This window comes from Artemia franciscana, chromosome 16 (assembly GCF_032884065.1).
Source record: "Artemia franciscana chromosome 16, ASM3288406v1, whole genome shotgun sequence".
Classification (NCBI taxonomy): domain Eukaryota; kingdom Metazoa; phylum Arthropoda; class Branchiopoda; order Anostraca; family Artemiidae; genus Artemia; species Artemia franciscana.
In genome coordinates, this window is record NC_088878.1 from 13,393,302 (window position 1) to 13,463,373 (window position 70,072).

Sequence of the window (70,072 nt, forward strand, 5' to 3'; positions counted from 1 at the left end):
ATATATGACAGAAAAACTGCATAAATTCTGCGTAAAACTTTGATTATATTTTTGTCCTTATTATTGCTTTAGTTGTACTTTTAGGTTGACCATTTCTTTAAGTTTTATCCTTTTTTTTCAAGTTTTTACGGAGATTGTCCTTATTACTATCGTTATGGTTTCAATTTCTTTTACAATTTATTGTATTGTTTCAAAGTCTAAAACTCTCAAATTTTTGAAAAAAAAAACAGAAAAAAAAATGTGGATGACGGATAATTCTTAAAGAATTTTAAGAATTGAAACATGTTCAGTGATTTAAAATTGTTAACAAACAACAAAAAACAAAAACAAATTATTAGTAAAATTCTCGGCACATTGTCAGAATTTTGTTATAAGATTCTAATATAAGATTATCGTCTTACTACCACAAATATTGTAAAAAATTTATATGGATAGTACGAAGAGAGGGCTACTGTTCCACTGTTTTGTTAAAATTATACTGGTTTTTTCTTTCTTAAATCCTGTGAAAGAAGGACTCTTGGAGTAGTTAGAAAATATCACAGGCCGTCGCTTTCACTTTTAGTTTCACAGAATTTTATATTTTCCGTGAAGCAAGAGATTTATTTTTTAGTTTAAGTACATTTGGAGATAAGAGTTTGATTTTATTATTATTTGCAAATAACACAAAATGGTTTTTCAAACATCTTTATCCCCAAATGTACTAAAAGCTAAAATCATTATTTTCTTGCAACCAGAAAGTTTTTAAGACTAAAATAAATAAAGGCACGGCTGCACACCATGAACCTTGACACTGAATAGTTAGAAGATGTCACACCTCGTCGCTTTCATTTCTAATTCCAAAGAATTTCACTTTTGCGAGACAGCAAGAGATTTATTTTTTAGTTTTTAGCACATTTGGAGATAACAGTTTGATTTTATTATTCTTTGCAAATAACATAAAATGTTTTTAAGGCACCTTTATCCCCAAACAAACTAAAAGCCAAAATCATGATTTTTCTTGCTACCAGAAAGTTTTTAAGACTAAAATAAATAAAGGCACGGCTGCACACCATGAACCTTGACACTGAATAGTTAGAAGATGTCACACCTGGTCGCTTTCATTGCTAATTCCAAAGAATTTCACTTTTGCGAGGCAGCAAGAGATTTACTTTTTAGTTTTTAGCACATTTGGGGATAAGAGTTTGATTTTATTATTCTTTGCAAATAACATAAAATGTTTTTAAGGCACCTTTATCCCCAAATGAACTAAAAGCCAAAATCATGATTTTTCTTGCTACCAGAAAGTTTTTAAGACTAAAATAAATAAAAGCAGGGCTACACAGCATGAAGATTGACGTTAAACATTTAGAAAATGTCACTTTCCGTCGCTTTCATTTTTAATTCCAAGGAATTTCACTTTTCCAGGCAGCAAAAGATTTTTTTTCTAGTTTTTAGAACATTATGAGATAAGAGTTTGATTTTATTATACTTTGCAAATAACATAATTTTTTTCAAACACCTTTATCCCCAAAGTACTAAAAATTAAAACCATTATTTTTCTGGCTACCAAAAAGTGTTTTAACACTTAAAAAAGGGAAGTACGGGCTTTTACAGTATTACACCTTGAGTAGTTAGAAAATGTCACAGACCGTCGCTCTTATTTTTGGTTTCAAAGAATTTTAGGTTCAAAGAATTTAAAATTTTTTAATTTATTTTATAGTACATTTGGATTTTATCTTTATACTTAGAACAACAAATAACCAATTAAAAAAGAGCTAAGAGCTCATATGGCAATTGTGACGAGGTCGGAAGAGCCAAGAGCAAAGAGCTCATATGGCATGAGCTCTATCAAAATTCTAAGAATCAATAGATTAATTTAAAAGGAAAATTAGAAGCTTAATACCTGTTGGGATTTAAAATAAGAGCTTTGAGACACGAAAACCTTCTAAATATCAAAATTCATTAGGATCTGATCACCCGCCCGTAAGCTAAAAATACCTCATTTCTTTTAATGTTTTCTCTCCCTTCAGCCCCCCCCCAAATGGTCAAATCAGAGACAACGACTTTATCAAGTCAATTTATGCAGGTCCCTTACACGCCCACCAATTTTCATCGTCCTAGCACGTCCAGAAGCACCGAACTTACCAAAGCACTGGACCCCCCTAGCTCCCCCAGAGAGAGTGGATGCAGTCCGGTTACGTCAATCACGTATCTACGAAATTTACTTATTCTACCCACCAAGTTTCATTCCGATCTCTTCACTCTAAGCAGTTTCCAAGTTTTTTGGTTTCCCTTCCATCTCCCCCCTCCAATGCCACCAGATCTGTTCGAAATTTTAAAGAAGAGCTCTGAGACATGAGTTTCTTCTAAATGTCAAATTTAAAAATACCACACGAGTGGTGACCCGTTCTTAAGTTAAAAATACCTCATTTTTTCTAATTTTTCGGAATTAACCCTCCCCCCAACTCCCCCAAAGAGAAAGAGTCTGTTCCAGTTATGTTAATCATGTATCTAGGACTTGTGCTTATTTTTAACACCAAGTTTCATCCCGATCTCTCCACTCTAAGCGTTTTCCAAGATTTTAGATTCTCCCCTCCAACTCTCCCCAATCTCACCGGATCCGGTCTGCATTTAAAATAAGAGCTCTGAGATATCCGGTCACATTTCGTAAGTTACAAATACCTCAATTTTCCTAATTTTTTCGAATTAACACCCCCTCCAACTTCCCCAAAGAGAGCAGATTCAGTCCGGTTATGTCAATCACGTATTTACGACTTCTGCTTATTCTTCCCACCAAGTTTCATCCAGATCTCTCTGCTTTAAGCGTTTTCCAAGATTTCTGGACCCCACCCAACTCTCTCCCCCCCCAATGACACAGGGTCCGGTCGGGATTTAAAATAAGAGATCTGAGATACGAGGTCCTTCTAAATATGAAATTTCATTAAGATCCAATCACTCCTTCGTAAGTAAAAATACCTCATTTTTTCTAAATTTTTAGAACTAGCCCTCCCCCAACTCCTGCGAAGAGAGCGAATCTATTCCGGTTATGAAAATCAAGTATCTAGGACTTGTGCTTATTTTTCCTACCAAGTTTCATCCCGATCCCTCCACTCTAAGCGTTTTCCAAGATTTTAGGTTCCCCCTCCAACTCCTCCCAATCTCACTGAATCCAGCCGGAATTTAGAAAGAGAGCTCTGAGACACGATATCCTTCTAAATATCAAGTTTCATTAAGATCCAATCACTTGTTCGTAAGTTATAGATACCTAATTTTTTTGAATTAAATGTTTCCCCACTCCCCTTCCCCAGATAATCAAATCGGGGAAACAACTATTTCTAATTCAATCTGGTCTGGTCTCGGATATGCCTGACAAATATCATCGTCCTAGCTTATCTGGAAGTGTCTAGACTAGCAAAACCGGGACCGACAGACCGACCGACAGAATTTGTGATCGCCATACGACACTTGGTATTTACCGTGCCATATTAAAATTGGTATTTATTTAAGTGCCATAATAAAAACAGTTGAAAAGCTAACTCTGGCTCGTATGAATTTCTACTATTTCTACCATTAACTAATAGCAGCGTAAGCCCCCCTGAGGACAAGAGGGCTGCACGTATTTGGACACAATCCCAATAAGTTCGAAGTCCAAGTCTTTACTCCCTCCCATGAATTTTCAATTTCCCTTAAATGCTTGTTATACAATTTCTACCCAACCCGCTTGAGGACGTCTTTATGTATGGGCCCAGACTGATGGCGGAAAACACGATTCTTGACAACTCTCTACAAAACCATATTAACCCTTTTTCTATTACCCAAAAACGGGGATCAAACATCATTTTTCGAGCTGTTTATAGCTCGATATTCACAATCCATAAAAGATCATTATCTTCAATTAAATCACCTTCAAATGTATGAAAATTTAAAACAAACTTAGAAAATAAATATCACAAGTGCATACAGGAAGATTCCTGCTCAGATTCTCCAGAATCGTTTGGACCAGAGTTCGCCCTCAGGTGCTTCAAAAATTAGGAAATGGGATTCTATCTATCCCAGTTAAAAAGACCCGGTAACTCAAATTTCGACCTTTTTTGACATCCAACGCTCCATCAATGACACTGGAGAATCTTTATATTATCCTTGAAGGCTGATATACGGTCAGTTAAACGAGTATCAAAAATTATCCTGGATAATTCTACTTGGAAATATTGAGCATATCTATTCTACTTTTAAAAATCCCGCGTTTCATTGGTCAATTGCATTACCTTGACCCCCGATATCTTGCTCATAGTTTAAATACTTTCTATTCTTTCAAATTTTCTTGAAAAGCGAAAAATCATCCCGCATCATAAGTAGCCTACTTTTGCATATTTACTGAATCTACCATCTTTACTAATGATGCTCAGGTAAGTGAAGTTAGCCACTTCTTCTATTTTCTCGTTACCTAACGAAAGCCAAAATTCAACTGAGATCGTTTGGAATATTTGCATATCCCCCTTGAATTGAAGCCTAGGATCATATGTGTCGATAACAACAAAATTACGCACATAAACCGTGTCAAAAATTCTCCCCAAGCACAAGATCGTATCTGGGGGATACGGTAGGGGGTTTAACGCCCCTCCCCAAAATGTTTGTCCGACTCGTAAAAACCTAGCAAAAGTTCATATAAACAAATTTTGATGCGCTTTTAAAGTCTTTTCGTCATAAACCTCCTCCTCCCCCCATCAGAAATAAATCCTGGACACGGCCCTGCTCGGGCGTACTATAGTGAATGAAGTTAAGTTCAGCTTTAAAACATAATTTTCGCGATTCACCAATCAGAGCAAAGATTAAAGACAGGTTTAAGCTTGGGATAGCAACTTTCCTATCCGTACAAAAATCTAGCAAAAGACACAGAGTTGGTTTAAGCTTTTCAAACTAAGCTTCCGCCATTTCCTTTCCCAACTCCTGTAGCAAAATTGCGCTACAAAAGCAACAATAAAAACAGTGATCATAGGCAAGTCTGTTTTTATTGAGAGGTGCGGTTATAATGTGACTGTTGCATAACCTTTTATACAATTTTAATATTAATTCGACCTTTTAACCACCCTCGTGCCAAACATTTGTATACGTTTTGCCGAAAACTCTCAAAAACCTTTAACTTGTTTTTCATGGAGGATTTTCAAAACACATAATAAAACTTCATTACGAACGGCAATTAAAATTTAGGGTGAAATCCAAGTAAAATTCTGAAAATACTATAGCTTTCTAGAACGCTTCACAGGTGTGAAGTTACAATTAACGAAGAACACAGGCCATTAGCAAGTCTTGATTGTCTTTCTAATTGACAGGTGTGACTCTATTGTAGCTAGAACGTAACCAACTAAACAAATTTAAAATAATTTGACCTTTGAGCTACCCTGGTGCTTAACCTTTGAGCTACCTTATTATTGTGGCAAAAACTTTTAAATCAGTTTTCAATGGTTCATTTTTGAAACACCCTAAGTTGGAGTGTAATTTAAAGTGAAAATCTAATGAATACTTCAAAATAATCCTTCAAGTCCTGCGCAAAAGTTTGCAGAAGGCTTTTGGCAAAAATAATGTCAGTTTTAGGTACCAGAGTATGCTGTGATTGAGTGTATGCTAAGATTGAATTAGGTTCAGTGGCGGTTTTGGCCTCTCTTGCACCCAGGGTAGAAATCTTAATTAGCGCAACCCCTGTCGCCCAAAATTTTTTGAGCCATATTTTAACAAAATTTTCATTCATTTACAAACTTTTTTAAATTCATCAACCAACCTTTTTTTTCATATTATTAATTAATTATTAATTCATTTTGTAATTATTATTATCTTAATTTAATTATTATTAATATTTAACATTTTTGTATTTTTTTTTATTTTATTAATTAATCCATATTTATTTTTAATGATTATTATTTAATTATTGGTTTATCTTTTTATTTTACTATTTGTCTGATAATTTATAAATTAGTTTCCTTTATTAACTGTGCTCTCAAATCAATTTTTATAAAAAAATATTCATTATTCATTATTCAAAACGTATTTACGTATATCGAGAGGTAAAATCGAGAGACTAGGCCTAGACAAAGGATATAATAATATACTCTGAAACAACAGCAACAACTAGCAAAAGATGATACTACTAGAAATATCAACGCAATTGCTCTGTTATTGATTACTTAGATCATTTATTTCTAATAATTTGTACAAATTAATCATATTACTAGGATTATAATTTTTAAAAACAATTATATAGTTTAAAATCTTAACAACTTAAATTCTTTAATTAGTCGTTGGACGATAAATCAGCGAAAGACCAATATTAAACTCTAGCCAAAAGCCTCGCAAATAGATTAACTTGTAAATAAAACTTTCAGTTCCTAGAACCTTGATATGGATTGAAGAAAAGATTCTCCACATAGGGAGTCAAATCAGCGTTTCTGTTGCAGTCTTTTTTATTGGGACTGCGAATCCCCACCCCCTGATTGCCAAACATAGCATCAATACACTGTTTTCTAAAACTTGTTAAGAACAGAATAAGAATTAAAAATGCCTTTGTATCAGATGAAACTGAAATACAATACAAACCTGTAATTTTGCCATTTCTGCTTTAATATGCTTTAGTTCTGCATCTTTACTGCTAGCTTCATCTTTGCTTTCCAAGAATCCATCAGACAGCAATTTAATCGCAATTTCCATTTCGTTAACTGTGGACAGTGAGTCCTAAGAATTCTTGCCCTTGGATTCTAAAACAAATAACATCTTTCATGAATTTCTACTAAGCTAATGATTAACTGGAGTGACAAACCTTTCTAAAAAAAAAATATCAGATTTCTAAATTTAGGAGTATTTAAGAAAAATGGACTAAAATTTAACGAAAGTAAGGGCAAAAACATAACTCTGAAAAACAAAACGGTGGAACATTGAGTCTTAGGGATTCTTTCCCCTGGAACACAAAAAAAGTTCAACAAAGAGGTTCAACAAACCTCTTTCGAATTACCTATTAATTACAGATTTATCAGAAATTTAAAAACGTATCTGAAAAAAATACACCAAACTCAGAAATATTTTTACATTAAATAAAAAGCATTAAAATATTTGCATGAATAAATGAAAGAAAAGAACAGAAGTAACAATAAACTAGAATAGCTAAAAACCGACCACCTTAAAAAGGGAAAAACCAAGTCAAAAATTAGTAAAGTAGGAGCAATAGACAAAAAGTCCCAAAAACCAAAACGGTGGACATTGAGACCCAGGCATTCTTTCCATAGAATTAAAACAAAAAGTAAAGATCCGTAAAGCATAAATAATGTTATTTTTTATATCTTTTGATGCTTCTACTTTCTTAAATCCATCTTTCTTGCTTGAAAGGAATTATTTAAACTTTCTAAATTAACAATCAAATTTTTAAACAGAGGTGCTACTAAAGTTTTCAACTCATTATGATATTAAACATATACATTTTTTTCAACTGGAAGTCATTATTAGCATTAAAATTTAAAAATGACAGAACTTATTCTGTATGTGATGGAATTACCCCCTTCTCAACCTCTTACTCTTTACTCTCAGTATTTTTAGTATTTTAAAAAAAGCTTCTTTTCCCAAATCAACGGTCCTTGAGTTTCAGCAGTCGTTATTAAAGAATTGGGACAACAAATTCAAACTTTAGAACAGAAAGCCAGGGATTGACAAGGGGTCAGCCCTTCATATGCGGAATAACTTCGGTTCATTTTAAGTTTTGATGTTGCTTCTTACTTTCAGTTTAAACAATTTTATTTTCTTTGATTTATTATTATTTTTCAAATCGTACCCAGGCCAAACCAGAATATTATATGGGGTGCCAGCTCCCTAAAAATTTTATATCTTCCTGGTAAATTATATATATATCAACAACTGTAAACTGATACTTTCCTGCTTTTTCACTTTTTCTGCTTAATACTGGATTGTAATTCAAACTTTAGACAAAATTTGAATATTCAGCTACAGATGAACCCTTCGAGTTGAAATATAAACAGTTAAATTTGTGCCCCCCATATTTCCTATTTACCTTACTTCTATCACGGCAAGGATTAGCTAAAATTGATCACAGAGACTTTTTATGTAGAGCACAACTCTTTTTCCAAGATCATAGACACGACTAGGTTACAGAAGAACTTTTCGAGGGAAAACAGGACTACTATAAGCTATAAGCAGGGAAAATAGGACTACTATAAGCTATAAGCAGGGAAAATAGGACTACTATAAGGTATAAGCAGGGAAAATAGGACTACTATAAGCTATAAGCAGGGAAAATAGGACTACTATAAGCTATAAGCAGGGAAAATAGGACTACTATAAGCTATAAGCAGGGAAAATAGGACTACTATAAGCTATAAGCAGGGAAAATAGGACTACTATAAGCTATAAGCAGGGAAAATAGGACTACTATAAGCTTTGCTCAAGTAGCTGCAACAGAGAAATCGATTCCTTTCTGCTTTAACAGGAAACAATAATCAGAAAAATTTGTTTCAGATCTGGTAGAATTTAGAGTAAGTATGACGGCACTAGACCCTTAAGGTCCAAACCGACAGTGCTAGTTTCCGTTTCGTGCCCCTTCAGCCAGGAAATGCAATGGGGGGGGGACTAGCCATCCTGAGCTTTCGCACACCCTTACTGCTTACCTTGCCCAGATTTTAGAGTGACTAGTTTTAAATTTCACGGAGCATAGTGAAATTGCATGCATACATATGTCAATAGCTGGAAATCAGGACGCACTGAGTCCTGATTTCTTCAAATGCCTAAATAGTTAACTAACCTTTAAACGACTTTAGTAAATTAAAGTGGTAAATTTTAGAGAACATTTTTTTGCCTGACATGCTTTGCATGTGATCTTGCTGTATATTTGGTACCATCAGTGTCGAGGGAAGTTCACCACACTCTTAAACTGCAAATTTACCGAAATGGCAATGTTTTCTCCATCGACAGTTTTCTTAGTTTTTAGACTTTTGCTTTCCATGCGCTATTTATCTTGGGAAAGTTTTTCAAGGAGGCACACTCGTGCCTCTATAAAGAGGCGACACACGACAATGTTAAGCGATCTTCGGTTCCAGTGGTCGCAGACGGATGGGGAGGGATGCATTTCGTAGCCCGAGCTCCAACTAAGAAACCTGCAAAATTTCATCCCCCTCCAACTTTTTCTTCATGGGGAAAATCTGGCCGAAAGTTTCGACCTGTCAACCCAAGCCCCCCTTTAACGTTGTCCGATCGGGCTGAAATTCACAAGTTAAGGTCCCCTAGGGCCCAGGAGCTTATCCGCGAAATTTCAGCTTGATCCGATAACTCCTTCCCTGTTTTCCAGAAACCACGCATAGCCACTTAAAATTCATTTACTTTTTTTTTCGCCACGCCTACAGGTCACATCCGACATCGGATCTGGGTGTACGAAGACTCATTCGATGCGGAATTCTCCGAGTAAGTGCCCATGAAAGTTTCGTAGGAAAATCTTAACCCCCCGAAAGTTTCGACCCTCCAACCCCCCCACCCCTTTTAACGTTGTCCGATCGGGCTGAAATTCACAAGTTAAGGTCCCCTACGGCCCAGGAGCTTATCCGCGAAATTTCAGCTTGATCCGATAACTCCTTCCCTGTTTTCCAGAAACCACCCATTAGCTATTTAAATTAACGGATTTCTCTCCATAAGAGCCCATGTTAATTTGAAATTTTTAAACGCTATTTAGAAGTTATATTTACACACATGCAAGTTATTAGCTCAGTTGGTAGAGCGTGAGACTTTTAATCCTCTGGTCAAGGGTTCAAGTCCCTTACGGGTGATTTTTTTTCACAACATCAAAAAAATTTTGATAACACCTGGACAGCTTATCATTTGAGAGATAACAGAATATTAGCTTCTTATGAGCAAAAGAAACATTTCGGTCATTCTATCTATTTTTTTTTCTATTTTATACAATGATTTAAAAGCGGGGGTGGGTTCCTCTCCTAATTCCTGTACGAGGAGTACAGGAACTATTAAATTACATCCACCATGGATTGTAGAAAAACGTACAGAATTAATATGAAAAAAAATTAAACCTGTACAAAAGAGTCTTTAAAAGCGGGGGGTTTGCCTCTCCTAATAGTCTTCTTATAGTCCTAATAGTCTAATAGTCCCATGTTAATTTTTGAAATTCTTAAAAGTTACGAATATCAACATTCAAGTACATCAAAATAATCAGCTCGGCACGGCGAGAATGACTGCAAGCATCATAAAAATCCAGCTCCATTCCAGAAAAATTTTTGATAACACCTGGACAGCTTATCATTTGAGAGATAACAGAATATTAGCTTCTTATGAGCAAAAGAAACATTTCGGTCATTCTATCTATTTTTTTTTCTATTTTATACAGTGATTTAAAAGCGGGAGGGGGGCGGCAGCCACCCAAGTTCCTCTCCTAATTCCTGTACGAGGAGTACAGGAATTATTAAATTACATCCACCATGGATTGTAGAAAGACGTACAGAAATAATATGAAAAAAACTTCGTTTTCTTAAAGAGTTAAAGAGGCTGCGTCCCAAAGTCGAACCTTAAAACGTACAGGAATTAGAAGAGGCAGTTGGGGGGCTGCTGCCCTCCAAACCCCCAGCTTTTAAAGACTCTTTTGTACAGGTTTTTTGTTTTTTTGCTAACCCCCAGCTCTTGGCTTCGGAAAGGCCCTCTTTTAATTAACAAAAAATTGAAATGAATGAATAATGGAATAACTTCGAAAAATGTTAAACACAAGAGGACAGGAGAACCATTGCGCCGAAACTAGTAATTAGTAACAATGAAGTCTCCCCCCCAAAAAAAAACCTGTACAAAAGAGTCTTTAAAAGCTGGGGGTTTGGGGGGCGGCAGCCCCCCAACTGCCTCTTCTAATTCCTGTACGTTTTAAGGTTCGACTTTGGGACGCAGCCTCTTTAACTCTTTAAGAAAACGAAGTTTTTTTCATATTATCTTAGATAAGAGATCTTATAAGCCAATCTTATCTTAAGAGGTTTCTTATAAGTTTTTTATTTTAATAAACTAGAAAATATATATCTACAACGGCCATTTTTAAGTAAAACAGATCGTATCTGTGGTTTGGCAAAAAAAAGAAGAAAAAAAGAAGAATCAAACAGAAAAGAAATAACTGACTTCCGTTTTTCTTTCGTTTCTATTTCAGTTCTATTTTTTCCATTTTTGTTTAAACCAAATAATGAAACGGTCGTGATCCCTACTTCCTATGGCTGCGATGAAATAAAGATCAAGATAGTTTGGTCTATTTTAAAACTAATGGACGATGGTTTGCAAAAATCGTGAATTTCGCCAATCCATCTGAAGCCGAAGAAAAATGAGTAAATCCTGATAAGGAGAGATCTAATGGAGAAAATTCCATAAGAGGGAGCAGAGTGAATCCATTAGAGTAGAGAAAAAGCTTATACAGGTGTGGTGGCCTTGGGTGGCTTTGATCTTGGATGATCTGTCGATAGTACATGTACTAGTAGTAGTATATAAAAATATATATATATATACGAATCAGATTTCGACAGATTTGTCATGGTAACAGATCACATAAAATATAGTTTAAAACTGTAAATAGGTTTTTCATTAAAAATTAAATTCCCGATATGTCCTAGTTTTCAAAGATTTATATGGTTGTGAAATTTTCTACTTTGCAACTTTAAACAGTTAGATTACAACAAGTATGTCATGGTAACAGCTCAGATAAATATATAATGAAAAAAAAAACTTACCCGGATTAATTGTCGCTAGTTTTTTATTTCTAAAATTTTTCCGCTTCTCATATCCAAGTGATTCTGCAAATCATTCAACTTTTCTTGAAGTATTTTCTTTTCTTGCATTGAAGCACTCAACATTCCCTTTTTCAAAGCTTCTTTCTCTTTAGCCAACTCTTTCCTCTCTCGAATCATTGCTTCGGCTATCTTATTTGCTTGTTTCAAGCTAAATTCGAAGTTGACATCACGTTCAATTAGGAACTTGATACGTTCCACCTGTTCTTCTGATTTAATGGTAGGATTTTCGGGTTTTTTGGGAAACCTTAATTGGTCCAATGCGTTCTTGTAAGATAAAATAATAAAAAAATACATTCAGACTCTGGGTAGTTTATAATAATAAGAGGATACAAAAATTTGCGCAGTTTTTCCAACTGACAATAAAAAAAAAATAAAAAAAACATAAGCTCAATCATCCCGTTTTACAAGTTTTGAATCACCAAGTACGAATGCCCTCTGTATGGTAATGCTCCAAAAACTTTGTTGATACTAGCTCAAAAGATTCAGAAAAGAGCTATCAGGGCAGATGGAATCATTTCCCACGACTCTCTCCAGTCAGTGAGTAAGAGGTTTGATATAACGTCGATCACCGAGTACGAATGCCCTCTGTATGGTAATGCTCCAAAAACTTTGTTGATACTACCTCAAAAGATTCAGAAAAGAGCTATCAGGGCAGATGGAGTCATTTCCCACGACTCTCTCCAGTCAGTGAGTGAGACGTTTGATATAACGTCGATGGCTGTCTTCTACAAGTAGGTAAATTCACCTCATCCTCTAGAGCTTTCTCGTATTGAGCCCTCAATTGTCCAACCAACAAGACAAACACAAAAACAAACAGTTCGGTCTAATTTACCTTAGGATTGGCACACCGAGAACAGAAAATTTGAAAAACAGCTTCATTCGACGTTGCAATTCGATAAGGAACGATCTTTCTGGGGAAGTTATCCCTAAATTTTATCTGTTGACTCTTCCAAAAGAAGATTCCAAAGTCATTTAAAACTTCGATGAAAGGCAAGAGGCAAATCAGTATCTGGCGCTGGAAACTTATGAATAATAAAAAAGAAAACTTGCAAGATGAATAATCAAAAAAATAATAAGAACTAAGAGCTCATATGGCACTTGTGACGAGGTCGGAAGAGCCAAGAGCTCATATGGCATGAGCTCTAACAAAATTCTAAGAATCAATAAATTGCTTTAAAAGGAAAATAAGAGGCTTAATGTTGGTCGAGATTTAAAATAAGAGCTCTGAGTCACGAGGTCCTTCTGAATATCAAAATTCACTAAGATCCGATCACCCACTCGTAAGTTAAAAATACCTCATTTTTCCAATTTTTCCCCAATTTCAACAGATCTGGTCGGGATTTGAAATAAGAGCTCTCAGACATGAGTTCCTACTAAATATCAATTTCATTAAGATCTGGTCACCCAATCTTAAGTTAAAAATACCTCAATTTTTCTAATTTTTCCAAATTAATAACCCGCAGCTCCCCCAAAGAGAACGAATCCGTACCAGTTATGTCAATCTCGTATCTATAACTTGTACTTATTCTTCCCATCAAGTTTCATCCTTATCTCTCCACTATAAGCATTTTCCAAGATTTTCGGTTTCCAAGAATTCCGGTTTCCCCTTCCAACTCACTTCAATGTAACCGGATATGGTCGGGATTTAAAATGAGAGTTTTAAAGCACAAGATCCTTCTAGATATCAAATTTCATTAAGATCTGATCACCCGTTCGTAAGTAACAAATACCTCATTTTTTCTAATTTTTCCGAGTTACTCCCCCCCAACTCCACCACAGATAGAGGATCCGATCCAGCTATGTCAGTCACATATCTTGGACTTGTGCTTATTCTTTCCACCACGTTTCATCCTGATCTATCCTCTTTAAGCGTTTTCCAAGATTTCCGACCCCCCCCCCTAATGGCACTGGATCTGGTTGGGGTTTCAATAAGGGATCTGAGTTTAGAGGTCCTTCTAAATATGAAATTTCATTTAGATACGATCACTCTTTCGTGGGTTAAAACTACTTCATTTTTAATAATTTTTAGAATTTACCCTCCAACCCCCCAACTCCCCCAAAGAGAGCGGATCCGTTCTGATTATGTCAGTCTCGTATCTAGGATTTGTGCTTATTTTTCCCACCAAGTTTCATCCCGATTCCTCCACTCTAAGCATTTTCCAAGATTTTAGGCTCCCCCAACTTCCCCTTCACCGGATCCAATCGGAATTTAAAATAAGAGCTCTGAGACAAGATATCCCTCAAAACATCAAATTTTATTAAGATCATATCACTCTTTCGTAAGTTAAAAATACCTCATTTTTCGAATTCTTCAGAATCAACCCTCCCCCCAACTCCCCCAAAGAGAGCAGATCCGTTCCGGTTATGTCAATCACGTATCTAGAACCTGTACTTATTTTTCCCACCAAGTTTCATCCCGATGCCTCAACTCTAAGCGTTTTCCAAGATTTTAGGCTCCCCCTCAATTCCCCCCAATGTCACCGGATCCAGTCGGAATTTAAAATAAGAGCTCTGAGACACGATATCCTTCCAAACTTCAAATTTCATTAAGATCCGATCACTCCTTCGTAAGTTAAAAATACCTAATTTCTTATAATTTTTCAGAATTAACTCCCCCCCTCCAACTCTCCCAGACAGAGCAGATCCATTCCAGTTATCTCAATAACGTATCTAGGACTTCTGCTTAATTTTCCCACCAAGTTTCACCCTGATCCCTCCACTCTAAGCGTTTTCCAAGATCTTAGCTTCCCCCCTCCAACTCCTCCCAATGTCACTTCTTCAATGTCACGCAACGTCACGCTATATGTCACTTGGTTAATACCAAGTGCCATAACAAAACTAAAGATAAATCACTAAATATAGAAGACGAAAAGAGAGTATATAAAATAACCATAGAAACAAAGCAGACAAGTCCAGATAAGAAAAACTCGAAAAAAGAGATAAAACACTGAATAGACGTAGGTGATTGTTTATTGACAAAGAACTTCACAAAAAAACTTAAATATGAAAATGATAAAATAAGTGATTCTTTTTGGCACAGAATCATTTAACAAGCATGTCAAAAGAAAAATATGTATTTTTCTCCCAAACCCATCTTATTATATTTATAACAGATAACCCCCTTTTCAATAATTTGTCGCTTGCTGTTTTTGAAATTATAAGATTTTTAAGGATTGCATCGCATTTTTCCCCCGTTTCCCCGTTTCCTCGATTCGTTTTCCCCGATTCGACGATCTAGGGGGCTGAAGGGAGAGGAAAAATTGAGGTATTTTTAACTTACGAGTGGGTGGTCGGATCTTAATGAATTTTGATATTTAGAAGGACCTCCTGACTTAGAGCTCTTATTTTAAATCCCGACCGGCATTAAGTCTCTGATTTCCCTTTTAAATCAATCAATTGATTCTTAGAATTTTGCTAGAGCTCATACCATATGAGCTCTTGGCTCCTCCGACCTCGTCACAAGTGCCGTATGAGCTCTTATTTCTTGTTCCGTTTTGGTAATGCTGAGCTCGAGTCTACTTATTTCTCATTTGAACAGCCATGGGATACTTTGGTTTTGAAGTAGATTTTAATCACTCTTTTGATTTCTTTAAATTTGGTTTTTGGTTTTTGAAATTTAAACCATCTTTTAATTGGAGCAACAAGAAGCTTTTTTTAAATACTTAAAAAAACTATAGAATGAAGAGCAAAGTATTTCTGATGAACCAAGATTTTTTTTTATTCTTTTTGTGGAATTGAACAAGGGCACCGGCAGGAAATTTTCGAAGGGGGATGGCAAACACCAAAATATTAGTGGTTGTAGGGTAACAGGAAATATATTTCAGGAATTTTTTTCGTAGGAATAAGTTTATTTTAAATATTTTTAGGAAAAGCTCTCAAATAAAAAGACCAATTAAATTGTATGCAAAAAGAAACAAAATACAGTAAATTTTAAACGACAAGGATTCCTTGTAATAGGATCAATTTATTCAATCAATAATATATTTAACTGTTATGCATTTAATTTAAAAGAAAATCAAATTCAAACCAATATTACAGAAAGATTTATTGCTTCGTGGATCATAAGAGATGTAAAACAATTCACCCCCCCCCTTCCAAAGATAACTCATGTAAATTCTTGTTCATAAAGCTTGATTTTTTGTTTTTGAAAAAGAACTGGAAAATGTTGGCTTGTTGTTTGGAAATAATAATTTTTTCATTCCCTATCTCAGGAAATGATCATGCCCTATCTCAACCATTATTTATCCTGTTTGTCCGAATTCAGATGTTACGAAGTCTGTTTAAATGTTCTCCGGAGCACATGCATCTCGGTCCCGCTTTGTCTAATAGTTGAAGTACGGAATGACTGCACTGTCTAAATCAATCCGCCCTGGTTTGGTATCACCTTTCTCTTTCATTACTATTTGCTCATCAGGTTGGATCTGTTCCACAAACCATCAGAGCAATCCCCGAATTATTTTTTTAGGAGTTCCCCATAAATCTCCCAAAAATGGAGCGGCCGAAACACTTGGGCATAGGAGTGTCAAAGCTTTAAATCCGCCCCTAGGATCTTTAACTTTTTTCAAGTAATCTTTAAAAGATTGGAAACACCCTAAAAAGGGGACAATACTTATGAGCATTCTCCATCAGGTTCAGCATGTCTGAGTGCTCTTGAGCTTATTTCTGAAACTTCATAAACAGAATTGTATAATTTTATCTTTCCCTCATAACGGATATGTTCTGATTCTGTTTTATCATTAATATTTTTGGTCCTTGTGTACATAAGTGTACATAAAGGTACACACTCGAGAAGAAACCGGTTTTATTTGTCTGTATGAAGAGACAATTAGCTTATGCTCAGTGAAAGCAAGTGATGGGTGATAGAATACATTGGACTTGCATAATTTGGGCCATATATTTGCATATTAGGGGGTGGGTTGGGGTGACGTATTCGAAGAGCGCTAAGTTAGAAAACAATCCTTATTTCATAACATGTAGAATAATTGTAGCAAACATATTTTGTATGCAGACGCGCTATGCTTTACCCTCACTCCCCCTAATCTGTAAATATAGAGCCGAAACTTGTTTCTGAAGTATAACATTTTCATTATATTTTGGTATATTTCATTAGAATTAACTTGACTCCAGTTCTCGAGTGTGTAGCCTACGTGTGCTATTAAGTACACAGGTAGCATGTTTTTCTTAATTTTTTTTTTTTTTTATACCAGGATTGTCACATTGATCTGGTAGTTTACTTCGAAAACTTAACTTTTATAATAACTAATTTTAAAGGCGTCAAATAGATCGATTTTTGATACCCAAAATAAGAAATTTTTTTTTTATCAATATTACCCAGTAACGTCCAACACTTACGGCATTGGGGAATAACCCAAAACACTAGAAATTTTTATTTGATTTTCTTGTAATCTTTGTTTAACCGAATTAAAAAATATCGGCATTTCTCAGTAATTTCAAACACTTACTGCGTTGCTGAATAAAACTGAACTTTAAAAAATCATACATTATTTTTCTTTTGTATTGTTTTGTCTTATTTTCGCAATTACTTTTCTTTTTCATTTAATTTTATAGACATTTTCACTTGACATACTATTTGCATCGTTTTCTATAATATTTGCATCACTTTTCAACCTGACAAATAGTATTTCGACCGTTTTTCCCACATAAGCAAAAGTATCCTATTTACAAAACTATGCCATATCGACAATTCGACATAAACAATTTTATTTGAAAGTGTCAGTTGAGTTTGGGCGATGAGAAGGGAAAAAATGAATCTGTTTGGAACTTGAATATAGCTTTGTAAGTTTAAATTTATTTTTTCTTGCTATTTTGTCAATTTTGAAATGTCTGAAAATCTGATGCAGAAGTATAAGGTTTTAATTTGAGGTTGTGGGTTGTCCTACTATGAAAAAGGTATATTTTACATGCCCATCATACGATCCACGCTGGGTTGCCAAAGGGACACTTTTAATGCTTTTTTGACACTTTTTCACTCTGGGTGACACCGTACCACTATTGGGCGAAAAAAGGCCACTTTTTGAAAAAAAGGACACTTTTGGGCATTTTTTCAAAATCAGCACCATATGTATTTTATTTTCAGTTTTTTCTTAACTGCAACTGCTTTTAATTTGTGCTTTTCAGGTTCGTTTCCGTCTTAGGGATTTTTTTATCGTATCCGCACTGCTTTTCTTTTCAAAACCGCAAAAATTCAAACTTACTGAAACATGTGACTTGTTCAAGAGAGTTTAGAAAAAGTTTTTTTTGATAAAAAACTGAAGCAAGCATATTGCTGCTGGTAAGTAAAAGCTTAGGGTGTTATATTACTTGTAGTCTACAGGAGTATGCAGAAGTTCGGCCTGGATAGTAGTTAGTAGCAAACTATGTGATCCTGATCTGATTTGCTGCTGCTTAATCATTTCCTGGACGAGGGTGAACCTCAGTTGATTTCCTGAATTAAGACATTAAGCTTTTGGTAAATATGCAGTTTAGTTTCACATGCATTTGAGAGGGTGGACCTGTTCCATATGGGCACAGTCTAACCCACAAGAAAATTATCTGGTAACTGTAAACATGTAATACTGTCATCGACTGAACATCACATCTAGTGTGCCATGTGCTAACTAAGAAAATGTGCTTTTTGCCCAAAGTGATGAAAGGATGCAAGAACAACAGTGAAAAATGTTTTGCTTTACATTCTGTAACCTGGTGGACTGTTTAAAGCAGAAACAGAAGACTGTTATCAAAACCAACCAAGCTTCCAAGCCATTTCATAAGCAAATTGGCAAAATTGTACCTACCCAATCACATGCAGTGTGGTCACCCCTGGTTACCTTTTTTGTGAAACAGTCAAAGGGACCCTTTGCAGACAAGGCTTCAAAAGATAAGGCATCCAAGATTCAAGCCTACATGAAAGAGCCTACAACTAAGGCATATCTGTACTTTCTAGCTTCTGTGCTTGGTAAGGTAAATACATTGAACATACAGTTCTAGTCTGGGGACACAACGATCCACACTTTGATAACAAGCTTCAGATCAACATTGAAAGTGATCATGAGATGCTTCATGAAACTAGGAATCCTGAACAGAAGTGATGCTTTTGAGTTGCCTCTTGATCCCTGAAGCTACAAAGATGTGTTGTGTGGTCCCAACACAGAAGCTTAAGTGAATGAAGAAGGAGCATCAGGGAAAGCTGTTGAACAGTTTAGGCTGACTTGTTTGGGATTCTACATCAAACTGGTGAAGCAGATGAGAAAGTGGGTTAATCATAAAGATAAGACGTTACAAGATCTCGAGTATTTAGACCCGAAAGTTGCCATGAATGGAACTGTTGAAATGATTAGTCCATTAGAACCATCAGATTTAGCAAACTCCTGGGGAAAAGTCAGAGCGAGATAGAGTCTGCTAGAGACACTCTAGAAAACCAGTGCCTGAGCCTGCCAGATTCCAAAGAAGAAATGAGCCTGAAGTCTGGTGGTGAAGAGCTAGTTTCCTCATCATCTTAGTTATGGAAGCTCTTGTTAGATGGGAAGAATCCTGACGGCACTCCCAAATTCTTTGAACTATAAACCTTTATGTTGAACTTATGCGCGTTACCTCACTCAAGTGCTGGTGCTGAAAGATAATTTTCTCAACTAACAAACATTAAAACGAGCTTGCAAAATCGGTTGCAAATAAAAACTGTGGATTTCCTCAAACATTTAAAGCAGATGGTTACTCGTAGTGCTGCGTTGGTGGATTGGTCTCAGATTTCGCCAATATTACTTAACAAATTTTCGAGGTGGTACTGCAAGGCTGACGACAAGGATGAGAAAATATAGAATGAATCTGAACCTGACCTATTTGCTGAACAATCAGAAAACCAAATAACAGTAATCAGATTGATGTAGCCGAAGTTTTTTCTCCAAAATGGTTAACCACTAGAAACTGATTTTTTTCAAAAATGAAAGCTGAAGATTTGAACAGATTTCTTGTACAGAAATTCTGCATTAAAGTTTAATTCTGCATTAAAGCATAAGCATGTCAGAACAAATACAATGATAAAATAAACGTTAAGGGATAAACATAGTTACAAAGTTATATCAATTATTAAAATGTGAAACAAAATAGGGAACAAAAGAGTTTTTGTACCTCATGGTCAACAATTGGGGACACAAGTCAAGTTGGGTATTTGGAGCTCTACAAGCACTAAGTCTTGCATTGGGAAGGATTAGGGGGTATTCTTTGAAGGGGGGAAGAAAATGTCTATGATAGTCAGAACTAAGGAACTTGTGCCCAAAGTTCATGGTAAGGAAGTGACGTTGTGATTCCAATGTAGTGAGTTCAAATCTAGCCAAACCTTCATCGTAAGTAGTATAGGACGTCCCCAGTATAGATTTTATAGCTCTTTTTTGAATGCTTTCAATTTTGGAACATTGGGATGTGGTTAACCTAGGGTGTCAGACAGGGCAAGCACATTCAAGACAATGTCTTGTATAAGAAAAATACATTATTTTAAGGTTCTTGATTGATTTGAGAACCGTTTGAGAAGGGAGAAATATTTAAGGAGGAAACCGCCTGTTTTAAATAAGTGAAAAGAGTGAGATTTCCATTTAAGGTCATTGTCCAAATGCAATCCAAGCAGCTTAACCATGTTTAAATTTGGAATGCAAAGGTAATTATTGATTGGGGGTACATTTTTTAAAAAGGAGAATAGCATTAAATTGCTTTTCAGTGTGCTTAGATTGAGTTTAACATTGTCAAGGTTGTTCTTTAAGTTGTTAATGAGTGATTCAAGTTTAACACCCAAAGTGTTAGGGGTTTGACAAAGGTTAATTAATGTCAATTAATCTGCAAATTTAAAAGTGTTGTCAAAGTTTGGTAAAACATTGTTAAAAACAATTAAAAATACTAAAGCATCCAATTTAGTCCCTTGGGGTGCTCTACAGGAAATCTAGGTAAAACCTGATGAATCTCCGTTAGGGAGGACTACACATTGCTCACGATCAGACAAAAAACTAGCTACCATGTGTAAAACAAAATCTCTGACACCTAAAGCCCTTGCATTATCAGTAACTGTCTGATGATCCAAGTTGTCAAAGGCTTTACTAATATCAAGAAAAACAGCCTCAACGTAGGAACTACTTAACTCAAGATGTTTGAAAACAGTGTCAAGTATATAACCTAAACAATGGGTGGTGATATGATTCGGCCTTAAGCCAAACTGATTTGGATTAATTTTATCTTGAATATCGTTAAAGAGGAAATTGTAAATAAAACTTTCAAAAATTTTAGAGAAAATAGAGGTTTTTGATATTGGTCTTAAGTCGGAGGGAACTTTTGGGGTCTTGTTTTTCGGTGTAGGTGACATAATAGCTCGCTTAAAACACACTGGAAAAATACCATCTACAAAACATTGGTTAAATATTGCAGTTAGAGGTACACTTAAATAAGGGGCACATTTCACACTCAATTTGGTAGGGATATCACCTGGGTATACTGACTTATTTGTATCAAGATTTTCGAGTTTAAGCTGAGTCTAATGTATTTCAATCACAGAAATTTCACTCACTGCACTGTTGGCTGGTGTATTTTGGAGTGGCGGGTGATCTTTACAAGTTGAAGCAAAATAATCATTTTTGATGTCCGCAGTCACAGGGTCACCATTACTATGCAGCAAGAGAAACTTAGAAGAGACCTTTCCCATGAGATCTTGGATACATTTGTGGAAATTCTTAGGGTTAGAATACAGTAACTTATTGAGCACGTGAGCACTGTGCTCTTTTCTTGCTTTACAGATTTCACTAATAACAATGTTTCGAAGTTTTCGAGATTCTTGGAAAAATCCTTCCCTAAAGAGTCTATCGCATTCATTTATTAGGCACAAAATTTTTTAATCTATCCATGGTTTACAAGTGGATTTGCGATTGACTTTTTTCACTGGAAACGTGTCACAGTATAACTGGAAAAGTTCTGCTGAAAACTTAGAAGTCATTTTATCACCATTAGTAAGACATAGGATATTGGCCCAGGATTTGGAGCTAAGTTTTACTTGAAATGGGAAATCTTCTCGTCAGTAATGGGCATATTTGAATAACTGATCAATGGTTTAGCGGGAAAGGATTATAAAGGGGTCCAAAAGATTCATAGATGGTCACTTGTCCCTAATGGAAGGGCAATTTTTGGGGCAAAATAGTAATCTTCAATTTTGGTAAAAATCAAATCTAGGGTTTTATCACTGCGTGTAGGCGACCTGACAACGTGATCAAGACTAAAAGCAGCGCTAAACCACTTTTGGTCTAGCTCATTAAAATCGCCACATAATGTAATTGCAGCAAAGGGGTACTTGCAGCAAATTCTGTCAGTATAAAATTGCAGATATGCCGTCAGCTCCTTCTTAAATCCACTAAGAGGAGGGTAATAAATAATACAGAAAATCATGCAAGATACGTCTTTTGGGAGGTTTTTGGGTCTGGTCCAGAGCCATAAAACTTCAGTTTTGAGTTGTTCTCTATTTCAGGAGATGAAAGAATCCGATTAGGGAGGGTACACTCACAAAAAATGCCACTCCTCCACCATGAGATAGAGGAATACCACCTTTGCCCCATCTGGCTTAAAATGATTAAGCCCCAGACTTTGGGAAATGGTAGACAAAATTTTGTAGAAGATCTGATATGCTACTAAAGGAAAAGAGGGAGCGAGGGCAAATAAGCCGTGTCGGCAGCGACAGACATCGTATCTGTGGTCTGCTGGCACAAATATTTTAAGCCCCTTCTTCGTTATGGCGTTTTTCGGCCGAGACGGCTGGGGCGGCTCATAGTGAAGACAGGTTTTATCGCTGTACAGAGCAGACATTTTGGCTGAAAACACATAAACTAAACAACACAATTTGTCATTCATCTTAGTTGTACTCCATTTCTTTACGTTCCTGTAAAACCGCAAACGCAAAACAAATGACTCAAAATTTTCTGCAGCTCCTGAAATAAGACCGCACTTTATAATTTTTTGCCAAAGACAACGAAAACGAAAACTGTCAGGCTTTACTGAGTTTTCGGAAGAAGAATAACTATTACAATCGAAGGTTCAAGAGAACCAAAGAAATTGTGCTAAATTCTTTTTCTTCTTGGCGTATAAGGCGATTTGAGGTTTTAAATGGGACTTTACTTATTTGAAGAACCGCTTTGCTTTTACTTGAAAAAGAAGAACGCAAATCTGGCTCTGGAGTTGTGAGAAAACCATTTAAAGCCTTTTTTTGTCAACTTTTAAAGTATATTGGCTAATTTTCTAGGAGGACACTAAAAGTGTCCCTTTTTTGCTGAATTTGACACTTTAGTCCCGAAAAGTTTCGGCAACCCTGGATCCACGCAAGGAGGATAGGTTTCGGGTATGACCCCTTGGAAATCTGAAGGTTTTGGCGGAACTCTACTTAAGAGGCAGATACAAAATTAGTTTTAGGAGGGAACTGTTAAAGTTTGAATCCCCCATCAGTATTTTTTGCTCCTCTAATTAGTACAACTTTCGGTAAATTGGCAGTTTGCAAAATTATTTAGATAGGAAGAAAGTGAATAAATTATGATTCAATAAATGCTTCTGGGTCAAATTAAATAAATTTCACCAGGGTTGTTGAAAGGGCTCAAAACAGCCTATATTAATCAAAAGTTTCAGAAGATATTTCTATAAGAACATGCTGGTGAGAAAAAAATGGCTATTAGTAGTTTATTAAAGAATGATTAATACTATTTTCATTGATTTTAATAGGAATATAAGTTTGCAGCGATTTTAAAAAGAACCAGAAACTCTCAAAAAGTTCAGTTTAGTCGTGACATCATTTTCGAGGGGATCAGGGTTTTAAAAATTCCTGCTTTTTTTTTTCAAAACAATATTTTATTTTCAAGACCAAGGAAAATAATATGGTAAATATTTTGCTGCAAGTGTCAATTTTTTTTTACTGAATTTGTTTTTGCAGCATATTTCTAGACTTTTGGTTTGGCCTACTTTTGACTGTTTTTTCTCTTGGGGCCTTATTAATACATTTAATACATTTTCAAGGGCTCAAAATACATTTTCCCTGGGAAGCAAATATTGATTATGGAAAAACGTAAAAAAGGCATCAAGTGATGTTTTAGCTTTTATTCTAACTAAATTATGTTGAAATAGAAAATTTACCCAACTTTCGACCTCCTGGGGAGGGGGTGGGCGCATGCCCCCTTAAAAGTAACATCTGGATCCGCCCATGTCAGAAGCTTCTGAAATATTAAGAGTTGTTAATCTAGGACAGGTAAATGACGCTTCTAGGGTCTATGGGCTCTATGCCGGTTTTAAGCGTGGGAACAAATTTATTTTTCAGTAGTTTCTGTTTGAGTGTAGGTAAAGTAGCCTACTTTTCTTTTTATCAATTAAAAGAAAACTTTCCGGATGAGAAGTTTCTCAAAGAAAAGTAAAGAGCCATATTAAATTGAAGACTAACTAAAAAATGACTAGAAATTACTATTAGTCAATAAATGAAACCCCAAACAATCAGAAATTAAATAAACCATAAAAATAAAATCACCAACAAAAATAATTTCCTATAATAATTCAAACTAAAAACGACCAGCAATAACTGTTGAAGAGTAAATGAACTGCAAAACGAACATAAATAAAGTAAACAGTCAAATAAAACCTAAAATAAACAAAAAACGCTTCAATAAAAGTTGTGCAGCAGCCCCCTCCCCTAATCGGAAAAGTATAAAGCCTGCTACGTCATTTGCGATTTATTGAAAACTATGTGTCTTGAACAGTCCTTGGAAAGAACAAATAAATTAAACTGGAATTAAATATATAAGGATATTAATTGCTAAAATCTCAGCACAAGATTATATTTCCCTGTAATTTATATTTTATTTTCAATGTTGCAAGTACAAATCGAAATATTTGTAATAAAATTTGTTTTCAGTAAATGTCTCAGTAGGGCTTAGACTCCACATTTAGGGAAAGGGAGAGGCAGCAGTTGAAAACTCTTATTTGTTGGGATCTTCGTTCGTTTCAAGTTTCATTTGAACATTCAATTTAAGTTTTATACGTTTTATAATTTTTATTCGTTTACATTAGTAGCTTACCTGTTTTATGTTTGTTTCCTATGGTTTTATTTAATTTCTGTTCGTTTTGGGTTTCTTTTATTCTTTAATAGTGATTTCTGGTTGTTTTAAGCTATAATTATTGTAGCAATTTATTTCTGCTGGTCTCAAAATTAAAATGAGTCTTTACTTTTCCTTGAAAAACTTCTTTTTTCAGAAATTTTAGTTTTTTATTAAACTTATTTTCGTTTTTGATTGCCAAAGTTTCAAGTTCTTCAACATTCCCCATTTCAACATCACAGTATCAAAATATCAAAGTATTTGTACGTGTTTATTATGCGCCACTCACTCAAGTTTACGCTGCCCGAAATTCGAGAACAAACCGGTTTCTTCGTTTGTTTCTTTCAGCTTAGCGTGAAACAAAGATAAATGACAGAATAGATGGAAAATATGTAATTTGGGCTATATATTTGGACATTAGGAGGGGTGGAAGAACTGTGGGTGGTGGTAAAGTACTTGGAGAGTTTGAAGTTAGAAAACAGTTCTACTTAATAATATGCAGAATAATTGTCAACAATACACTTAGCATGCACACCCACTGTGCTTTACCATCTCCCGCACTCCTCTAATTTGCAAATATATACCTCAAATTTATTTCTAAATTATTATATTTTCACCATATTTTGTAATATTGCATTAGGATTGAGCGTTAAAGAAACAGGTTATAAGTAAATGAAGTACTTGAGTGAGAGGTATACTATACACAAGTAGCAAGTTTTTTTCAACATCAACGTTTCAAATTCAACATTCCCCAAAAGTACTCAAAAGTTGGTATAGTAGTAGTTACAAGTATTCGCAGTCACAGTATGAAGTAGTTACACTTGCAGTCGCAAGCATTTACAGGCGCAATAGTAGCAGTAGTAATAGTTGCCCTAACATCTTCAACTTAATACCCTTACCTATTCCTAAGTATTGCAGATAGGCATTTTGTATATCAAGTGAAGTTTGGTTAATGTTAATGAGATAACCGGTTTTTTGGCAAATGGGGTGAAATTCATTCAGTTTGCGATCTGGGTTGATAGGAAATAGTATTTAACCATGGATGTTGTAATTTTGTTGGTAATGTATTATTATTGGACTTGATATTTACCAAGTGACATATAGCGATCACAATTTCTGTCTTGTCTGTCGGTCTGTCTATCTGTCTGTCTGTCTGTCAGTCCTGGTTTTGCTGGTTCAGGCACTTCCAGATAAACTAGGACGATGAAAGGTAGCAGGTGTATCAGGAACCGGACCAGATTAAATTTGAAATAGTCGCTTCCCCGATTCCATCGTCTGGGGGGGGACTGTGAAAGGACGGATAATTAGGAAAAATTAGAAAAAATAAGGTAATTTTAACTTACGAACAGGTCGTCAGATCTTCATGAAATTTAATGTTTAGAAGGACGTCGTGTCTCAGAGCTTTTTTTCTAAATACCTACTGGATCCGGTGACATTGGGGGGAGTTGTAGGGGAAAACCGGAACTCTTGAAAAACGCTTAGAGTGGAGAGATCGGGATGAAACTTGGTAGGGAGAATAAGCACAAGTCCTAAATACGTGATTGGCATAACCGGACGGGATCCAATCTTTTTGGTGGAGTTGGGGGGGTCTAGTGATATAGCGAGTTTGTTGTTTCTGCTCGTGCTAGGACGATGAAAATTGGTAGGCTTGTCTGGGACCTGCACAAATTGCCTTTATAACAGTCGTTTCCCCAATTCGACCATCTGGGGGGGCTGCAGGAAGGTAAATCGTGAAAAATGAGGTATTTTTATCTCACGAATGGTTGACCAGAGCTTAATGAAACTTGATATAGAAAGATGTCATGTCTCAGATGCTTCGTTTTCAATTGGGATCGGATCAAGGGACATTGGGGGGTGTAGTGGGGAAACGGAAATCTTGGAAAACGCTTAGAGTGGAGAGATCAGGATGAAACCTGCTGGGAAGAATAAGCTCAAGTTCTAGATACATTATTGACATAACCAAACCAGATCCGATCTCTTTGGGGGGTTGGTAGGATTTCTAGTGTTTTGGGGAGTTCGAGAATAAGCAAAAGCTCTAGATACGTGATTGTCATAACCAGACTGGATCCGCTCTCTTTGGGGGAGTTGGGGGGGGGGGGGTTCCAGTGCTTTGGTGAGTTCGATGCTTCTGGACTTGCTAGGACGATTAAAAATTGGTAGGCGTGTCAGGGACCTGCACAAATTGACTTGATAACAGTCGTTTTCCCCAATTCGACCATCTCGGGGGGTGAAGGCTCTTCTGACCTCGTCACAAATGCCATATTAGCTCTTGACTCTTGTATTTTCATCATATTTCGTTTTATTTCATTAGTCCCAACCCATGAATTAGTAGTTTGAATTGTTTAACATTGAGTAATTTCAATAATAAACATATTAATACATTGCTTAGACTTTGAGCTACTCAATAATACGTGTTATTCTTTATGTTTCATAATTGATGTAAGATGTTATTTCATAATAAGAACTATTTCATAATAATATGTTAGGGTTATTTTCTTACATTTTTTATGCGATTCTTAGTGACATTTCTTCGTTGTAGGCGCATATTTGTAAGTCGAAATTGTAGTTTTCATAATTTTGTTAATAAAGTATTATATTTTCGTGACTTTCTTTATTTCGTTACTATTAACCAAACTTAACTTCTTGACAGAACTTGAGTGTGGCAGCTATTATACACAAGTACCGTTTCTTCTAATTTAGCTCCACATACCCCTTAACATTTTTAGAAATTTTGCCATAATACTTTAAGTCTTTTTGAGCACACCTTGGGTTAAACAGCCCCCCCTCGCCTTTCCCAATGATAAATCCGGCTTTTAAAAAATGTACAAATTGCATAATTTACATCATTTGCCCCGGCACCTGTGGGTCATGGCATTCCCAAAGCCAGTTTGTGACAGTTCCAAATGAAATGACTTGTTGTGATCTCTATGAGTATAAAGGGGAGTGTCTTAAAAGATAAGAGGGAGAGTTGTCCTTAGCCCTTTTCTCGACTTTCCTAATACCAACCTTGTATATTAGCAATGGGCAACTTATATAACTTACAACACTTGTTCAAGGGGCTTTGGGGGTCGTGTCATCCCTGGAGGTATAGTTATTTGACTTTTCGATCATTTTGAGTAAGATGGCAGTTCCATTTTTTTTTTAAAGTTATTTCGGAGGAAGGGCATCTTATAAGGGAATGGGAAGGGGACTTAGACTGGGTTTAGGTTGGAACTGTTCCGGTGCCATGAGATGGTTTAAGGTCTTCATTCCGACACCTGTTCCTTTCTCCGTCCCTATCAACAACAGGAAAATCCTTGTTTGCTTGGTGGCATCGTCGGGGCATCAGGGTAAAATTTTGCTAGTTGTCTTAACCAAAACTGTACCTGCTAACAGAACTGCAGAGTAAACTTTACGAATGGTGCCCCTGATGAAAATTTCAATTTCAAATCAAAAATTTGAAAAAATATTTTTTCAAATAAAATTGTTGTTTGTTTTACTTTTCGCTCACTTCTTTGTTGAAATTAAAGCCCGTTTTCCTTGCTTAAGTTTTTGTCAACTGAACGTACTTTCTATTAACTAGTCAATATGTCCTAATGTAATCAAACTTTATATCAGTAATTGATGTTGCTTTTTTATCCGAACCATCGTAACAAACGCTATTTGTGGAAACGTCGTTTATTGCATGTTACCTAAATTTTTTTTCAGCTGATTTTCTTGAATATAGCTTTGGTTGTGCAATAGTGTGTTTTTTCACATAACATGATCGACAAAATAGCCTAAAAACAGACAACAAAACTAATTTGATTTGATTAACTGCATTTTATAACAGGATAGCTGCCTATATGCATTTAAACACAAGAAAGGGTGAGGAGCTATGCAGCCTAGATTTCTTGTTTTTTCAATAATGAAGCATACTCTTTTGTACACTTTCGTACTTTTTGGTTTTACCAAATGTTTTATTTCTGTTTTATCTTATCTTCATTGTTTTAGCTCCACCTGAAGAATGTGTGGTTATGCTTTTCTTTGAGAGAGAGAGAGATGGGTTTATTAATATAAATAACACAACAAAACAAGCAAATGGCCCGAAGCAAAGCTTGTTTGGGCTTACAACCCCAATACACATACATATAAAACAATACGAAAAAGAAGAAAAAATAAAAAGAAAAGAAAAGGAAAAGAAAAAAGAAAGAAAGAAGAAGAAGAAAAAATCAATTACCCTGCATTTCAATCGAAACGGATTTACACTTCAAAAGAGACAAAACAAAAAGAAACTAAAACCACTTAACCAGTATCGCCAAAATCAAAACCAACATCTTGGCTCCACTTGAGGTCCACTCAACTATCAAAACCATAAATATTAAGGCAAAATAGCTTTAATTCCCGCCGAAATTCAAGAAAGCTATCCAAGTTTCTCAAAGTCGTAGGTAAACAATTCCATGCATGGGGTCCTAGATGCCGAATAGAGAATTGAGATCTACGAGTAATAGTAAGCGGACGACGAATTATATCGGACTGTCTCGTAGAATGTGTATGAATATCACTTCCTAATTCAAACATACTTTTAAAACATATTGGTAAACAATTTTGAAAATATTTATATATAAACAGGCTTCGATAAAAAATAATAAGTCCTGCTAAAGGCAAGATTTTGCAATCTATATACCTCTTTTGTACCGAGTCTTTAAAACCTACACCACATAACACTCGAAGCGCTTTATTCTGCAAAACTCGAACACGATCGAGATGAGAAGGAAATGTACTACCCCAAACATTGCAACAATATAGCAGATAAGGATGAATTAAGGAATAATACATTGTTCTTAAAATATCTCTTGGGAAAATATACTGCAACTTTCTTAAAATGCCAACATTCCTAGCGAGTTTAAGACTAATATAATCTATATGTTCTCTAAAGCTGAGACATTCATCAATTAAAACTCCTAGATATTTTGTACAATTCATTCTTAGAATACCCATATCAGCAATATTAAGTCTGTCTATCCAAGGGTAATAATTTGAGCTCCTACCATACAATAAAAAGCAAGATTTACTATAATTCAAATTTTCGGAGTTTTCGAAGTTTTCGTTAGTTTTTCAAGGTTTCGAAGACCAAACCTGTTTTTAAAAACAAGAAAAGAAGGTATGGCCTCTTTTCTTTATCTGATAGTCTTTAATTGGCTCTTAGCAGATCTACAGTGGCCAGTATCTAAGCTAATTTACCAAATGGTTGTATTTACATTTATTCCGGCACTTTTCCGAGGTAGTTGTGCACTGAATTCTTTAAATCAGCGTATTTTAAAACCAAATATCTTCTTAAGATGAAGATTAAAACAACTTTAATATGAGTTTGACTGTTGAGTAGATCACATCAAAATGACTAGGAGAAAAAAGATTGAATAAAGATGGCTTAATCTGAAACAAGTGCCGGAGGTATATTATTTATAAGTAATTGTTCGGATTAATGACTCGGTATAATAATTCGCCAGTAGCGTTTTTAGGCCTCGTAAGGGGGGGGGGAGTACACCACAATAGTGTAAAACAATACAACCACTCGCACCGCCTGCCAAGGCTTAGAATCGCCTTAGAGCTTATGTTCTTTTTATTTGTTTATTACTTTCTCTCTGCCGACTAAATTTTACCTATGGAGGTGTTCTTGGGAATTTTGAGTCGGGTTGACATTGTAAAAGAAGATGGTTTTTTTTCCTGTGGGAGGAGGGATTTTCTGTCGGAAAAATTCTCCCTGGTGAAATTGTCCACAAAAACAGTTATCAACTGGGAAGGGGGATTCTGTTTAGTTTAGATTAAGAATTTAGTTTAGTATTTGATCAGTAATGATTTTAGGCCTCATAATCGGGGGGGGGGGGGTGGCAAGGTATACCAAAGGAGTGTAAGAACATACAATAATATGAAGTTCATGTCAGGAAAATAGGGAGAGGGGCAGTTGCCCCCCTCGCCCAGGACACGGACGGCCATTTTATTTAATTAAAACAATGAGAGTAACTATGATGTAAATAAAAAAAAAAAAAATCCCGCGATATAAGGTAGGAGCAAACTCGCTTTTAATAAGCAGCCTGTGATGGAAGGAATTGAAAGAACATCAAGGCTAATTCAGTCAAAATTGGATGGCATTCAATGTGTAATGTATGGGCAGCGACTTATGCAACATAAAAACTACAGAATCCCCCTCCTAAATGAATAACAAAAATGGCCCTGCTTGAAACGGTTGAAATGGAAAAACAGTAACCAGGGAGAGTCGGAGAGGGGTAATAGGTATGAAGAAATTAAGTTCCTGCCCTGTCCCATGCCAACCAATGGCAAAAGGGGATCTAAAGCATTTTTTGTGTGAGGAGAAGGGGTAAAGTGCCAATGAAGGGAGTTTGACGTTTTTGGTTCTATTTGGGGGTTAATTAATCTGTTTGGGGGATCTTATTCTATTTGGTTAGTTAACAAATTCTCTCTCTCTCTCTCTCCCTCCATCTCTCTCTCTCTCTCTCTCTCTCTCCCTCCACCTCTCTCTCTCTCTCTCTCTCTCTCTCTCTCTCTCTCTCTCTCTCTCTCTCAATTCTTCGTTAAGTGCTCATTTATTTATTTGCAAAAAAAAACATCGTTATTTGACCACGCCTCAGTCACGTCTGATATTATTGTTTTTAGAAATAATTCATTCTGAAACTGATCAACATACTCTTTCATAAGGCCATCACTGAATTACTTTAGATGTATTATGCAGTTTGGAAGAGTAAGAGCAGGGGCAGACTGGTGCCACAAAGAAGACGCTAAGTTTGGGCTATAGAGGGCACCTCTTAAGGGGGGGGGGGTCTAAAACTTATATAATTGGAGAATCTGGGGGCCCTCCCCTCAAAAATGCAGAATTTACCATCCTATGTTTTAGACTTCTTTAACACTAGCAACGCTTACTCGAATCTTGGTATTTTTATAATAGTTCTTAGTAAATGTTGCTATGAATGAAGTGCTGTGAAAAGCAGTCAACTAGGGCTACTTTAAGTTCCACATGTGCGAAAGTCTATTGTCAAGTAGTACAATATAATCTTCTGTCATAATTCATTATTACTACTACTATTGTGCGTCCCTCAGGGATAAGTTTTATAGCCTGTGCTATTTTTGATTTGTGTAGATGATCTTTTTATGCAGTAAAAAGCAGAAACTTATTAATTGCTGTAGACTCTGTCATCCTATTTCTCATAGGCTTTCCTTCCCTTTCCCATATTGCCAACTATAGTTCGACATCTTCTCATCTCCTTGTCTGTTTTGCTGATGACAGCACACTTGGTTCTTCGGGAAATTACGAATCTGAGCTGCTTCGATTAAATTTGAAAATTTGTTCGAGAGAGTAATTTTATAGCTTGATGCTAATTATCTTACTCTAAATTTTTTTTAAGTCCAGTTTTTGGTGTTTTCGCATGTTTCATAGATTTATCCCCGGTTATCAGAAATTTACCAGCCAAATGGGATAATTCACAGACTTAAAAATCGATATCTTCGTTTTTGGGCGTTCTTGTTGATGAAAAATTGTCTTTCAAACGTCACATTGATTTGATTAAAATGAAGATATGCAGGAGTCTCGGTATTTTCAGGAAACTTAAAAATATTTTCCCTTGATTAATTTTGAAAATCTTTTTCACTGCTTAATCCAATCTTAAGTTTCTTACTGTCCAATAGTATGGATGTCAACCTTTCCTTCATTGTTAAAACCATTTTCTAAGGTTTAGAATAAAGCTACAAACCTCATTAAGAAAACTAGTTGTTCAAGAGTTATCCCATGACTTGATCTTGAGTCACTCTATATTCTTTCGTGTGCATGTTTTGCTTTTTCTTAGCTTCATGGAGACCTCCCCCATCCCCTAAGTATTCCGCCATCTTTTACCTCTGATCACAGTAATCATAATCTTCGCAACACCAAAAATCATGTTCATGTTCCTTTTACTCCTTGAGTAAGGTCAGATTTTAATCCTTTAATTGTGACTCATATTGGGTGGAATAAATTGCCCGAATCAGATCGAAGGTGCCACTCATTCAGTTTGTTCCCAAAATTGGTTAAAATTCTTTGGTTTCTTAGAAGTTATTTTATCTATATTTTTTCATATATATATATATATATATATATATATATATATATATATATATATATATATATATATATATATATATATATATATATATATATATATATATATATATATATATATATATATATATATTAATTATTATTTCATTGGATTCTATTTAATCTACTGATCTACTTAATTGATTTAATCTATTCAATCTATTAAGTTTTGTTTTCTTCAGTTTTATTTTATATATTTTTTTTCTTCTCTAAGTAAGTGACTCGTTTATCTTTCACCTGCTTTTACAGACCAAAGAGCCTTTAGGGGAATTATAAAATGTAATATTGTATGTATATTTCATGATGAATAAATCTTATCTTATCTTACTAACAAGAGGGCTCATTTCATTGGAAATCAAAAGTTCTAGTGCCCTTTTAAAGCGACAAGTTATGAACTTTATCCATTGCTTACATATTCTATTGGCTATTGGAAAGTGCAAAGTTATTTCCGAAGAAGGGGCTCTAGTGAATGTCCTTTAAGGAAATGGATAGGGATACACTTTTAGATATTTCAGGATGTACAATGATTCCTAATAATGGGATCAATTTATTTAATCAACAATATTTCTAACTATTATGCATTTAATTTTAAAAGAAAATCAAATTCAAACCAGAATTACAGAAAGACTTCTTGCTTCCGTGGATCATAAGAGATGTAGAGCAATTCAACCCCCCCCCCTCAAAGATAAGTCATGCATATTCTTGTTCATAAAGCTGGATTCTTTGTTTTTGAAAAAGAACTGAAAATGTTGGCTTGCTGTTTGGAAGTAATTATTTTTTCATTTTCTATCCCAGGAAATGATTATGCCCTACCTCAATCATTATTTATCCTATTTGCCCGAATTCAGATATTACGAAGTCTGTTTAAATGTTCTCCGGAGCACATGCATCTCGGTTGCACTTAGTCTTATGGTTGGGGTACGGAATGATGGCACTGTCTAAATTTATCCGCAGTGGTTTGGTATCACCTTTGTCTTTCATTACTTTTGGCTCATCAGTTGCGATCTGTTCCACAAATTATCAAAGCAGTGCTTCCGTAATCCCCGAATCTTTTTAGGATTTCCCCATGAATTTCGCAAAAATAGAGCGGCAGAAACACTTGGGCATAGGAGTGTCAAAGCTTTAAATCCGCCCCTGGGCTCTTTACCTTTTTTCAATTTAAAAAAAGAAAGAAAACACCGTAAAGAGGGGACAATACTTATGAAAATTCTCCATCAGGTTCAACATGTCTGGGTGCTCTTGAGCTGATTTCTGAAATTTCATAAGAATAATTGTATAACTTTATCTTTTCCCAATAATGGATGTGCGCTGATTCTGTTTTATTATTAATATTTTTGGTATTTGTGTACATAAAGGTACACGCTCGAGAACAAACCGGTTTTATTTGTCTGTATTAAGAGACAATTAGCTTACGCTCAGAGGAAAGTAAGTGACGGGTGTGAGAATACATTGAACAGTACTAATAGGTTACATAATAGACACTTGGGAAGTGAAGATCGATTAATGCTAATAAATGAAACAGAATATGATGAATATATAGTAGTTTAGAAACAAATTTGGGCTATATATTTGAATATTACGGGGTGGGGGTGGAGACAAAGCATAGCATATATTAAATACGTAAACTAACCATTGCTGTATTTAATATATGTTATCGTTTACTTCTACCCTCCCCCCTAATGTGCAAATATATAGCCCAAATTTGTTTGCAGAAACCAAACCAAACTAATATACAAACTAAATACTTAAATAAAATATAGCTACAATTTATTTTGCAACCAAACCAAAGCTAATTGTGTGATATAAAGAAGTTGCTTGACCAGTTTCTTGTGTCATACTCGTATCATTCACGATCGAAATTATACAGTGTCTATTATATAACCAATAAGTACCCAATGGACTTATATAATTTGGGCTATACATGTGGATATTAGAGGGTTGGTGGGGGTGATGTATTCGGACAGCACTAAGTTAGAAAATAATTCTTACTTCATAACATGTAGAATAATTGTAGCAAACATATTTTGTATGCAGATCCAATATGGTTTACCCTCACTCCCCCTAATGTGCAAATATAGAGCCGAAACTTGTTTCTAAAGTATTCCATTTTAATCATATTTTGGTATATTTCATTAGAATTAACCTGACTTAACTTCTCGAGCGTGTACGCGTAGACCTACTATTAAGTACACAGGTACCATGTTTTTTTTTTTTTTTTTTTTTTGTTTTTTTTTTATCAGGATTGTCAAATTTATCTGGTAGTTTACTTCGAAAAACTTAACTTTTATAATTACTAAGCATGAAGGCGTCAAATAAATCGGTTTCCGATGCCCAAAATTAGGTAAGAAAATTATCAATATCAAACAGTTCGTTACCACGAACCAAAACCCTAAAAATGGATTTTTGATACCAATAGCTACATCAAAAAATTGCATTTTAATGCTGATTTCAAATATATAATTTTCATCGAGATTAGTCTGACCTATCAAAAGTTACGAGCCTGAGAAAATTTGCCTCAATTTAGAAAATAGGGGAAAGCGCCCCTTAAAAGTCATACAATCTTAACGAAAATCACACCATTAAATTCAGCGTATCAGAGAACCTTACTGTAGAAGTTTCAAGCTCCTATCTACAAAAATGTGGAATATCGCATTTTTTGCAAGAAGACAAATCACGGATGCGTGTTTATTTGTTGTTTTTTTTTCCCAGGGGTGATCGTATCGACCCAGTCGTCCTAGAATGTCGCGGGAGGGCTCATTCTAAGGGAAATTAAAAGTTCTAGTGCCCTAAAATATTGGAGGGCACATAGGCCCCCTCCCACTCTCATTTTTCCCAAAAGTCACCGGATCAAAATTCTGAGATAGCCATTTTATTCACCATAGTCAAAAAACCTAATAACTATGTCTTTGGGGACGACTTACTACCCCGCAGTCTCCCTGGGAGGGGTTGCAAGATACAAACTTTGACCTGTGTTTACATATAGTAATGGTTACTGGGAAATGTACGGACGTTTCCAGGGAGATTTTTTTTTGGTTTGGGAGGGAGAGTTGATGTGGGGGAGGGGGGTTACGCGGGAGGATCTTTCCATGGAAAAATTTCTCATGGGGGAAGAGACTTTCAATGAAGGGGGCGCAGGATGTTTTTGCATTATTTAAAAAACAAGGAAAAAATAAAATAAAAAATAAAATATGAGAAGTTTTTTCTACTGAAAGTGAGGAGCAGCATTAAAACTTAAAACGAGGAGAAATTATTGCGCATATGAGGGGTTTACCTCCTCGTAATACCTCGCTCTATACGCGAAAGTATTTTTAGTAATTTCAGCTATTTATTCTACGGCCTTTGTGATTCAAGGGTCATTTTTAAGCAATTGGACAGAATTTAAGCTTTAGTGTAAATAGCGAGGTATCGACGAGGGGTGAACTCCCTCATATACGCAATAAAAATATACGAACATAGAAGTTCATTACGTAAGTTAATTCGTAAATTACGAATATTTTGTACTAATGAAAATGTTCTTAAAAACAATTAAAAGTTCTAGTTGCCTTTTTATGTAATAAAAAAATTAGAGGGCAGCTAGGCTTCCTCCCTCTCTCCTTTTTTCTCAAAATCTTCCGATTAAAACTATAAGAAAGCCATTTAGCCAAAAAGAAAATTAATATGCAAATTTTGTTTTAATTATTTATGTACGGAGAGCCAAGATCAGAACATGCATGAATTAAGAAACGTCCAGAAATTAAATAAAAAAAATAAGTTTATTTAAATGAAAGTAAGGAGCGACATTAAAACTTAAAACGAACAGAAATTACTCCGTATATGAAAGGGGCTTTTCTTCCTCAACGCCCCGCTCTTTACGCTAAAGTTTTTTCCTTTTTTAAAAAGTAGAGCTAAGAAAAAGAGTCAAACTTTGGCGTACAGAGGGAGGCGTTGAGGAAGAAAAGCCCCTTTCATATACGGAGTAATTTCTGTTCGTTTTAAGTATTAATGTCGCTCCATACTTTCATTTAAAAAAACTTGTTTTTTTTATTTAAATAAATTACTCAGTAGCGTCCAACCCTCACGGCCTTGGAAAATAACCCGAAACATCAGAAAATTTTATTTGATTTTCTTTTAATCTTTGTTTAACCGAATCAAAAAAATATCGGCATTTCTTAATAATATCAAACAGTTATTGCGTTACTAAATAAAACTGAACTTTCAAAATTCATATCTTATTGATTCTTTTGTATTGTTTTGTCTTATTTTTGCAATTACTTTTCTTTTTTATATACTTTTATTGACATTTACTGCATTTGACATACTACTTTCATACCTTTCCATTATATTTGCATCACTTTTCAACCAGACAAATAGCATTTCGACCGTTTTCCCCACGTTAACAAAAGTATCCTTATTCACAAAACTATACCATATCGACAATTCGACATAAACAATTTTATTTGAAAGTGTCAGTTGAGTTTGGGCGGCGAGAAGGGAAAGAATGAATCTATTTGGAACTTGAATATAGCTTTGTGAGTTAAAATTTATTTTTTCTGCTTTTTTGTTCATTTTTGAAATGTCTGAAAATCTGATGCAGAAGTATAAGGGTTTTAATCTGAGGCTGTGGGTTGTCCATCTATGAAAGAGGTATATTTTACATGGCCATCATACGATCCACGCAAGGAGGATGGGTTTCGGGTGTGACCCCTTGGAAATCTGAAGATTTTGGCAGAACTCCACTTAAGAGGCAGATACTAAATTAGTTTTAGGAGGGAACTGTTAGAAATTTAAGTATGTTTTGCTCCTCTAATTAGTGCAACTTTCGGTAAATTGGTATTTTGCAAAATAATTTAGATGGGATGAAAGTGATTAAATTATGATTGAATAAATCCTTCTGGGTAAAATAAAATAAAATTTTGTGCGTTTAAGGGATTGGAATGGCTCAAAACAACCTATATTAACCAAAAGTTTCTGAACATGTTTCTACAAGAACAGGCTGGTGAAAAAAATGGCTACTAGTAGTTTATTTAAGAATGATAAATACTATTTTTATTGGTTTTAATCTATCTATATAAAAATAAGTTGTTTGTCTGTCGACTGACGTCATGTTTGTCGAATGACGTCATTATAAAGATTGAGCATTATGCCGTCATGAAGTTGTTTGTCGACTGACGTCATGTTTGTCGACTGACGAAATTACAGACCGGGACACTGGGACACAAATGACGACCGGGACACAGGGAATATAAATGACGACCGGGACACTCAAAGAGAAATTACAGACCGGGACACCGAGACACAAATGACGACCGGGAAACCGGGACACAGGGAATATAAATGACGACCGGGACACTCAAAGAGAAATTACAGACTGGGACACCGGGACACAAATGACGACCGGGACACAGATAATATAAATGACGACCGGGACACAGGGACACAACTACAACGGGGACGCCGGGGGGCACAGGGGGATATATCAATGACGACGGGACACAGGGAATGTTCGATTAGTAATTAACATCAACAAAGCTCAAGGGCAATCATTAGAATAATGAGGTATAGATCTGAATACGGATTGTTTTTCCCATGGACAATTATATGTTGCATGTTCAAGAGTCCGTAAACCTGACAATCTATATATATATATATATATATATATATATATATATATATATAAATAAGTTGTCTGTCTGTGTGTCTGTCTGTGGATCAGGTGACGTCATGTTTCTGTTTTGACTGACGTCATGAAATTAGTTGTCGTCATTTTTGCTTTGACGGTGACGTCATTCAAGATATTTAAGACATATGTTCACGTAGAAATCTATTAATGTTTAAGTTTACAATGACTGATGAACTTACCATGGCAAAAGCCGATGAAGATGCTCAAAGAGTCTATGCCAAAAAACTTGCTGCTGATAGAGAAAGTCAGAAAAGAAAGCGTGCCGAGGAACTACCAGAGCAACGCGAAAGCAGACTTGCTGCTAAAAGAGAAAGTGAAAAAAGAAGGCGTGCCGAGGAATCAAAAGAACAGCAAAGAAACAGGCTTGAGGCTGATAGAGAAAGAAAGAACAGAAAGCGTGCCGAGGAACTACCAGAGCAACGCGGAAGCAGACTTGCTGCTAAAAGAGAAAGTGAAAAAAGAAGGCGTGCCGAGGAATTACAAGAACAGCAAGAAATCAGGCTTGCTGCTGATAGAGAAAGTAAGAAAAGAAAGCGTGCCGAGGAATCACAAGAACAGCAAGAAATCAGGCTTGCTGCTGATAGAGAAAGTAAGAAAAGAAAGCGTGCCGAGGAATCAGAGCAACCTAAAAATTATCGCCTGGCATTCAGGTACAACCCAGTCGACGATTATAGCTTGAGTAGATGTGTTCAAATCGGGACAATGTCTAAAATTTGTCCCTATTGCAAGGCCTTGAAATTCAATGGTGAAACAATGGGAATGTGTTGCGCCTCAGGAAAAGTTAAACTTCCTCTATTGGCTTCACCACCAGAGCCATTGAAGACTTTCCTTACTGGAACTACGTCAGAATCTAAGCGTTTTTTGTCAAAAATCAGAAAATACAACTCATGTTTCCAAATGACGTCGTTTGGAGCCCAAATCGAAAATCCAGATCAATTTATGTCTACTTTCAAAGTAAAAGGGCAGATTTATCATAGAGCAGGGTCCCTTCTACCATTCTCAGGCGAGAATCACAAATTTTTACAATTGTACTTCATCAGTGATAGAAATTCTGAATTGAATACACTTTGCGAAATTTCTCCCAACGTTGAAAGGACAATCGTTTCCCAATTGCAACATCTTTTCCACGAAAATAATAATTTAGTGCGTCTGTTCAAAACAGCCATCGATTTGATGCCTACTGATACGCATAAAATTGTTATTTCCGCTGACAAAACGCCTCCTGGCCAACATTTGCGTAGATACAATGCTCCAACTATCGACGAAGTGGCAATCGTTATGGTCGGTGATCAGTTTTTACTTCGAGATATTATTCTTCATAAGCGAAACGCTCAGTTGTTAAGAATTGCTGAAACTCATCGATGCTACGATTTCCCAGAATATCCTATCATTTTTTGGGATGGAGCCGACGGCTATCACTTTAATATTAAATTGATGAATCCAGCCACTAACAAAGAAATGAATAAGAAATGCAGTGCAATGCATTGTTATTCCTATAGACTAATGATTCGGCAGGATGAAGAAAATTATATTTTGAAATGCCGTGAATTGTTTCACCAATTCGTCGTTGATATATATGCTAAAATTGAATCAGAACGTTTGCTATATATCCGCCTGAATCAGACCAAGCTCCGCTCTGAACAATACATTCATTTGCGAGATGCAGTTATAAATGACGGTAATACCACAAACGTTGGAAGATTAACAATTTTACCTTCGTCATATGCTGGCAGTCCCCGTCATATGCATGAATATGCTCAAGATGCTATTGCGTATGTTCGTCTCTATGGTCGTCCAGATTTATTTATTACATTTACATGTAATCAATCTTGGGACGAGATACTGCAGCTTTTACTTCAAGGACAATCGGCGGTTCATAGGCATGACATTACGGCCCGTGTCTTCCGGCAAAAGTTGAAATCACTGATAAACTACATTGTAAAACTTGAAGTGTTTGGGTCAGTGCGATGCTGGATGTACTCAGTGGAATGGCAAAAACGAGGTTTGCCACACGCATATATACTAATCTGGCTACATAAAAAAATTACTTCGAACGAAATTGATGATGTGATTTCCGCTGAAATACCTGATAAAAATGTCGATAAGGGGTTACATGATATTATTGTAAAAAATATGATACATGGACCTTGCGGTGCACTGAACGAAAATTCACCATGCATGGCCAAAGGAAGGTGCACAAAGCAATATCCTCGACTTTTAGTATCAAACACAATTACTGGCAATGATGGTTACCCACAATATAGAAGAAGATCTACTGAAGATGGCGGTAAAACAGCAATAATAAAGAGGCGTAACGGTACCACCATCGAAGTAGATAACCAGTGGGTTGTTCCATATTCCCCATTATTATCAAAAACATTTAATGCACACATAAACGTTGAATACTGTAACTCCGTAAAGGCAATCAAATACATATGTAAATACGTCAACAAAGGCAGTGACATGGCAGTTTTTGGCTAGCAGCCCGAAATCAAAGATTTCGATGAAATCGTACAATATCAGGCTGGAAGATACATAAGCAGTAATGAAGCTGTTTGGCGAATTCTTTCATTTCCGATACATGAACGTAGTCCAGCTGTTGTTCACTTAGCGGTACATTTACAGAATGGTCAACGTGTTTATTTCACGGAAACCAACGTGCAACAAAGAGTCCTGAATCCACCGGATACAACATTAACAGCTTTTTTTTTCGCTTTGCAAAAATGATTCTTTTGAAAAAAAACTGCTGTATACTGAAGTGCCTTCGTATTACACGTGGAATACTAAAAATAAAGTATTTGAACGTCGAAAACAGGGTAAGTCAGTCGACGGCCAACCTACCATCTTCAAAGATACCACGATAGGAAGACTCTACACCGTTCACCCCAATCAACATGAATGCTTCTTTCTACGCCTGCTTTTGGTGAATGTACCCGGTCCGACATCCTTTGAGTATTTGAGGACTGTAAATGGTACTATGCATGACACTTACCGTAGTGCATGCCAAGCTCTGAATTTATTGGAGAATGACCAACACTGGGATAACTGCATCAATGACGCGTGCGAAACGTCAACCCCAAGTCAAATTTGTGCATTGTTTGGCATCATTTTAACAACTTGCTCTCCATCAGCTCCTACAGAGTTACGGGAAAAATATAAGTCAAAAATGTCCGAAGATATACTCCATCGAAAACAGTTAGAGACGTCAGATATGACTTTTGATTTTACATCAGAAATTTATAACTACACTTTAGTTGTTATAGAAGATTTGTGCGTACGTTTGGCAAACAAACCTCTTCAGGATTTGGGAATGCCTTCACCTAACCGTATCGCTGCTGTTTCGACATGTGTAGAATTGGATCGTGAACAAAGTTACAGTACGAGTGATCTATTGTCGTATGTACAAAATAACATTTCCAAGTTAACGTCGGAACAAAAAGACATTTATGATACGATAATGCATTGTGTCGATAACAACTTTGGAGAAATTTTCTTTTTGGATGCGCCCGGAGGTACTGGTAAAACGTTTGTGATAAAACTGATTCTGGCATCAATTCGATCAAAAAATGATATAGCGTTGGCAATTGCGTCGTCCGGAATAGCCGCAACATTGCTGCCTGGTGGAAGAACTGCTCATTCCGCTTTGAAATTGCCTCTGAACTTGCATTCTACAGAAACTCCCACGTGCAATATTTCCAAATCATCTGGGATGGGTAAAGTATTGCAGCAATGCAAACTTATTATTTGGGATGAGTGCACAATGGCACACAAAAAATTGCTCGAGGCTCTGGATCAATGCTTGAAAGATTTGCGAGGGAAGTCGAAACCCTTTGGCAGCACATTAATATTGCTTGCGGGAGATTTCAGGCAAACATTACCTATAATACCTAGGTCAACTCCTGCAGACGAAATGAATGCTTGCCTGAAAAATTCTAATTTCTGGGCACACGTAAAAACATTAAAATTAACTACAAATATGCGTGTCCGATTGCAAAACGATGACTCTGGTCAAACATTTTCAGATCAATTGCTGGCAATGGGAAACGGAAAGCTCCCAGTAGACTCAATTTCAGGACGTATACAACTACCTGCTGATTTCTGTAATTTAGTGACGTCCAAAAATGAATTGATTGAAAAAGTATTTCCGAATATTATAAAAAATTATAAAAATAATAAATGGCTAAGTGAAAGAGCGATTCTCGCACCCAAAAATATAGACGTCCACGAAATCAACAATATTGTTTTGACCAAGATTCGAGACCAGGCAGTCCTTTACAAGTCAGTCGACACAGTTTTGGAACCAAATGAAGCGGTTAATTATCCATCTGAATTTTTAAATTCCATAGATCTTTCAGGGTTTCCACCACACGTGCTACAACTAAAAATAGGCGTACCAATAATACTTTTAAGAAATTTAAACCCACCAAAGCTTTGCAATGGCACTCGACTTGCCGTAAAAAAAACAATGGAAAACCTAATAGAGGCCACAATCTTGACAGGGCCTTTTGAGGGTGAGGCTGTTCTTATTCCTCGCATTCCCATGATTCCAACGGATCTGCCTTTTCAATTTAAAAGATTGCAATTCCCAATTCGATTAGCATTTGCAATCACCATTAACAAAGCTCAAGGTCAATCATTAGAAAAATGTGGTATAGATCTTAATACTGATTGTTTTTCCCATGGACAATTGTACGTTGCATGTTCGAGGGTCGGTAAACCTGACAATCTATTGATATGCAGCGACAATTGGACAGCGAAGAATGTTGTATATTCGCAAGTTTTACGCAGTTAATTTGTATTTTGGAACCAAATGAAGCGGTTAATTATCCATCTGAATTTTTAAATTCCATAGATCCTTCAGGGTTTCCACCACACGTGCTACAACTAAAAATAGGCGTACCAATAATACTTTTAAGAAATATCAACCCACCAAAGCTTTGCAATGGCACGCGACTTGCCGTAAAAAAAACAATGGAAAACCTAATAGAGGCCACAATTTTGACAGGGCCTTATGAGGGTGAGGCTGTTCTTATTCCTCGCATTCCCATGATTCCAACGGATCTGCTTTTTCAATTTAAAAGATTGCAATTCCCAATTAGATTAGCATTTGCAACCACCATCAACAAAGCTCAAGGGCAATCACTAGAAAAATGCGGTATAGATCTTAATACAGATTGCTGTACCAATGTACAATTGTATGTTGCATCTTTGAGGGTCGGTAAACCTGACAATCTATTTATACGCACAGACAATGGGACAGCGAAGACTGTTGTATATTCACAAGTTTTACGTAGTTAATTTGTATTGTATCTATCTATCTATCTATCTATCTATATAAAAACGAGTTGTGTGTATGCATGTTTGTTTGTTTGTAAAAAGAGCGTTTGCATATGACGTCATTATTAGTACATACGCCTTTGTATATGGACAGACAATGGGAAAGCCAAGAATGTTGTATATTCGCAATTTTTACGTAGTTTGAAACACATATATAAATCTATCTATATTCACAGGTGGGACACAGGGACACAACTACAATGGCGCGTAACTAATATGACGCGCAACGACTTACGCGCGCGGGGGGGCTTGGGGGGCGCGAAGCGCCCCACCAACTAGGTGTTGGGGTGGCGCGAGGCGCCACCCCAACAGCTAGTATATATATATATATATATATATATATATCTATATTCACAGGTGGGACACAGGGACACAACTACAATGGCGCGTAACTGATATGGCGCGTAACTACTTACACGCGCAGGAGGGCTTGGGGGGTGAAGCGCCCCTACCAACTAGGTGTTGGGGTGGCGCAAAGCGCCACCCCAAAAGCTAGTAGGAAAATTTTATTATGAATACAGATATGCAGCAATTTTAAAAAGAACCAAAAACTCATCGAAAAGGTCAGTTTAGTTGTGACATCATTTTCGAGGGGATCAGGGTTTTAAAAATTCCTGCATTTTTTTTTTCAAAACAATATTTTACTTTTAAGACCAAGGAAAATTAAATGGTAAATATTTTGCTGCAAGTGGCGATTTTTTTCACTGAATTTGTTTTTGCAGCATATTTCTAGACTTTTGGTTAGGCCTACTTTTGACTGTTTTTTTCTCTTGGAGTCCTAATAAGGGCTCAAAATATATTTTCTTTGGGAAGCAATCATTGATTATGAAAGAACATAAAAAAGGCATCAAGTGATATTTTTGCCTTTATTCCAACTAAATTGTGTTGAAATGGCAAATTTACCCAAATTTAGACCTCCTGTGGAGGGGGTGGGCGCATGCCCCCTTAAAAAGAGTTGTTAATCTGGGACAGGTAAATGACGCTTCTGGGGTCTATGCCTGTTTTAATCGTGGGAACAAATTTATTTTTCAGTAGTTTCTGTTTTAGCGTAGGTAAAGTAACCTACTTTTCTTTTTATTAATTAAAAGAAAACTTTCTGGAAAAGAACTTTCCCAAAGAAAAGTAAAGAGCCATATTAAATTGAAGACCAGCAGAAGTTAAATCCTAAGAAATTGACTAGAAATTACTATTAGTCAATAAATGAAACCCAGAAAAATCAGAAATTAAATAAACCATAAAAATAAAATCACCAACAGAAATAATTTCCTATAATAATTCAAACTGAAAACGACCAGCAATAACTATTGAACGAGTAAATGAACCGCAAAACAAACATAAATTACGTAAACAGTCAGATGAAACCTAAAATAAACAAAAAACGCTTCAATAGGAGTTTGGCTGCAGCCCTCTCCCCTAATCGAAAAAGTTTAAAGCCTGCTACGTCATTTACAATTTATTGAAAACTATATGTCTTGAACAGTCCCTGGAAGGAACCAATAAATTAAACTGAAATTAAATATATAATGATATTAATTGCTGAAAGCTCAGCACAAGACTATATTTCACTACAATTTTTATTTTATTTTTAATGTTGCAAGTAAAAAGCGACATATTTGTAATAAAATTTATTTTCATTAAATGAATCAGTAGGGTTTAGACTATACAGTTAGGGAAGGGGAGAGGGGGCAGTTGGAAAACTTTTATTTGTTGGGGGGTGTGGGGATTTCTAGTGATTTAGCGAGTTTGGTGCTTCTGGACGTGCTAGGACGATGAAAATCGGTAGGTGTGTCAGGGACCTGCGGAAATTGACTTGATAACAGTTGTTTCCCCGATTTGACCATCTGGAGGGGGGGGGAGGCTGAAGGAAGGGAAATCGTGGAAAATTAGGTATGTTTATCTCACGAGATGCTCCGTTTTCAATTTGAATCGGATCCAGGGACATTGGGGAGTGGAGGGGGAAAATGGAAATCTTGAAAACGCTTAGAGTGGAGAGATCAGGATGAAACTTTCTGGGAAGAATAAACATAAGTTCTAGATACGTTATTGGCATAACCAAACCAGATCTGATCTCTTTGGGGAAGTTGGCGGAATTTCTAGTGCTTTGGCGAGTTCGAGAATAAGCACAAGCTCTAGATGTGTGATTGACATAACCGGACTGGATCTGCTCTCTTTGGGGGAGTTAGGGGGGTCCAGTGCTTTGGCGAGTTCGGTGCTTTTGGACGTCCTAGAATGATAAAAATTGGTAGGCGTGTCAGGGACCTGCACAAATTGACTTGATAACAGTCGTTTCCCCCAATTCGACCATCTTGGGAGCTGAAGGCTCTTGGCTCTTCCGACCTCGTCACAAGTGTCTAATGAGCTCCTGGCTCTTTTATTTTCGTCATATCCTGTTTTATTTCATCAGCCCCAACCCATGAATTAGTAATTTGAAGTGTTTAATATTGATTAATTTCAATAATAAAGATATTAAATCATTGCTTATACTTTGAGCTATTCAATAGTACGTGTCATTCTTTTGAAGTTTTCATAAGAGATGTAAGATGTTATTTCATAATAAGAACTATTTTACAAAAAGATGCTAGGGTTGTATTTTTACATTGTTTTACGCGATTCTTAGTGACATTCCTGTTTTGAGGCGCATATTTCTAAGTTGAACTTGTAGTTTTCATAATTTTGTCAATAAAGTATTATATTTTCGAAATATTTTGCTTTATTTCATTACTATTAGCCAAACTTAACTTCTTGATAGAACTTGAGTGTGGCAGTTATTATACACAAGTACCGTTTCTTTTAATTTAGCTAAACATACCCCTTAACATATCCCGAAATTTTGCCATAATACTTTTAGTCTTTTTGAAAACACCTTGGGCTAAACATTTCCTCCGCCCCTTTCCTAATGATAAATCCTGCCTTTAAAAAATGAAAAAAAATCCTCTGTACCTAGATTCTCTGATAAACACAACGCTAGGTGAAGATGACAAAGAACAGAATGAATTATTGGTAGATATTATATCATGCAGATATGTAAGTGAGTGCTCGAAAAACGTAAATAAATCGGACTTAAGGGTTGGTCACTTAAATTGTCAGTCATTACAGACAGCTAATGATGAAATATCTGATGTTGTTAGTAGATATAATCAATTTGATGTTCTGGCGTTGACAGAAACGTTCCTTACAGAGAGTATGGATAAGAAAATGCTTGATATTACAGGTTTCTCGTTAGAAGTATTAAACCGTGACAAGCTAAGGAAAGGTGGCCTAGCGTATTATGTGCGACAAGGACTTGATTATTCGCTAATACCTGATTTTAATGTTCGTGTTGAAGGAATATTTGAGTCATTCAGTCTCAAGGTAAAATTAAATCATCAGGAAATTCTAATGGTGTTGGTATATTATAGCCCGTCAGGTGATACGGAAATATTTATGGATGAACTAGAAAAGCTTTTGTCGAAGTTGAAGTGTCATCAGTACCCGGTAATAATGCTTGGGGATTTTAATATGGATCTACTATCGTTAAAAAATAACAAAAATCTGTTATTTCTTCAAAACTGTATGTCATATGGTTACCTGCCTATAGTCCGAATACCCACAAGGGTAAATCCAATGTCCGCGACTCTGATTGATAATATATTTGTATCTCACCAAAATATTGTTAGAAAGTTCGTAGAAGTGCTATTATTTGAAACATCAGATCATTTTGCTACTTTCGCTGATGTAGTGACGGATAAAAGTAAGATAAAATCAGAACCGAATTACAGGCTTAATCGGCGAGATGAGTCAGAAAAAAATATTGCAGATCTGGTGCTAAGCTTCAATTGTATTCCGTGGGAATTTTTTTTTCAAGCCCACATTGATTCAGATTCAGCGTATTCGGTATTTATTGATTTAATTACTAGCAGTTATAATTACCACTGTCCTGTGTTGAAGGAGCCAAAGCGTAAGCATTTGCCCAGAAAACCATGGATGACACGGGGACTTCTCGTTTCTGTTAACAACCGCAAAACCCTTTATAAACAATATTTAAATAATCCGTCTGAAGAGAAATTTCACCAGTTTAAAGAATATAGAAATAAGTTAAACCAGCTGAAAAGAAATGCAAAGGAAATATATTTTCAAAAGAGTTTTAAAAATGCAAATGGGAACCCCAGGAAAACTGGCAAATAATTAATTCGGTCATTGATCCAAATAAATCGGAAAAAATACATCATATAAAAGAACTGGTAAGTGAAAAAGAATCAATAAAATCACCCGAAGAAATTTCAAGTCTTCTTGGTTCATTTTTTTTAAATGTGGGACAAAAAATAAAAGATAAACTGTCAAATGCAAAATAAAAAAAAACTAATGACACAGGTAACATCTCCAAAACTAAAGAAACAAGAGACAATGGCCGAAATGCAAAAATTTTCGTTTGTTACATGTGATGAAGTAAAAAAATGCATTTGTGAAATTAAAGGGACAAGGTCAACGGGCCTGGATGGACTTTCTTTGTAACTAATTCGAACAGTACAACCAGCAATCATTGAGCCTCTTACGGTCCTTATAAACAGAAGCCTTGACGAAGGTATTTTCCCTACTAAACTAAAAGAATCCAAATTAATTCTACTTTTTAAAGGAGGAGATCCAACAGTAATTGATAAATATCGACCAATTAGCTTGCTTCCAATTTTTTCGAAAATATACGAAAAGCTTGCTGCAAAAAGACTATATGAATACTTTGAAGCTAATAAAATTCTTTCTGATAAACAATATGGATTCTGGAAAAACAGATCCACTGAACTCGCAATTACGGATCTTATAATGAATATAAAATCGGCGCAAGATGATGGTTTATATTCTCTGGCGATTTTTCTAGATTTAACAAAAGCTTTTGATTGCGTTGATTTTGACTTCCTTCTTGAAACATTAGAAGGATATGGGATAAAGGTGACGGTTCTTGAATGGATTCGGTCATATTTAACAAATAAACGTTGTAAAATACTTGCTAATGGTATCTTATAAGATTCATTCGATGTAACTTGTGGGGTGCCCCAGGGATCAGTTCTTGGACCATTACTTTTTTTAATTTATGTGAATGAACTTTCGGCTGATATCCCCTTTGCATATATAATAAATTTTGCGGACGACACAGTACTATTTCTAACACATAAAAACCGTGAGCAACTAATTACAAACGCTGGAGTTTGCCTCCAGGCAGCAGCCGAATTCTTTGAAGAGCGGTTGCTTTCCCTTAATACAAAAAAGACGAAGTATATCATTTTTAAACATGGAAATGACCCAGTTTACGACAGCAAAATAAATACGGCAGACCACGACGAAATTGAAAGAGTTGACCGAATTAAATATTTAGGTATAATAATTGATGAAAAGCTGGATTGGGCAATCCACATTAAATTTCTTTTTATGAAGCTGTCAAGAGCTGTTGGTATTCTCCATAGACTGAAATTTATTTTTCCCCATAAAATATTACTGATCCTATATTTTAGTCTATTCCACTCATATCTTTTACATGGAATAAGCATTTGGGCTTCAAATTATAAGTCAGAATGGAAGCAAGTTCAAATTGTTCAGAATAAAGCTATACGTGCAATTTACAAGCTTGAGCCTCGTCAGAGTGTGAAGGCGTTTTTAAAAAGACTTAAGATATTAAATGTGGCTCGACTTCGAGAAAACAAGATTGCCGAAACTTTATATAAAGTAAGCACAAATACCGCACCTGAGTCGTTTATGTCAGTTTTTCGAAGGAATGATGAAATTCACCAACATGATACTCGGCATGCATCGCAACTAGTTACAGAAACGAGACGTCTCACGTCATCTGGTTTTTCAATTAAATTTACCGGACCGAAAATATGGAATTATTTGCCAAATACTTTGAGCAATGCTAATAGCCTACCAGAGTTCAAAAGTAAGATTAAAAGCTTCTTAATAGAAAACATTGAATTAGATCCTAATTTCTTTTACCGATAGTTCTCTATGTTTTTTTTTATTAATTTACGTTTGTTTTCTTTTCTTTTCCCTTCTTCTTCTTTTCTTTTCTTACCTTATATTTCTATTCTTGATGACTGAATGAATACTGTCACCCGTTACGGGCAGTGCTCTCTTAGGGTGTAGTTAGTTTATAGTGTGTGATTTGTTTTTTTTTTGTTAATAAACGAAATTGAAAAATTGAAACGAACAAATTGCATGATTTACATTATTTGCCCCGGGGCCTGTGGGCCTTGGCATCCCCAGAGCCAGTTTGTAACAGTTCCAAATGAAATGACTTTTTAAGTTCTCTATGAGTATTAAAGGGAGCGTCTTAAAGGATAAGAGGGGGAGTTGTCCTTAGTTATTTTGTCGATTTCCCTAGTACCAACCTTGTATATAAGCAATGGGCAACTTGTATAACTTACAACACTTGTTCAAGGGGCTTTTGGGGTTGTCATCCCTGGAGGTGTAGTTATTTGATTTTTCGACTATTTTGAATAAGATGGTAGTTTCAAAATTTTGATAAGTCATTTTGGACAGAGGGCAGCTTAAAAGCGAATGGGAAGGGGACTTTCCTCCTATTCATTTTTTAACACCAACTTCTACATGTCGTGAAAGTTTAAACTTAATACCCTTTGGTGTATCCGCCTTTTTTAAAGAAAACAGGATGCAACATAGTTTATCTTAGATTGATTTTGACATGCCCCTCAGCATTCCATGAAGTTTCTCCTTAATATCCTTAATAGTCTTTCGAACACATGTAGAATCAAATATTCTCTCGTTTCCTGATGGTATTAAATATAAAAACAAGTTTTTTCTTTAACTGCAAGCAAAGAGCGACAAACAAACTTAAAACGAACAGAAATTATTTCGTATATGAAAGGGGTTGTCCCCTCCGCAACGCCTCGCTTTTTACGCTAAAGTTTGACTCTTTCTCACAAATTTACTTTTACAAATAATAAAAAAAATTAGCGTAAAGAGCGAGGCGTTGCGGAGGGGACAACCCCTTTCATATACGGAATAATTTCTGTGCGTTTTAAGTTTTAGTGTCGCTCCTTACTTGCAATTAAAAAACTTATTTTTTTATTTAATTTCTGAACGTTTTTGAATTAATGCATGTTTTGATTTTGGCTCACCGCACATGAATAATTAAAACAAAATTTGCATATTAATTTTTTTCGGCTTAATGGCTTTCTCATAGTTTTGATCGAACGATTTTGAGAAAAAAGGAGCGGGGGAGTAGGCCTAGTTACCCTCCAATTTTTGAGTTACATAAAAAGGCAACTAGAACTTTTAATTTTTTACGAATGTTTTTATTAGTAAAAATATACGTAACTTAAGAATTTACCTAACGAACTTCTATATTTGGATGTTTTTATTACGTATATGAGGGGCTTCGCCCCCTAGTCAATGCCTCGCTCTTTACACTAAAGCTTGGATTTTGTCCTAACTCTTTAAGAATTACCCCTGAATCCCAATGGCCGGACAATAAATAGTTGAAATTACTAAAAATGCTTTAACGTGAAGAGCGAAGTATTATGGAAGAAATGAACTCCCCTTATTTACGTAGTAATTTTTGTTCTTTTTAGGTTTTAATGCTGTTCCTTACTTTTAGCTGAAATTTTTTAAAATTTATTTTCTCCTTGTTTTTCTTAAATAATGCTAGAAAATCCTGCAGCCCCTTCATGGAAGCTCTCTTCCCTCATGATAAATTCCTCCATGGAAAGATCCTCCCAAGTAACCCCCTCCCCCTTCAACACGTGAAAATCCCCCTGAAAACTTCTATACACTACCCAATAACCATTTCTATATGTAAACAATGGTCAAAGTTTGTAACTTGCAGCCCCTCCCCAGGGACTGTGGAGGATTAAGTCGTCCCAAAAGACATAATTATTAGGTTTTTCGAATATGTTGAATAAAATGGCTATCTCAGAATTTTGATCCGGTGACTTTGGGAAAAAATGAGCATGGGAGGGGGCCTAGGTGCCTTCCGTTTTTTGGTCACTTAAAAAGGACACTATAACTTTTAATATTCATTAGAATGAGCCCTCTCACGACATAGCCGGACAACTGGGTCGATACGATCACCCCTGGGAAAAAAAAAAAAATAAATAAACACGCATCCGTGATCTGGCTTCTGGCAAAAATTAAAAAATTCTACATTTTTATAGATAGGAGCTTGAAAGTTCTACAATTTGGTTCTCTAATACGCTGAATTCGATGATGTGATTTTCGTTAAGATCCAATGACTTTTAGGGACTGTTTCCCCCTATTTTCTAAAATAAGGCACATTTTCTAAGGTTCGTAGCTTCCGATGGGTAAGACTAAACTTGATGAAACTTATATATATAAAATCAGCATAAAAATGCGATTTTTTTTAATGTAACTAATGGTATTACAATTCCGTTCTTTAAGAATTTCGGTTACTATTGAGCCTGGTCGTCTTTACTACAGTTACCACGAACTGTTTGAAGTTCTGTATGTGATGTTTTACTGCTGATGATGAACACTGAAAGTTTATTTCTGTTCACTGTCGATTAAAAGATTTCATCCCTATTTTGAACTGTTATACATTAATATTTATCAAAAAAACTTTTAATAAATAAGTAGACACATTCGAGAAACACAGAATAATATTAATGAAATTATTGACTCGGTAAACTCATTTTAAAATTGATTAATTTTCAAGATGACCTTCTTTACTACTACTACTACTAACGATAATAATAATAACTAATGGCAGCTCCAAGCTGCCTGAGGCCAACACAGCTACGCAAGCTCCTCCTCCATCCCAATCTACTCAAGGGCTCCCTCCTTACACCCACCCAGGAAGTTCATATTTTCTTTAAATCTTCATTTATGACATCGTCCCACCCCAGACAAGGACGACCTGCTTTCCGTTTAGTCCCAGACAGATGGCCAAAAAGGACAATCTGTCATCAGGCTCTTCTATCAACAACATCGAACGTTTGCTCATAATCTATAAAACTGAGGACCAAAGGTGTTTGATAACAAAGGCACTTCTCAATTATTAACCTAAGAGTGAAAATTTGGTCGACACATCCTATAACTTTTCAAAAACCGCACTGTTCTTCTCTTAAAACTTTATCTACAGCATCCCTGAGTCTAAAAAGTATCATAATACTAAGTAATTTGCTGCCTACAGAGACCAGATTAATGCCTCAATAATTACGACACTCACTCTTGTCACCTTTCTTATACAGTGGTTTGATTAGAGTTTTCCTAAAAATCACTAGGTGCCTCCCCTTGTTCAAAAATCCTTTTCATAATCTTCAGTAGCTTATTTCTAACCTCAGAGCCACCATATTTAAAAAACTCATTTACCACACTATCGGCACCTGGAGCCTAATTATTTTTTAATCCTTTTAGTACTGTCGCTAATTCTTCCTTACAAAACAAATCTTCCTTCACGTCCAAGGTACCACAAAATTTTTCATTTTCATGTATATCTTTGACACTTCCTTAGTGTCAACACGTTAAACTAGATACAGCAGCAACAGAGCATTAGTAGCAAAAAAGGTTTACCGTCACCTGAATGTTTTGAACTTGATCGGTAGATTTTGAAATGGCTTGTTTACTAGGACTTAACCCTGATCGAGCATCTTCAACAACAGCATCCTCCACAGAATTTTCTAACAAAGCGCTGTCTTCAATTGATCTCTGATTCTTCTTAAGCCCTAGAAAGAGGGACTGAATCACATTTTTCGTAGAGCCAACAGTTTAAAATACGGTCAGTCAGCCGGGTAACAAGAACAATCCGTAGACAATTTCTCCGGAAAACATCTAGCAAATCTTCAATCCGCTTTTCGGAGCACAAATTTAACACCAGTTAGGTGTGTTCAAGAATACGAAGCAAAACTGTTATAAGCTGCCGCTGTCAAGAATGTGCTGCAGATCAGGAAATATGTTCCAGTTGCACCGTCGCTGCTGCGGCTGTCACTCTCGCCTTCAATCAATCATTCATATATATTTAAACAAAAAACATGTAACTACTGTACTTAATCTACCAGGAAAGCACAAACAGTGCTTGGCTAGGGCGGGAACTTAACTAAAGAATAATTAATCAATCAACAAACAGAAACAACGAATCGACTGGATTTATCAAAAAAGAAAAAAAGGGGGGGGGGTGACGAAGAGAAAGCAAAGAAAAATAGAAAAGAAAAGAAAAAGACCGAAAAGAGGAGGACCACAAGATATTTAAATCTAAACAATATTTTTGTAATGACCCTTCACTGCTTGCTTGAAGGTAATAAGGTTATTCAAAACATCTTTACTGATTTTATTTCTTAAACATCAGAGCACAAATGACTTGCTTCGAAATCTTGACGGTGCGGAGCTGGCAGTTGTCTTTAAGCCCGGAACTGGGATAGAGTCAAAACTGAAGTTCAACTGATAACTTAGCTAAGACCGAGCCAATCGGCATTCTTCTTGAATTTTTCTAATTTGCTATTATTAAAAACTTAGCCAAATAGACAAAGAACTACAAAAAAAAAATGGAAAAGTGGATTAAAAAACATGAAATCTTGGGTGGTCCGCCCAGGACTTTTTAATACGAGATCCAGTAGGCTCTACCGGATCTCATTAGGGGTCAAGAGAATTTTTCCGACATGATAAACAAGTACTCCACGAAATCTGAGATACAGACAAATATAGGGATAATTACGTATTAGGGGATTTTTGTGTTCAAGTTTCCCAAAGCAAATGGTGAAATCTGACCACTAGCAGCAGGTAGTACAGGGTGTCAGAATGGGTTGAATTACACTATTAGTAAAATCTTACTTTGAACAGGCCTTTAGTATGTTAATACAAAAAAATTAATTTAATTAGTTAGAACTAAATTTACTAATTTTTTAGTATCCAACAAATAATAACCATTTTTGATTTTGAGGTTTACTTGCGAATTTGAAGATTCTTTAATTTAACTAAAGTTTTTTCTACGCCCAGTTTTAGACGTGTTAAACACTGAATACGTATTTGCACAAATCTTTGAATTGGTCAATTTAGTTTGCAGTATATAACGGTGGGGAAGTTGTATATGTTTAAGTCTGTCAATCCTGTTCACTATGAAACTCACGTAAATGCTTTTAGGAAGATTATGCATAGCCGTAATTAGAATTATTTCAACACAACTATCATTACCAATGAAGACTCACCAACAGTTTCTTCATCCTCACAGATATTATGCTCAGGATCGTTTTCTTCGTCTTCCTCATTAAAATTCTTCGGTGGTCCTAGAATTTGTTTTTTTTAAAGACCATTCAAACCGCTCACTATTCAAAGACCTGTTAAATGACTCATATCTAAATTATATTTTAATGTTTTGCCTGAATCTATGTCATTAAATGATTCGAGAAAATCAAATTAGTCTTAACAATTCCACGTTTTAAAATTTTATATTTTTGGCTTAGGGCTTATTTTTTGAGATTGTCATTTTGTATAAAATAGTTCAAACTTCAGATAGTAACCAATAAAACGTCGAGGTAGACACAAACCCCTAGAGCCCAGGGGCGAGTGTTTAAGTTATGCCCCAGGGCATATAAGGTTCTTATGCAAGGAGAGGTCGTATAAACTTCAGAAGTAGCTCATTTGATTGGAAATTGAAAGTTCTAGTTATCTTTTTATAAGTCAAACGGTATCAGACCTATGAAGAAAATAACGTTCGAGTCAATTTAGCCTTTTTTCTTTCTTGTGTTAAGCTTTATCAATCTGTAGATCAGTAGGTTCTAACTTTATTTAAGATGTGGTACCTTAGTCCAAGTTAGTATGAGTCATGTCATGCACACCACACTCGACGCACCAAACCCTTAAAACATCTTTTCAATGGACCAGCCAAAGCGCTGGATTAACTCTTAAATTTATTCTTCTGGAATGGTATTCTGTAAAAATCAATACTTTCAGAATTGACATGGATAAAGCAAATAGGAAAATTATATAGAAGACTGAATATATTTGAAAAGCTACAATATATCAGTAAAATTTCGAAATTATTATTTTCTATACCAAATTAAAAGCTAAAACAAACAAAGGAACGAAATAATATAACGTCAAAAACAAATGAAAAAAAAGGAAGAAAAATTTTGCTAGATAAGAATTTATTTTACAGCCAAACTGTCCAAAGTGTAAAAAAAAGGCTTGGCCAGACTTTCATTAACTGTATGAAGTTCATAATCTTAAAAACCCTAACTTACAACTGATTTAACAGATTAGCAACTGGTTCAAACTGATTAACTAAAGGTCTATAACCAAGAATCCTGAATATACAAGAAGAATTTGTTCTGTCCTTTATGGCAATAAAACAAAGGCCAGGGAACAAGGGGATGCAAAGGGAATGGGGTCGATCATCCTCCCTTTTATTGGGGATAATTCAATTTTATGGAGCTTTCAATTACATAATAGAAAAATGTTTAGACTAAAAGAAAAGTTAGCAAAATACTAATACACAAGTCTTTCAAACAGAAACAAAGACTAATGCTGAGGCAGCCATCCCTTCTCAAATTCAACATACCCCACTGATTAAGATATAAGAGTGCACCTCCCCACAGAGGAAAATGAACTATTTTGCGATCCCAGAATGAATCTATCAAACACATTATGGTAACAGTAGCTTTTTTAAACTGTTTTTATTTAACATTATTAAATATACAAAGTAAGATAAAAACTTGAAAAATAAACTTTAAAAGTTCATTAATCTTGGACAGCAACAAATCACATATACTCCAACATACTCGTATGTAGTGGGCATGCCTAGGAATTATTTTAACTAAGCGAAAGACTTTTGTTTCGGTTTTCCTTATTTTTCCTTTCTTTTTGCTTCTTTCTAACAATGTATCGCTTAATTTTAATATTTTCATTTTCTACATTTTTTTTATTTATTTTAAAAATTCTCGTCAATGACATCATAACCCAAAACAATCTTTTTTTCTATATGTTAGATAATTTCCACAGTCATCTTCCATAAGCAAATATCAACAAATTCAAAGAATTTGGTTGAATTTGGGATGACATAACCCTTTTATCACCCCGTAGTACCCATATTAGAGGCTTAGCCGGAAAGTATTCCTGAGAAGAATTAAAGACCCCCCCCCCAAACAAAAAGAAATAGCCTCCTATATTATCTGAAGACTTTGGCCGAGTCAAATATTTTTAGAAATACACACCACTTTCTGAAGTTTCAGAAACTCCCCCAATTTCACCCCGTAGTACCCATACTAGAGCCTTAGCCAAAAAAATATTCATGAGAAAAATGAGAGACTTTCCCCCCTCCAATAAAAGGAAATAGCCTCCTATATTATCAGAAGACTTGGTCAAAGACTTTCTGAAGCTTCATGCTTCATGCTTCTCCCTATCTCGCCTCTTAGTACCCATATTAGAGCCGTAGCCAGAAAATATTCATGAGAAGAACGAAAGACCCCACCCCATCCCAAAAAAAACAAATTGCTTTCTAAATTATCTGAAAACTTAGTCAGATTTGATCATTTTCAGCAAAAGAAATACGCTTTCTGAAGCTTTAAGCTTCAGAAATTCCCCCTATCTCATCTCATAGTACCCACATTGGAGCCTTAGCCATAAATATATTTTCAGCAAAAAACACGCTTTCTGAATTTTCAGGCTTCTGAAACTCCTCCCCTTATCCCACCCCGTAATACTCATATTAGAACCTTAGCCGGAAAACATCCCTGAGAAGAATTAACAGCCCCCTCCTCAGCCACCAAACAAAAAGAAATAGCCGCCTATATTATCTGAAAAGTGAATCAGAGTTGAACATTTTCAATAAAAAATACACTTTCTGAAGCTTCAGGCTTCAGTAACTCCTCCTCCTATCTCACCCCGTAGTACCCATATCAGAGCCTTAGCCAGAAAATGTTCCTGAAAAGAATGAAAGCCCCCCCTCCCCCAAAATAAATGAAATAGCCACTCATATTATCTGAAGACTTAGTCAGAGTTGAATATTTTCAGCAAAAAACACAATTTCTGAAGCTTCAGGATTTTGAACCATCCCTCCCCCCATATCACCCCGTAGTACCCATATAGCTGAAAAATATTCCAGAGAAAAACGAAAGACCCCACCCCATCCCAAACAAAAGGAAATAGCCTCCTATATCATCTGAAGACTTAGTCAGAGTTGCATATTTTCAGCAAAAATACACACTTTCTGAAGCTTTAAGCTTCAGACACTCCCCCTATCTCATCTCATAGTACCCATATTAGAGCCTTAGCCGGAAAATATTCCTGAGAAGAATGAAAGACCCCCCCCCCCAAAAAAAAAAACAAACAAAAAAACTCCTATATTATCTGAAGACTTAGAGTTGAATATTTTCGAAAGTAAAACAGTTCAAAATAGGGATGATACCTTTTTATTGACAGTGAAATATAAACAGCAGTTTTACTGCTGATGATGAACACTGTATATGTGTTCGAAATATCCAGTTAAATAACTTTATATTTCACTATCAATAAAAAGGTATCATCCCTATTTTGAACTGTTTTGCTTTCGTCATGGAAAGGCAGTGTGGTCTTCGAAGTTATCTACGTTGAATATTTTCAGCAAAAAACACGCTTTCTGAAGCTTCAGGCTTCAGTAACTCCTCCCTCTATCTCACCCCATAATACCCATATAGAGCCTTAGCCAGAAAATATTCCAAAGAATGAAAGACCCCCCCCCCTAATACCAAAAAGAAATAGCCTCATATACTATCTGAACACCTGCTCGGAGTTAAACATTTTCGGCAAAAAAAAAACACACTTTCCTAAGCTACAGGGACACTCCTCCCCCCTATATACACAAAGATCCATCGGTCCTTATCTATAATAGCTGATGCACAATTATACATCATTTTTATCAATTAAAATTATAAAACCTAATTTTATCAAGCATAACATTAAAGTAATATAACCCAATCTTACCAAGCATCAATGGAAATGAATCAGTTAAAGCTTTAAAATTATTGTCAGGATCCAAGCCAGGTCAAAATCCAGACTAAAGAGTATGGGTAACTTGTAAGAGCAAAAATTAGTACTAGTTTCGACAAACATCAACGCCATCTAGCGTTTGGCAGCATTTGGATTTTTTCAGTGTAATAATAAGAAAAATTGATTTAATTCCTGTAGTTTGGTTAAATTACTGCAGTTATAAATGTCTGATCTCAGTTCTTGACAAAAAAAAACTTAAAGCATAAAAAATGCATGTTGCAAAATGCTAGATGACATAGATAATTTTTTTGTCGAAAATAGCGCTGCTTTACGCTCTTATAAGTTACCCATACAATGAAAAAGACTCAGTATCGTTAAGTATTTCACGAGACATAGTAATACTAAGTAAGCAAAATAGTAGAATAAAAGCAATGCATAGAATAGTAAAAACGGTAAAATAGCAATGTGATTAATAGTAATAGCAACAGTAATAAACAGTAAAAGTAACAGTAACAGCAATATTAAAATAAGTGAATAAACAGTAAAAGGGCAACAATAAACAAGATAGTACTAACAGCAAAAGAGTAATACAAGTAACAGTAAATATAAGTTAAAGAGGACCAATAATTGATATGAACACTTACCAGAGGCTATTTCTCTAATAAATTTTGCAAAATCTTCATCAGGGTCAACATCTGAGTCGTACAAGTGACTGACCAGTGAAGTGATATTTGGAGGAATAAAACTCACTTCAATGGACCCAATTGGCTCATCTATCTGATATTCGGACCTTGTTCGAAGCCCAATTACATCCTATAATAACAACAGTTACATAGCAATAACAACATAACAATAACGACATAACAAAAATAATTATAACAATAAAAACGACAACAATAATACTTATTAAAAATAGCAACAATAACAACAATAAAAATAAAAACATAACAAAAATAGTTATAACAATAATAATCACAACAACTATGACAAAAAATAACATTAACAACGTAACGACAATAACTATAACAATAATACAATAATTTTGTACAAGTGGTGCAATTTTGATCTAACAAAAGAAATTGAAGGCTCTTTTAGATTTTTTTTTCTTGGCTTAAATATTTAAGCGCCTAAGCCTTATTTTAAGATGTTGATTGTATGTTTATTTAGTTCAGTAATTTATCATTAAATTTAAAAATCATCATTTTTTTCTGAAAAATCAGCAAAACAATCTAAAAGTTCTTTGTTCAAATCAAACAGCTTAAGAAAATGAAGCTTTTCTTTGAAAGTTAATTTGTTTTTGGGATTCACTCGATTTTCATATTTCCTTTTAACGAACAACACCCATTTTCAAATTCAGTCAAAGCTTATTTATTACTTCGGTTTGAAATGGCAACACTGACAAAAAACATAGAACTACGTTCAAAATTTCCTAATTTTGACAATAGTCAAGGAAAAATCTATGAAAATCGCAGTTTTCCTGTATACTACTACTTCTAATAACAACTCCCCAAAGCATCAAGCAGCCTGAAACCTACGAGGCCCACACAGCCACATACACTCCCACTCCTCCATCCCAATCTATTCAAAGCCTCCCTCTTTACACCCATCTAGGAAGTAATCGATTCCCTCAAACCTTTTTTGACAACATCCCCCCCACCCCAACCAAGGACGAACAGCTTTTCGTTACACCCCAAACGGTTGGTCAAAAAGGTATTTTTGGCAATCTGTCATCCTTCATCCTAAGAACATGCCTTAGTAAAAGAGCTCCAAGGGAACAAAGGAATTTATGTTGGTGCCCTTAGTGACTCAAGTGACTCTTAGTGAGCGAGGCAGTGAAATTTGCGAGGACAGTTCGGTGGCTAGGTCTTAAGGTGTTTGGGGCTTAAGGTCTTTTCATCTGGTAATGCAGGATTGCCACTGGAGGACGACTTTTGGTAGTGAGTTTGGAGAATCCAAAAAATATGCCCGAGGTATCTCTATTTACGGTATCGCTTCTGTTATAATTGGTTGAGACGTCTCGTTTCGTAAAGGAGTATTCGTTGTCAGTGCATGTTTGGACTACTTGTTAAATACGTGTTTTCGAACGCGATGAGTCTCTTTTCAAGTTGTTCGTCTAAATGAGAAATTTCGGAACCATAGCACATGTCGAGAAAGGGTTACTGTTGAACAGCCACAGCTTGATTCGGAGAGCTTCACAACTTGACAGCTGTACCAGATTTGAAACAGTTACTGGGAGGATCTGTTTCCTAGGCCGATTCTGACCTTGACTTCACACTTGCATGATCCGCTATCGTAAAGTGTACTTCCTAAATGCTTGAAACTTATGACTTGCTATATCGTCTGATCGTCACACCGTAGGTCAGTGGAGATCCATTGTTTGCCGTACTTTTTGTTTTGTTGGCATTTATCTTTAGGCAAAAGTTCAGCAGCGTCACTGACTTGACTGAGGCATTTCTGAGGCTAAATCGATTTGGTTAATTATTTTACCACAACTTGGTGTACTTAATCTCAACCTAGTTATTCTAATAACTCGACTTCTTGTGCCTCTCACCTTCAACCAGAACACGGATGAAAAAAGTCACAACTAAGTTCGATTAATTACTTAGCTTTAACTCGATTTATTTTGTGCTAAGTAAGATATCTTAATAATTCGATTTTACACAACTCTCTTCTTCCCTCTCATCTTCGAGAAAAAAAAATCATGGCTAGATTCGACTGTTTATTTTGGAATAGATCGATTTAGTTTAGTTCAATTTGACATTTAAATTGCTCGATTCAACGAAAATCTCGTTTCCACTCTGAACATCGTAGAAAAAAAAATCATAGCTCAGTTTGGTGAATGCTTTTGTAATAGTCTAGCCTACAATTGCCTAATTTAAAATTCCAATAGCCAGGTTTTACATAATCTCGTCTCCATTCTGAACGTCAAAGGAAAAAAGGAAACATAAATCGATTCGACTAACAATTTAGCCATAGCCATAAATTTTCTAATCATCTGAATATCTAAGAAGAAAAAAAAACATACAACTAATTCCTCCATATAACTTTCTCCCTGAACTTCAAAGATATAAACTGCTGTCAGTTATGATTTATATTATTTATTTAAAACTAATTAAAATTTTAAACTAATAATTTTCAAATTGAAACTTTAAATTGCGAGCTAAAACTTTAATCTTATACAGCTCAATCCTTACAATGACGTCAGTCGACACACCTGAAGTCACTCGACAGACACACAGACAACTTATTTTTATATATATAGATATATAGCTGTTGGGGGGGGGCTTGGGGGGGGCATCGCGCCCCCAAGCCCCCCGTGCGCGTAAGTCGTTACACGCCATATTAGTTACCTGCCATTGTAGTTGTGTCCCTGTGTCCCACCTGTGAATTGAGATAAATATAAATATATATATTTTTGAACTACATAAAACTTGCGAATATACAACATTCTTCGCTGTCCAATTTAACTACGTAAAACTTAAGAATATACAACATTCTTCCATGTCCTATTGTTTGTGCATATAAATAGATTGTTAGGTTTACCTAACTCTTGAACATGCAACATAAAATTGTCCATGGGAAAAGCTATCCGTATTCAGATCTATACCTGATTTTTCTAATGATTGCCCTTTAGCTTTGTTGATGCTGATTGCTATTCAAACATTCCCTGTGTCCCCGTCGTCATTTATATATCCCCCTGTGCCCCCTGGCACCCCCCTTGTAGTTGCGTCCCTGTGTCCTGGTCGTCATTTATATTCCCAGTATTCCGGTCGTCATTTGTGTCCCGGTGTCCCAGTCTGTACTTTCTCTTTGAGTGTCGAGGTCGTCATTTATATTCCCTGTGTCCCAGCATCCCGGTCGTCATTTGTTTCCCGGTGTCCCGGTCTGTAATTTCTCTTCGAACAATCCCTGTGTCCCGGTCGTCATTTATATATCTTCCCTGTACCCCCGTCGTCCCCTTTGTAGTTGTGTCACTGTGTCCCGGTCGTCATTTATATTACCTGTGTCCCGGTGTCCCAGTCTGTAATTTCTCTTTGAGGTTCCCGGTCGTCATTTATATTCCCTGTATCCCCGTGTCCCGGTCGTCATTTGTGTCCCGGTCTGTAATTTCATCAGTTGACAAACATGACGTCAGTCGACAAACAATTTCATGACGCATACAGCTCAATCCTTACAATGACGTCAGTCGATACACCTGAAGTCACTCGACAGACACACAGACAACTTATTTTTATATATATAGATATATAGCTGTTGGGGGGAGGGGGGCTTGGGGGGGCATCGCGCCCCCAAGCCCCCCGCGCACGTAAGTCGTTACACGCCATATTAGTTTCCTGCCATTGTAGTTGTGTCCCTGTGTCCCACCTGTGAATTGAGATAGATATAAATATATATATTTTTTGAACTACATAAAACTTGCGAATATACAACATTCTTCGCTGTCCAATTTAACTACGTAAAACTTAAGAATATACAACATTCTTCCATGTCCTATTGTTTGTGCATATAAATAGATTGTTAGGTTTACCTAACTCTTGAACATGCAACATAAAATTGTCCATGGGAAAAGCTATCCGTATTCAGATCTATACCTGATTTTTCTAATGATTGCCCTTTAGCTTTGTTGATGCTGATTGCTATTCAAACATTCCCTGTGTCCCCGTCGTCATTTATATATCCCCCTGTGCCCCCTGGCACCCCCCTTGTAGTTGTGTCCCTGTGTCCTGGTCGTCATTTAAATTCCCAGTATTCCGGTCGTCATTTGTGTCCCGGTGTCCCAGTCTGTACTTTCTCTTTGAGTGTCGAGGTCGTCATTTATATTCCCTGTGTCCCAGCATCCCGGTCGTCATTTGTTTCCCGGTGTCCCGGTCTGTAATTTCTCTTCGAACAATCCCTGTGTCCCGGTCGTCATTTATATATCTTCCCTGTACCCCCGTCGTCCCCTTTGTAGTTGTGTCACTGTGTCCCGGTCGTCATTTATATTCCCTGTGTCCCGGTGTCCCAGTCTGTAATCTCTCTTTGAGGTTCCCGGTCGTCATTTATATTCCCTGTATCCCCGTGTCCCGGTCGTCATTTGTGTCCCGGTCTGTAATTTCATCAGTTGACAAACATGACGTCAGTCGACAAACAATTTCATGACGCATACAGCTCAATCCTTACAATGACGTCAGTCGACACACCTGAAGTCACTCGACAGACACACAGACAACTTATTTATATATATATAGATATATAGCTGTTGGGGGGGGGGGGCTTGGGGGGCATCGCGCCCCCAAGCCCCCCGCGCGCGTAAGTCGTTACACGCCATATTAGTTACCTGCCATTGTAGTTGTGTCCCTGTGTCCCACCTGTGAATTGAGATAGATTAAAATATATATATTTTTTGAACTACATAAAACTTGCGAATATACAACATTCTTCGCTGTCCAATTTAACTACGTAAAACTTAAGAATATACAACATTCTTCCATGTCCTATTGTTTGTGCATATAAATAGATTGTTAGGTTTACCTAACTCTTGAACATGCAACATAAAATTGTCCATTGGAAAAGCAATCCGTATTCAGATCTATACCTGATTATTCTAATGATTGCCCTTTAGCTTTGTTGATGCTGATTGCTAATCAAACATTCCCTGTGTCCCCGTCGTCATTTATATATCCCCCTGTGCCCCCTGGCACCCCCCTTGTAGTTGTGTCCCTGTGTCCTGGTCGTCATTTATATTCCCAGTATTCCGGTCGTCATTTGTGTCCCGGTGTCCCAGTCTGTACTTTCTCTTTGAGTGTCGAGGTCGTCATTTATATTCCCTGTGTCCCAGCATCCCGGTCGTCATTTGTTTCCCGTTGTCCCGGTCTGTAATTTCTCTTCGAACAATCCCTGTGTCCCGGTCGTCATTTATATATCTTCCCTGTACCCCCGTCGTCCCCTTTGTAGTTGTGTCACTGTGTCCCGGTCGTCATTTATATTCCCTGTGTCCCGGTGTCCCAGTCTGTAATTTCTCTTTGAGGTTCCCGGTCGTCATTTATATTCCCTGTATCCCCGTGTCCCGGTCGTCATTTGTGTCCCGGTCTGTAATTTCATCAGTTTACAAACATGACGTCAGTCGACAAACAATTTCATGACGCATACAGCTCAATCCTTACAATGACGTCAGTCGACACACCTGAAGTCACTCGACAGACACACAGACAACTTATTTTTATATATATAGATATATAGCTGTTGGGGGGGGGGGGCTTGGGGGGAGCATCGCGCCCCCAAGCCCCCCACGCGCGTAAGTCATTACACGCCATATTAGTTACCTGCCATTGTAGTTGTGTCCCTGTGTCCCACCTGTGAATTGAGATAGATATAAATATATATATTTTTTGAACTACATAAAACTTGCGAATATACAACATTCTTCGCTGTCCAATTTAACTACGTAAAACTTAAGAATATACAACATTCTTCCATGTCCTATTGTTTGTGCATATAAATAGATTGTTAGGTTTACCTAACTCTTGAACATGCAACATAAAATTGTCCATGGGAAAAGCAATCCGTATTCAGATCTATACCTGATTATTCTAATGATTGCCCTTTAGCTTTGTTGATGCTGATTGCTAATCAAACATTCACTGTGTCCCCGTCGTCATTTATATATCCCCCTGTGCCCCCTGGCACCCCCCTTGTAGTTGTGTCCCTGTGTCCTGGTCGTCATTTATATTCCCAGTATTCCGGTCGTCATTTGTGTCCCGGTGTCCCAGTCTGTACTTTCTCTTTGAGTGTCGAGGTCGTCATTTATATTCCCTGTGTCCCAGCATCCCGGTCGTCATTTGTTTCCCGTTGTCCCGGTCTGTAATTTCTCTTCGAACAATCCCTGTGTCCCGGTCGTCATTTATATATCTTCCCTGTACCCCCGTCGTCCCCTTTTTAGTTGTGTCACTGTGTCCCGGTCGTCATTTATATTCCCTGTGTCCCGGTGTCCCAGTCTGAAATTTCTCTTTGAGGTTCCCGGTCGTCATTTATATTCCCTGTATCCCCGTGTCCCGGTCGTCATTTGTGTCCCGGTCTGTAATTTCATCAGTTGACAAACATGACGTCAGTCGACAAACAATTTCATGACGCATACAGCTCAATCCTTACAATGACGTCAGTCGACACACCTGAAGTCACTCGACAGACACACAGACAACTTATTTTTATATATATAGATATATAGCTGTTGGGGGGGGGGGCTTGGGGGGGGGGCATCGCGCCCCCAAGCCCCCCGCGCGCGTAAGTCGTTACACGCCATATTAGTTACCTGCCATTGTAGTTGTGTCCCTGTGTCCCACCTGTGAATTGAGATAGATATAAATATATATATTTTTTGAACTACATAAAACTTGCGAATATACAACATTTTTCGCTGTCCAATTTAACTACGTAAAACTTAAGAATATACAACATTCTTCCATGTCCTATTGTTTGTGCATATAAATAGATTGTTAGGTTTACCTAACTCTTGAACATGCAACATAAAATTGTCCATGGGAAAAGCAATCCGTATTCAGATCTATACCTGATTATTCTAATGATTGCCCTTTAGCTTTGTTGATGCTGATTGCTAATCAAACATTCACTGTGTCCCCGTCGTCATTTATATATCCCCCTGTGCCCCCTGGCACCCCCCTTGTAGTTGTGTCCCTGTGTCCTGGTCGTCATTTATATTCCCAGTATTCCGGTCGTCATTTGTGTCCCGGTGTCCCAGTCTGTACTTTCTCTTTGAGTGTCGAGGTCGTCATTTATATTCCCTGTGTCCCAGCATCCCGGTCGTCATTTGTTTCCCGGTGTCCCGGTCTGTAATTTCTCTTCGAACAATCCCTGTGTCCCGGTCGTCATTTATATATCTTCCCTGTACCCCCGTCGTCCCCTTTGTAGTTGTGTCACTGTGTCCCGGTCGTCATTTATATTCCCTGTGTCCCGGTGTCCCAGTCTGAAATTTCTCTTTGAGGTTCCCGGTCGTCATTTATATTCCCTGTATCCCCGTGTCCCGGTCGTCATTTGTGTCCCGGTCTGTAATTTCATCAGTTGACAAACATGACGTCAGTCGACAAACAATTTCATGACGCATACAGCTCAATCCTTACAATGACGTCAGTCGACACACCTGAAGTCACTCGACAGACACACAGACAACTTATTTTTATATATATAGATATATAGCTGTTGGGGGGGGGGGGGGCTTGGGGGGGCATCGCGCCCCCAAGCCCCCCGCGCGCGTAAGTCGTTACACGCCATATTAGTTACCTGCCATTGTATTTGTGTCCCTGTGTCCCACCTGTGAATTGAGATAGATATAAATATATATATTTTTGGAACTACATAAAACTTGCGAATATACAACATTCTTCGCTGTCCAATTTAACTACGTAAAACTTAAGAATATACAACATTCTTCCATGTCCTATTGTTTGTGCATATAAATAGATTGTTAGGTTTACCTAACTCTTGAACATGCAACATAAAATTGTCCATGGGAAAAGCAATCCGTATTCAGATCTATACCTGATTATTCTAATGATTGCCCTTTAGCTTTGTTGATGCTGATTGCTAATCAAACATTCCCTATGTCCCCGTCGTCATTTATATATCCCCCTGTGCCCCCTGGCACCCCCCTTGTAGTTGTGTCCCTGTGTCCTGGTCGTCATTTATATTCCCAGTATTCCGGTCGTCATTTGTGTCCCGGTGTCCCAGTCTGTACTTTCTCTTTGAGTGTCGAGGTCGTCATTTATATTCCCTGTGTCCCAGCATCCCGGTCGTCATTTGTTTCCCGGTGTCCCGGTCTGTAATTTCTCTTCGAACAATTCCTGTGTCCCGGTCGTCATTTATATATCTTCCCTGTACCCCCGTCGTCCCCTTTGTAGTTGTGTCACTGTGTCCCGGTCGTCATTTATATTCCCTGTGTCCCGGTGTCCCAGTCTGTAATTTCTCTTTGAGGTTCCCGGTCATCATTTATATTCCCTGTATCCCCGTGTCCCGGTCGTCATTTGTGTCCCGGTCTGTAATTTCATCAGTTGACAAACATGACGTCAGTCGACAAACAATTTCATGACGCATACAGCTCAATCCTTACAATGACGTCAGTCGACACACCTGAAGTCACTCGACAGACACACAGACAACTTATTTTTATATATATAGATATATAGCTGTTGATGGGGGCTTGGAGGGGCCTCGCGCCCTCAAGCCCCCCGCGCGCGTAAGTCGTTACACGCCATATTAGTTACCTGCCATTGTAGTTGTGTCCCTGTGTCCCACTTGTGAATTGAGATAGATATAAATATATATATTTTTTGAACTACATAAAACTTGCGAATATACAACATTCTTCGCTGTCCAATTTAACTACGTAAAACTTAAGAATATACAATATTCTTCCATGTCCTATTGTTTGTGCATATAAATAGATTGTTAGGTTTACCTAACTCTTGAACATGCAACATAAAATTGTCCATGGGAAAAGCAATCCGTATTCAGATCTATACCTGATTATTCTAATGATTGCCCTTTAGCTTTGTTGATGCTGATTGCTAATCAAACATTCCCTATGTCCCCGTCGTCATTTATATATCCCCCTGTGCCCCCTGGCACCCCCCTTGTAGTTGTGTCCCTGTGTCCTGGTCGTCATTTATATTCCCAGTATTCCGGTCGTCATTTGTGTCCCGGTGTCCCAGTCTGTACTTTCTCTTTGAGTGTCGAGGTCGTCATTTATATTCCCTGTGTCCCAGCATCCCGGTCGTCATTTGTTTCCCGGTGTCCCGGTCTGTAATTTCTCTTCGAACAATTCCTGTGTCCCGGTCGTCATTTATATATCTTCCCTGTACCCCCGTCGTCCCCTTTGTAGTTGTGTCACTGTGTCCCGGTCGTCATTTATATTCCCTGTGTCCCGGTGTCCCAGTCTGTAATTTCTCTTTGAGGTTCCCGGTCGTCATTTATATTCCCTGTATCCCCGTGTCCCGGTCGTCATTTGTGTCCCGGTATGTAATTTCATCAGTTGACAAACATGACGTCAGTCGACAAACAATTTCATGACGCATACAGCTCAATCCTTACAATGACGTCAGTCGACACACCTGAAGTCACTCGACAGACACACAGACAACTTATTTTTATATATATAGATATATAGCTGTTGATGGGGGCTTGGAGGGGCCTCGCGCCCTCAAGCCCCCCGCGCGCGTAAGTCGTTACACGCCATATTAGTTACCTGCCATTGTAGTTGTGTCCCTGTGTCCCACTTGTGAATTGAGATAGATATAAATATATATATATTTTTTGAACTACATAAAACTTGCGAATATACAACATTCTTCGCTGTCCAATTTAACTACGTAAAACTTAAGAATATACAACATTCTTCCAGGTCCTATTGTTTGTGCATATAAATAGATTGTTAGGTTTACCTAACTCTTGAACATGCAACATAAAATTGTCCATGGGAAAAGCAATCCGTATTCAGATCTATACCTGATTATTCTAATGATTGCCCTTTAGCTTTGTTGATGCTGATTGCTAATCAAACATTCCCTGTGTCCCCGTCGTCATTTATATATCCCCCTTTGCCCCCTGGCACCCCCTTGTAGTTGTGTCCCTGTGTCCTGGTCGTCATTTATATTCCCAGTATTCCGGTCGTCATTTGTGTCCCGGTGTCCCAGTCTGTACTTTCTCTTTGAGTGTCGAGGTCGTCATTTATATTCCCTGTGTCCCAGCATCCCGGTCGTCATTTGTTTCCCGGTGTCCCGGTCTGTAATTTCTCTTCGAACAATCCCTGTGTCCCGGTCGTCATTTATATATCTTCCCTGTACCCCCGTCGTCCCCTTTGTAGTTGTGTCACTGTGTCCCGGTCGTCATTTATATTCCCTGTGTCCCGGTGTCCCAGTCTGTAATTTCTCTTTGAGGTTCCCGGCCGTCATTTATATTCCCTGTATCCCCGTGTCCCGGTCGTCATTTGTGTCCCGGTCTGTAATTTCATCAGTTGACAAACATGACGTCAGTCGACAAACAATTTCATGACGCATACAGCTCAATCCTTACAATGACGTCAGTCGACACACCTGAAGTCACTCGACAGACACACAGACAACTTATTTTTATATATATAGATATAAAGCTGTTGGGGGGGGGGCTTGGGGGGCATCGCGCCCCCAAGCCCCCCGCGCACGTAAGCGTGATT

At 36.6% G+C, this 70,072-nt stretch overlaps 1 protein-coding gene across 1 annotated transcript; it reads left to right on the forward strand.

The window, feature by feature from the left end:
- The first annotated feature begins 46,893 nt into the window (after positions 1-46,893).
- LOC136036768 (uncharacterized) lies at positions 46,894-48,138 on the forward strand. Its single transcript, XM_065719093.1, has one exon. It carries the CDS (start codon positions 46,894-46,896, stop codon positions 48,136-48,138), a length of 1,245 nt encoding a protein of 414 aa, XP_065575165.1.
- The last annotated feature ends 21,934 nt before the right edge of the window (positions 48,139-70,072 follow it).

Coding starts and splice junctions, on each gene's coding strand:
- LOC136036768 (XM_065719093.1), top strand. CDS start 46,894: ATGAAAAAAAATCCTCTGTACCTAGATTCTCTGATAAACACAACGCTA.